This window comes from Emys orbicularis, chromosome 1 (genome assembly GCF_028017835.1).
Source record: "Emys orbicularis isolate rEmyOrb1 chromosome 1, rEmyOrb1.hap1, whole genome shotgun sequence".
Taxonomy (NCBI): domain Eukaryota; kingdom Metazoa; phylum Chordata; order Testudines; family Emydidae; genus Emys; species Emys orbicularis.
Window position 1 is genome coordinate 152,607,884 of NC_088683.1, and position 72,089 is coordinate 152,679,972.

Below are 72,089 nucleotides of genomic sequence, written 5' to 3' on the forward strand. Positions count from 1 at the left end.
ATGTCTTATTAAAAGTTTACATGGGAATAAGGGAAGGGAGTTTTGAAACTTATCTTTCCCTTTGAGTTGTCACTGTAAATCTAATAAAAAGCAACAGAGGGTCCTGTGGCACCTTTAAGACTAACAGAGGTATTGGGAGCATAAGCTTTCGTGGGTAAGAACCTCACTTCTTCAGATGACTTGCATCTGAAGAAGTGAGGTTCTTACCCACGAAAGCTTATGCTCCCAATACCTCTGTTAGTCTTAAAGGTGCCACAGGACCCTCTGTTGCTTTTTACAGATTCAGACTAACACGGCTACCCCTCTGATACTTGTAAATCTAATGATACATCTGTCTGTTTTTATCAGCAGTTGCTGCCATTGCAGCCCCTCCCATACACACACACACACACACACACACACACACACACACACACACACACACACACACACAGAACACTTGACCCTGATGAGGAACAGAAAGAGGACTAGGGAGGACATGGTCACTGAGATCTGGCAAGCCAGTGTGGCATTGGACCACAAACATCAGGAAAGGAGAGGGAGATGCATTAGGACATAATAGGTCTTCTCAGGCAACAAACCCAAATGCTGCAGACCCTGGTTGATCTACAGGTCCAAAAATTCTAGACTCCCCACCCTTTGCAATCCTTGGAGAACTCCATGGTAGCAGCTCCCTATGCTCCCCAACAAACCATGTGGCATCATGGGCCGCATCCTTACCCCTTCCACTCCACACAAGGTGACAGCAAGGAAAACCCCAGCTCCATATATACTGACCTGTGAGAACCACAGTTGATGTATGTGTAGCCACAATGGACTACATTTGTGTACTAAAATGGACCAAAATGTTTGCTGCCTTTCCAATTTTAAAGGTCCGTTCTGTTAATTTATGTTAAAAGTTTGTGTTGTATTGCATGCTGTTTTTTGCCACTCAATAAACTTCAATTTTTGGAGAATAAAATTATTTGTATTACTTCACATAATGTATTGCAGAATGCATAGGAGTACTAAATCCTCACAATACTTGTAAATGTACAGCAAGCACCACAGAACTCATAGGTTCAGGCAAATGGGTGAGGTAATACCTTTTATTGGACCAACTTCTGTTGGAGAGAAAGACAAGCTTTCGAGCTTACACAGAGCTCTTCTTCAGGTCTGAGAAACTAACTCAGAGCGTCACTGCTAAATACAAGGTGGAACAGATGATTTAGCATAAGTAGTTAACACATATTTCAAGGGACCATTCACAGTAAAGTGGCCCGTTAAAACCCCTCCAGTCATAGGTGGGAAGGGGGCAGGGAAGCAGCTGGGCGATGGTTGTTAGTGAGTTACAGAATGTTGTAATAAGCCATAAATCCAGTGTGTCTATTCAGTCCATGATTTTTAGTATCTTGTAAACTTGAATTTAAGCTTCCAGGCTTATCTTTGGAAAGTGTTGTGCAGATTTCCTTTGAGGATGAGGACTGATAGATCAGATATAGTGATCTTTGTGAAAAGTTTTCACCCACAGATGTTTTTCTCTTTTGTCATTTTCCTGTGTGAGTTTGTTTGAGAGCATAGTGATTGTCTGGTTTCACCCTCATAGCTGCTATTGGGACATTTAGTGCACTGGATGAGGTACACGACATATTGTGATAGGCATGTCTAGGACCCTTGGATCTTGAAAGGTGTGTTGTGGAGGGTGTTGATTATTATGGCAGGCCTGGGCTGCACATGAACTGCTGGCTGGGGGAGGCTAGCCTCCAGCCCTACCCCTTCTGCGTCCCCCACCGCCAGAGCCCAGAGCTCCCTCCACCACAACCACCAGCTCCTGCCCCAGGCTAGTGCCCCCAGCTCTGGAGTGCCCCCAACCCCTCCCAGCCCTGGAGCAACAGGAGGGCGGGCGGTGCAGATGAAGCCCCCCTAGCTCCAAACCGACAGGAGGGTGGGCAGTGCAGCCGCAGCACCCCCAGCGCGACAGGAGGGTGGGTGGTGCAGCTGCATCCCCCCCAGTCCCGGAGCGATGGGAGAGCTGGTGGTGTGGCCGCAGCCCCCCTCCCCTCCCAGCCCCAGAGCATAGGGACGGCAGGTGGCGCGGCCAAAGCTGGTGCCACCCCACAGGGAGACTGGAGCTGTGCCGAGCAAGCAGGAAGCAGGAGGGAGGGCCCTGGGGCATAGCATGGGCAGGGGCCACACCTGGCTGTTTCGGGAGGAACAGCCTCCCTCAGCCTATGATACCTGTTGTTCTGGCAGGATCTGGCACTGCTTTCAGTTGGTGCTTCCTGGTCTGTGGGGAGCTTGCTTCTGATGATGAGCTTTGAGAAATTGGGGGGTTGTTTGACACAGCTACAACATCACTGCATAGATTAGGAAAATACAGTCATATTTATATGGCAAGCACCACACAATTCCTAACAACACCCAAAGCTCCAGGCCCAAAGAACAGTCTAGCACAGAACACTACTCTGGCTGACCATAAAAATGTTCTGTCAAAGCCTCCCTCAACTACATAGCTCCACATTAAGCTCTTGTGATGGCCCTTGTGTCCGGCTGTTTAAAGTTAGCAGACAACAGTTCCACCTCCATTCTGGGGGCAGCTTTTCCTCCTTTGACTCTCAGATATTATGCAGGACACAAGAGGCAGCTATAACCATTGGGATATTTACTCTCACTGAGATCCAACCTAGTACGTAAACACCGCCAGCGTCCCTTCAACCCACTAAAAGCACATCCAACTGTCATTCTGCATCTGCTGAGCTGGTAATTGGTTCTGCCTTTGGTGTTATTGAGGTGGTAGGTGTACAGCTTGATGAGCCTGGGGAGCAACGGGTAGGCTGGGTCCCCAGAATCAGTACTGGTTTTTGCATATCATCAATAATAATCCCTAGGTTCAGGAAGAATGTCCCTGCTTGAAGCTTGTATACATTCTTTCTTTTAATTCATGCTATTAGGTAGCAAATGGTTAATATATTCTGAGACGTTATGGATTATGGGAAGTTTATGCATAATTATTTGTTTTTTCTGTGTGTGTGTCTTGTGGTTTTTTTCCCTACTAATATTTAATTACTTACTTAACTAATTATACACACACACACAGAAAAACAAATAATTATGCATAAACTTCCCATAATCCATAACGTCTCAGAATATATTAACCATTTGCTACCTAATTTTAGCTACATGTAAAACATTTAATTATATATATATATATAGCATGAATTATTAAAATATAAAATCAATTATTTGTATTACACAATTTACAAATAAACTGAATTTGTTTAATAAAATCCAATTAGTTAAAGAAACATTAAGATAAAGAATAGAAGCAAATTTCAGAGGAGAGGGATAGAGACAGCGAGGGAAGGAAGTGGGTAAAGAGGAGAAGAAAGCGATGGGGAGGAGGGGGACATGCATTTAACAGGATCATTCAGATACTTCCAGGAAAGCATCCCATATCTCTGAAAATTTTTCTTTGGTATTTCTGTTACGGTATACAATTCGTTCCATGGTGGCCAAGCTTATGAAGTCTATGCTCCAATCTCCAATTGTTGGTCCATTTTTGTAGTATTAGTCTTTTAGCAATTACTAGTGCTCTGTTTAACCAAAGTTTTTCAGATTTATTCAAAGCTTCCAATTAACATCTATTAGGTTTAAAATTGCATGTTTAGCTTGTAACACAATTTTAGTTGATAGGAAAAAATTAACTCTGAAATTAATTTCTGTTCAAAGCATACTGGTGTAGGAGCATTCCCAAAGCATATGGGTTCAGTTAGTACCTACTGAATCACAGTGCCAACATTTGTCTGACTATTTTGAATGTTTGGAGAGGAGTTCAAAGCATCCTCTATATGATTTTCTGCTGGATTAATCTTAAATGGAGGAACAGTTTATAGCACTGACTAAAATTCGTTTCCATTGGTTAGCAGAGAATAATTGGCCTAGTTCCTCCTCCCATTTCTTTTATAGGGAATCTGTGTTTAATTCAAATTTGCTGGCCAGGTGTGCCTATAGTGTTGTCCTAGGTCTTGGCAATCAGGATAATATTTGGAGGAATGAAAGCAGTTCACATGGATCAGGGGAAGTGCAGGCATCAGGGCCAAATAGATGGCATGTTTAAAGTGGATAGATTACTACTCCTTCTTAATCTCTAGATTGAACCTTTCTTTTGATATTGTAAAAGGACCGAAAGTATCATTTTCAATAAACTGACTGATGGTCAATATCCCTTTCCTAATCCAAAATGGCCAGAGACACCAAATTGAAGACAGAGATCCCCCAAGGGTTACCTCCTGGGTCTGCCCTGAAAACCACTTTGAATTGACAGATCACTACAACTCTGTCACTTTTAGGATTTAGATGGTAACTCATTGCTGTGTATATGTTTGCTTGCTTTAATCTGTAAATAACTCATTTCTTTTTCCTAGTCAATAAACCTTTAGATAGTTTATTACAGGACTGGCTATAGGCATTGTCTTTGGTGTAAGATCTAGGGTACCAGTCAATCTAGGGTAAGTGTCTGGTCTCTTGGGACTGGAAGCAACCTGAATATGCTGTGATTTTTGGAATAAATGACCAATTATCACTAAGCCCAGTCCGCTTGAGTGGCAAGATAGACTGGAGAGTCTAAGGGGACTGTCGGACTCCATGGTGAAACTGTTATAGTAGATCCAGGAGTTCACATTTGTAACTGGTTTGGTGACATCTAATTATAGAACATACCACCAATTTGGGGTATCTGCCCTGTTTTTGACAGTCTGCTCTGAAGTAGGAACTCAGTCGTGAACCACTCCAGACAGTGTGACAATCACACTGGTCCCTCCTGGCCTTGGAATCTGTGAATCTTCTGGCTTGGGAATATATGAACTGTCAGTAGTGACTGGGCTGTCTCATTTGATGTTAGCTCTTAAGAGCCACTATGTATGCAGGCTCTCTCTAGCAGCGGATTTTTTCTGAAGCACTGTCATCAAAGATGACACTGAGGGAAAATTGGAAACTCAAGGCAACATCTAAGATGGTCGGTGAAAACTTTATATCCCATCCACAAGTGAATAAACCCATTTTCCTGACATGTCAGAACCCCTGACAGCCTGGCTCATTCATATGATTAAAATACAAATAAAATTCACTTACAAATAACTTCCCTAAAACTGAGTTAAGGTTGCTGTTCAACCAAGTGCCTTCTGCTCCTTCTACCTTTCTGAAATGTGGGATCTCAGATCCCCAAACTCAAACATTAGAAAACCTGAAATGCTTAAGCTCTCCTACCCCACAAATCCCTGGCAAGAACTACACAGATCATGCTGGACACACTGAACTGGTTGTTTCCAGCTTCACAACCACAATGAAAGAGGGTAACTATGCATTATGAGTTTTCCTAAAATTAGTTTCCCAGAGTTTAGGGAAATCTTAATCACTCCAAAAGGGATGAGTTTGGCATTTTGAAGTCCCACATCCTGAAAGGGTACAATGAAAAGGCACTGCTGTGTGACAGCATCATCATCCTTTTTAATTAAGATTTTTTGTAAGTGAATTTATCCAAGAATTCTGAAGGAATTGAAGAATTAAGGGGCTCATTAAAACCAGCTGTTATGGGGGTCCTGGAAAGAAGCAAATGCAGCTAATTTTATTAAAGAGGCTAGGGATGAGACAGGAATTAGCAGTATCTCAAACTCAGGAAAATTAAAATAATTAAAAACAGAATTGTAAAACACTTAGACAAACATGATATGCTAGAGACTATACACTACAGTATCTGTGAAGGAAAACCACATTTCTAATCTATTAGAATTTTTTGAATGTGTCAGCAAAATAGTTGATAAAGGAAGAACCAGTTTCTATAATTCATTTGGATTTTCAGAAAGATTTTGACAAAGTCCCCATGTCAGAAGCTACTAAGGCTTGTCTACATAGTGGGGTAATGCACGGGGTGTGTGATATCTTAAGTGCACTAACATGCTGCACATTAACTTATCTGTGTAGACCCTGCTGCTCTGCACTAAAGGTTCCCAAGTGTGCTTTAACACTATTTCAAACAGCACTACATTAAAACACACCAGCAGGGTCTACATGGACCAATTAACGTGCAATACATTAGTGAACTTAAGAAATCACACCCCTGTAGAGTGCATTACCCCACTATGTAGACAAGCCAAAGAAAACTAAGTAATCTTGGGATGAGATATGAAGTTCTGTCATGCATTAGAAAGAAGCTAAGAGAGAAAACAAAGAGAAGAGAAAAAGAGTTAATTTTCATTAGCAGTGGGGTGCCCTGGCTCTGTACAAGATATTGATACAATTTCTGGAATAGGAAGGTGGGCAGTGAGGTTACAAAACTTTGCAGATTACACAAAATTATTGTTTAAATTGAATTTACTCAAGACCACAGAGTATTATGCAGAACATCAGCGGAACCTAAACATGGTAGGGTGACCAGATAGCACCACGAAATTCAGTGCAGAGCAATGCAGTATAATGCACACTGAAATAAATAAATTGAACTTCTCATACACCTTGTAGGGTTCTCAATTAACTGTAATTACTCAGGGAAAATACTTAAGCATTGAAAAGTCATAGATTTTAAAGACCAGAGTGACCATTATGACCACTTACCACAACCTTGACAATGACCTCCTAGGGAAGCCACCTTCCATCACCCTCCTTACCAAACTACCTCCTTCGAGCCCAAGACATTACTACACCAAACATTCACAACTAATAGCGACGGTAGTTTGGTTAAAGAGGTTTGTGGTAAAAGCTAGATTGAGGGAGCTAGTGTTAAGGTGGCAGTACCTGGTCTGGGTCTTATGGCACTTCTGGTAATGGTAAGGTGAATGCCTTTGGGCAGAGGAGTAGAGAGTATGTTCTGAAAATGATTAGGGGGCTGGGGCACATGGCTTATGAGGAGAGGCTGAGGGAACTGGACTTATTTAGTCTGCAGAAAAGAAGATTGAGGGGGGATTTGAAAGCATCCTTCAACTATCTGAAGGGGGTTCCAAAGAGGATGAAGCTCGGTTGTTCTCAGTGGTGCCAGATGACAGAACAAGGAACAATGGTCTCAAGTTGCATTGGAAAAGTTCTAGGGTGGATATTAGGAAAAACTATTTCACTAGGAGGGTGGTGAAGCACTGGAATGGGTTACCTAGGGAGGTGGTGGATTCTCCATCCCTAGAGGTTTGTAAGGCCCGGCTTGACAAAGCCCTGGCTGGGATGATTTAGTTGGGGTTGGTCCTGCTTTGAGCAGGGGGTTGGACTAGATGACCTCCTGAGGTCTCTTCCAACCCTAATCTTCTATGATTCTATTATCCCATGATTCTTGCTGTATATTCCATTTGAATCATTATGGAGACAATGAAAACCTCTGTTCACTGTGCTGCAACTGTCAAAAAAAGACAATGAATTGTAGAGAATGGGATGGAAAAAAATACGGACACTATTGTGCAATTACAGAAATGGGACACCTTCACCTGGAACATTTTGTTAATTCAGGCTACCATATCTCAAGAATGATATGGAAGAAATAGAGGGAATTCAGTGATAAAAGACCAGAAGAAACTTCCATGAGACTGAAAAGACTAGGACTGTTCAGTTTAGCAAAGAGATGAATGGAGGCAACCAGGCTAATGAGCAACCTAGTGAAGGTAAATTGGGCACCCATATTTACCCACTCACATAATAACAAGGGACAGTCAGTGAAATAGAAAGGCAGCACATTTAAAACTGATAAAAGGAAATTTTACTGTCCCATGAGTTCATGGAGACCAAGCGCCTAGCAGAGGGGGTTCCCTCATTCTGTAGAGAGGGCCAAGTTCTGTTTTTAATTATAGTGTGTGGGCTGGTATATAAACTTAGGATAAAATATTTGCCTCCATCCACAGCTGATCTCCCATTGATAACAGTGAGAGTTCTCCACAGAAAACCAGGGTAGAATGTTTATGTAGAAACTAATCTTTTCATTATCTATATTTGTTCAATGCCTTACTCTGCTCCCTTTTCTCTCCCATCCTCCATTCTTTCTTTGTCTCTTCTGTCCTTGGGACTTTTCTTGTTTCATATTTCTGTATTTCCTTCCATGCAGTACCCTCCCAGTGGGTTTTATTCTCATTCATCTTCTAAAATTATTGGCAAATAATTGACATTTAAAACATAATGATTAGGCTTTAATGTTAACACACCATTGATATTAATGGAGGGTGAGGCAGTTTACACCTTTGAGTTTTTGTTTTAGGCTGTCTGCAGCCTCAGGATGACATCCCTACAACAGTTTACATTCAGGTCACATTTTCAATGTTTTATCTGAGGACAAAAAATGTATTTAAAAAAATAAAACTTAAATTGTGCAGAATGTGACTGTGCTGCGCAGACCACATACATCAATGTGGCCAGGTGTTTCACACTTCTACCTCTATAAGAGTCAAAACAGGATTGGACATCTGAGCTTATGTTAGACAGAATACAAAACAAGAGAGACGGTTATTCCGTAATTGTTCACTAGCGGGTTTCCTGCACCTGTTGTTGAAGCATCTGGCACCAGTTACTATTAGAGGCAGGATACAGAACCATCTATATATTAATTTATCTGTCTATATCAGAGGTTCTCAAACTGTGATCTGTGGACCACCAGTGGTCCCCGATCTCCATTCAGGTGGACCGCAGATAGTTCCTTCTAAGGTGTGTGCTTGGGCGGCCGCACACAACAGAATGAAGGGCCACCCACCTAATTAGCGGAGCCACACCGGCGTGGCTCCGCTAATTAGGTGCCTGGACCCTGGAGAAGACACACATGTAAGGTGAGATGGTGGCCTTGGGGGGAATAGGAGGTAGGTGAGAGGGGGTAATGGGATGAGAAGAGGGGGTGGGGGGAATTTGGGATGTGCAGGGCTGCGGCAGCCAGAGAAAGAGGCAACTTTCCCCAGCTCCAGGGCTGCGGCTGCCGGAGAGAGACGGCCCTCCTTCCCAGCCTCAGCTCTGTGCCTGCTGTGGCGGGGGAGAGGCCCCCCTCCTTCCCAACCCCAGCTTGGGGGCTGCCGCGGTGGGGGAAGAGAGGGCACATTCATCACATTAGAAAGGTAAGACTACTGATATTAAAATATGAGTTGTGTGCTTTTATTTATAGAATAAAAAAACAATTATTAAGTTTTTATTATATAGCGCTTTTATCCAAAGCGCTTTACAATAGAAAGCTAATGGTACAACAACATTGGGAAAGATCATTAAGTTGTCCGCCGAGACCCTCAGCAATTTTCAAGTGGTCCGTGAAAAAAAAAAAATTGAGAACCATTGAGTCTATAGCCATTCAGTCTCTCAATCAGTCATCCACCTCTCCAGGCCTTTCCCCTCTGCCCACCATTGCATTAGTTACACACACAATATTCAGATGTCCTGCTTACCCCAAAGTTTATTTTTGTTCCTTTTGGAGCCTTTATTTTACTGAATCTGAAATGCAGCAGGCATTGTACTGTGTAGATTAAGTTCTGTGAGGCAAGTACTACTGGTGTCTTTGAGGTCTTGAGCAGCCCCAAGGGCTTACTCTACTGACTTACTGATTCTTTTTATTAAATGACAAATGACATGGCTGTGTTAATGTTTCCCTGGCAGCCCCTGTGACCTGAATAGGATTCATGATTCTTGTACTTTAATAAAAAGTTGGAATTTCAAACCCTTGAAGAAAAGGTATTGCATCCCATTTCCCATACACATATTCCACCTGTTGCTGTAGTTACCCTCTCAATAGCCTCCTGTTTTGTCTGTATTCACCCCCTTTATATTTTTCTGAGCCTCTTATCTCCCATCCCCAAAGGAGCAGCTGGATGGCCACATATAAATCCCCTTTTGTACATTTCATATTTTCCTCTTGGTCTCCTCTTCTGTCCTTGGGACTTTTCTTCTTTCATATTTCTGTAAACACCCTTTCCTCCTTGTGACGAGCAAAAAGCTCATTGGCTGCCATTGGTGTAGAGGGAAGAGACACTTAGTTCCCGGGGCACCTTGGAATTAGTAGAGAGCTGGTAAAGGGATATGACAGCTGCACTGGGTCTCCTGTAAAGTGACTATGAAGAGATGAATGATTGGGGAATAATTTCAAATTTCTATCTAAGAGACAGACCTCAAAGATGTGAGTGCAGAGAACTTGTGCCTGGAGTAAAGTACATTTGGAGCAGCCAAAACATGTGGTCTGCAAAAAGGTAAGCAAAAGCCCCCAGGCTGCCTCAGGGTCTGGCTGGGTTGCATTGATAGCTAGGCTATGTCAGTTGGTATCTTATTGTCTGCCCTCCTCTCTTCCCCCCCCACAAGGTAACAGCTCCATTCAATCCATTTCCTGTATTAATGGTAAATCCCTACCCATCCTCAGATCAAACCATTGATTAAGAGGCAATGACTGAATCATCCACTGTCTGAACCAACTAAATACACTGCTCCTGGAGGGCATGAGCCAGGGTCACAAGGTGAGAACAACATCCCTGGCACCAGTCCCACCCTGGTGATAGTGCTCACTGCTGAGGCTAGGAAATCATTCCCATCCTCTACTCTCGGTCCTGCGTTCTTCCTCTCCCTGTGCTGTCAGGGTCTCCAACACTTTTGTGAGCGCTCCCCCTGGAAGTAATAGGGAGATATTTCCACTCTCTTCCCCAGTGTTGCCAGGGCAGGGCTCTTTAGTCCGATGAAAACTAGCCCTCCTGGAGCCTGGGAGGGCCTGAGATGAATCCCGACATGCACACAGTTGTTTCTGATTGTGACTGGATACCAGACCAGTCTGGACTGAACTTTCCTTTTCTTTCCCATCATTAGCACCCTCTGCGCCGCTAGCTGGACAAGGCGTTGCTCCTGGAAATGACCGGGCAGCGCATCCGCACGTTGCAGCAGCAGGCCAGTAACGGGTCCATGTAAACAACCTCTTTTCCGCCCCGGGCTGGGGCCCAGGTCCTTAAAAGTCTTTACACTTCCATGGTCCTCCGGGGAGCGGGGCCCTTGCTACCCGCCTCCCCCACCCCGTGCTGCTGTCCCAGCCTCGCACCCGACTTGGCCCCTCTGACCTTAATCCCTCCCGGACCTAGTATAAGCCGGTCACCGGCTGCTCTACTGTGCGTCTCAGCCGAGCGGTCCTGCGGCCTCCTCCGCCCCGGGACCCGCTTGCGCGCGATCCCCGCCGGCCCAGCTCCGGCGACTCGCCTCGGGTCTGACCGTCCGCGGCTCCCTCAGGCCTGCGGCGCGGAGCCGGGCCCGTCCCGCCTGCCCCGCGGCCGCGTCGCTCTGACGGATGCGTGTCTCAGCATGTGCCGTTATCGCCCATGAACGGACTCTGAGATCACAGCCCCGCGTGCGCGCGCGCTCCCACCCCCTGCCGATGCGGGCCAGCCGAGCCGTTGCGGAATCCGGAACAAGCAATAATTCAAAGCGGCGCCTCACGCAGCCGGAAGCGGCCCTGTTCTACACGGAAGTACTTTCGAGTAGGGGAGGAAGTGACGCCTTGTTGGACGGAAGGACAGAAGTTACCCGGTTTCCGGCCCCGGCCGGAAGTGTCTGTGTTTGAGGCTCAAGATGGCGGCGGGGATGTACCTGGAGCACTACCTGGATAGTAAGAGCCGGGGCGGGGCTGGCTCCTGCCGGGAGGGTCGTTGCCTGGGGCGGCTCTTGGTGGGAGCGGGTTCGGCTCGGGGTGAAGCGGCGCGCGGGCTTCTGGGGCTGGGCCAGACAGCTCCAAGCGCGCGCAGTCCCGCCCAGGGCGCTGTGGCGCGGACCGAGCCCGGCTAGCTCCAGTGCGCGGCGGCGACGGGGATTAAAGCGCGGCGCTGGCGCTGTGGCCCCTTCCCCGCGCTCCTGGGGTGGCGGACTCGCCCTGGTGTTGCGGAGCTGTTCGCGGTTCCTGCTCTTCCTGTGGTCTCTGGAGCCCGGCTCGCTGTGGTCTGGGTCAGTCCCACACACCTGCTCTCGGCGCCAGATCCCGCCTCGGGGTAGGGGTGGGGCTGCTGGCTGCTTCCTCTTCTGCACCTTCTCGTTTGCATCCTTTCCCTGCTGACCTCTCCTTTCATCGCGGTTGATATGTTGGGGGGACGGTGTATTTTTTTAGCTTTGTTCCCCCTGCCCCATACTGCACATTCAACCCGTGGAACTTGTTGCCACAGGATGTTGTGAAGGCCAAGACTATAACGTTTAAAAAAAAAAACACTAGATAAGTTCATGGAGGACAGGTCCGTCAATGACTATTAGCCAAGATGGTTGGGGATGCAACCTTATGCTCTGGGTGTCCCAAAACCTATGAGTGGGAGTGGACACTCGATGATTGCCTGGTGTCTTCATTCTGAAGCATCTGGCACCGGCTGCTGTCCGAAGACAGGATATCGGGCTAGATGGACCATTGGTCTGACCCAGTATGGCTGCTGTTATGTTCAGAAAGCAGATTGTTTGTGCCAGGCTCCTGCAAGAGCTGACAGCCATACAGCTGGCATTGGTGTGGGTGATGGTTAAGGATATGATTCTTTCATGGAGGTTTCAGAAGTCACGGAATCTCTTGACTTCCAGCAACCTCCATGACTTCAGCCCTTGGCGGCTGGGAGCTGTGGGGTACCCCCGCTGCTTGGCGGTGGGGGCCCCCGGAGCTCTGAGCGGGCCCTCACAGATGCCTGGCAGCTGGGGGTGTGCGCGGACCCTGCAGCTGAGCTTCCCATTTTGTCATGGATATTTTTAGTAAAAGTCACGGACAGGTCACGGGCTTCCATGAATTTTTCTTTGTTGCCCGTGACTTCTCTGTGACTTTAGTGATGGTTTGAGTAAAGAAGAGAGAAAGTAGTTAGATTTCAAGTTCTATCTCCTATAATTGACAAAAAGCATATTTCTCTCCACTCCCCATGCCTCTCCCCCCCTCCCCCCCTTGGGAAGCGATAAAGGAGAGTGGATGGTTTTCAGTGTTTTTCATTTCAATATATGGGTGGAGAGGGGGGTGGTGACCTAAATTCCACTATATTTATGATTTTTCTTATATTTGTATGGTGTTTGTTATAGCTGGTTATTTTTATTTGCATAGCTGTTTTAACATTTTCCTTGCTTGTTTTTTGTTATAGAGAAAATGGTAATTTTATAGGTGAAGCTGGTAGCACCATCTTTTAAGCTTGCCTGATACTTCTCATTATAAGACCCTCGCTTTCAGTTGCTTATGACTTTACCAAACTTGATCCATTTTGGGCGGGGGGGGGGAAGTCTTGTGAGCTGATTTTTTTTTTTTTTTTTTTTTTTTTAATTTCAGCCAAAGTAGTTCAGTTGCTTCAGAGAAAATGTTTTGCCATATTTAAAAAAGATATGTTAGCAACCTATTCTTTAGCTAGTGCTAGCATGTGTTAGGGTAGGGACTTGAAATTTGGCAGGGAAGTTGCCCTGGTTGTCAGGATTGTGCCTTTTGCCATCCTGGAGAAAATTGACCCAAATACAGTAACTCCTCACTTAACGTTGTAGTTATGGTCCTGAAAAATGTGAAACGATGTTAAGTGAATCCAATTTCCCCATAAGAATTAATGTAAATGAGGGGGTTAGGTTCCAGGGAAATTTTTTTTCACCAGACAAAAGTCTCTCTCTCTCTCTTATTTATATTTGTGTGTGTGTGTGTATATGTCTGTATATGTGTATGTGTGTGTGTGTGTGTGTGTATATATATATATATATACACACACACACACACACATACACACTCACTATAAGTTTTAAACAAACAATTTAATACTGGTACACAGTGATGATGATTGTGAAGCTTGGTTGAGGTGGAGGAGTCAGAGCCTTACTGCTACTGATGATGAACTAGCAATTGGCTGAGCCCTCAAGGCACTCTTCAAGGCAGAAGGAATGGAGGGAGGGGAGACAGCATCACAGACAGAGACAGACTCTGTGTGTGTGTGTGTGTGTGTGTGTGTGTGTGTGTGTGTGTGTGTGTGTGTGTGTGATGCGCATTTCCCCTTTAAGTAAGCTGACCCTACTCTTAAGTACACTGCCTTGTTAATTAGATCAGCTTGCTGAGACCGCAGCTGCTGCCAGCAAGCTCTCTCCATCCTGAGCCCTGTCCTGTGTCCCCCCTGCTCTATGGAAGATGGGGTAAGCGGGAAGGGGGACACCCTGACATTAGCCCCCCCTCTTCCTCCCCTCCTCCCCGCACAGCAAACAGGAGTCTCGGGGAGCAGCTCCAAGGCAGAGGGCAGGAGCAGCACATGGCAGTGCGGGGAGGGGCAATTGATAGCCTGCTGGGCAGCTGCTGCACAGGGAACTTAGGGGAGCGGGGAGCTGATAGAGGAGCTGCTGGTCCACCCTGGTTCCAAGCCCCCACCAGCTAGCTGCAACGGGCTGCTCTTCCTGCAAGCAGTGGACAAAGCAGCCGGCTTCCAAACGACATTAGAAGGGAGCATTGCACAACTTTAAACGAACATGTACCCTAATTGATCAGCAACGTAACAACAAAACAACGTTAACCGGGACGACTTTAAGTGAGGAGTTACTGTATGGCCAAGTTACAAGCTTTTTGGGGGGAAATCTGTTTGCACATGCTCAGTATAAACTTGTTGGAACTTAAAAGCTAAATTCTCTGAAAATTCTTTCAGTACTGAGTATGCTCTAGCTTGGGGCTGCAGGGGCCAAACAGCACTTCCCTGCAATTGCCACTCTTGGCTGCTGTGGGCCAGTGTGGTACTGGAACTAAGAGCAGAGAGACTCTCCCCTGCGGTCTCAATTCTTTCCCTGCTGGGCCCAGGCAGTGTGGAGAAGGAAGTTGCCTGAATTTAAAGCAGACAGGACAAGAACCAGACTTGGGGAGAGTAAATTTGGCAGGAAAACTGGGATTAGCTGGTTATAGATACTGAGCCAGGGGCAGGAGAGACAAAGCTCATGAGGAGCCAGGGTATGGCGGGAGAACTAAGACTAGCTGGGCAAAGATACTGGGGAAAGGGAAGGCTCAGCCAAGGTATGTGTGGGGGAAGGGAGGAAGACTGGGAGCCAGTGTGGAGTGGTGAAGAGGGAAAGAAACGGATTTTACAAGGGACTAGGGCTCACAACCGGAGCTCAGAGGAAAGGACTAGGACTGACTGGCACTGGAACAAAGAGAGGACTAGACAAGGACAGGTTGGAAGGCATAGGAACAGAAGGCTCTGTGACCACCGGAGTGCACACTTTCCAGAAGCTGGACTGGAACCCAAGATTCCTGGCTCTCGCCATTCGTTTGCTGTCAGCAAATTGCTGTGAAACCCACTGGCAAAGTGTCTTGTACCCCTTCTGCATCAATCCATGTAGAGGACGACAACCTACTATTGCTGTCAGTTACTGCTTAGCTCAGGTGCTAGAGGTCTGTGCAGTGGATTTAAAGGTTTTAACCCTGCTGATGAGCCATGTGGGTGTCAATATATCACATGATGAAATTTGTTGGTTTTTTTTTCAGTTTACTTTTTTAAAAATTTAGGAAATTACCCATTAAAAAAACCTTCTTATAAGAACATTAAGGTTTCAAAGTCAAGCTTCCAGAAGTTAGGAAATGCCAGAATTAAGGTTGCATGTTCTTTTAATGCTGTTTTATGTGTGTAATATGTGGGTTGCCTAACACTTCCCACTGTAAAAATATTTTTCAGCTCTAACACCTCTGTGGTTTGCAGCAGGCACTTAAAATTTGGCAGAGGGGATGGTTCTAGGGTCAGAGACTCACGTCTTGCTGTCCCTGTGAAAACTGAAAAAATTATAAAACTGTAAAAACATCTCCATTTGCAGTTTGTATTATACTCTGCAGAGCATGCTAGGCTTGCTGTTTAAAAAAATGTGACTGTTGTGTCTGTACTGAGCATGCCCCAGCTTCGCTGAGCCTATTCACAGACAGACACATTTGAACTGAGCATGTCCTCCAGCAACTAACTTCATCGTGGTGAAGCAGCTACACGCCATGAAAACATAGATGCAACGGAGGTGGTGGTAAAGGAGGAACATGCCTCTTCAGCTTTCTTCCTCTCTGGTGATGTCTGTGTGTCCCCTTCCTTCAACTCTGTCCAATATCAGAGGAGTTAAAAATGAAAAGGCTTCTCCCCACTTCCCTAAAACATGTCCTCCTGCAGCTTTTTATCTCCATTTAATGTCCTAAACCAGGGGTTCTCAAACGGGGGGGTCGGGACTCCTCAGGGGGTCACGAGGTTATTACATGGGGGGTCGTGAGTTGTCAACCTCCACCCCAAATCCCGCTTTGCTCCAGCATTTATAATGGTGTTAAATATATAAAAAGGTGTTTTTAATTTATAAGGGGGGTCGCACTCAAAGGCTTGCTATGTGAAAGAGGTCACCAGTAAAAAAGTTTGAGAGCCACTGTCCTAAACCATTTTTTGTCCCCTGCCTCCACTATTGCAGAAGCTGGATCTGCTATGCTGTAGCTATCAGATCCTGTAATGGGAGGAGGAAGCTAGATAGTGAAGCACTTTCTCCTCCCCTGCACTAAGGAAGCCGTGGGTAATAGAGAGGGAGGAAAAAGGAGGGAGATCAGAGAAAGAACTTGGGAAAGGAAGAGTCTGGGGTGACGGTTGGGAGAGAGAAGGCTGGGGGAGGGGGAAGGAGCTCCGAGAGGAGCTTGTGTGTATGTATGTGGACTCTTAGAAGAGCCTGTGTAACAAGTCCCTTATGTGTAGAGGCAGTCTGTGTGTGTGCTGTTTGCGTTTGCTTGATTTTTGGGGTAGGAAGGCCAGAGAACGTGACATTTTTTTGACTGGGATGCATGAGACGAGTGACTGTTAGAGATTTTGTAGGGGGTGTCAAATGAGTGTAATCTTGGGGGGCAAGTGGATGGCACAAGAATGTGATTTTTGTAGCAACCAAAGGACCCTTGAGGACTGTAGCCTCATTGTGCTAGGCACTGTACAAACATGTACAATAAGAAGATATGATCCCTGCCCTGAAGAGCATATTATCCAAGGCCCTATGTACACATGAAAGTTCCACTGGTGAAATTGCCCTTATATTGGAGGGAACTGCTGTGCATCCACACACACGCATTTCCTCCCACCCATGCTTCTCTAGATGTCCACTGATGGAAATGTTTCTATCCATAGCAAGTCTGCACCAGTGGGAGTTAAATCTGTGTAGTGCAGCAGGGACTTGTTTCACTTCCATGGCAAATAGTTCTCCTACTGCTGTCTCACACTACAATGGTCACAACAGATTTGACCCCTCTGGGAAAATTGAACCAGGATGCAAAGAGATCCAAGGTGCCTTGACAGGTGGTAGAACTGGGCTACTTTCTGAATAACAGTGTAGAGTGAAGGGTAAGGAGCTGTGACAAAGCTATCAAAGAGATCACAAGGGCAGCTGTGGAAATGCCCACACAAACTCCAAGAAGCCCATCATCAGGGTGGATAAAAATCAGTGATTTTTTTTTTTAAATTGTATTTTAATATTTAAATTGGATTTTTTTGATAAAATGCTTTTTGAGGAAAAAACTTATCTAAAGATACATTATAGCTCAAAAAATTTCATCATGGAATAGGGATTATAAATTCTAATTCTATAGTATGAGACAATGTTTGAGTATGAGTCATGTAATGTTTAAGAAAAGTTTTGTAAATGAGTTCCAATAGTTCATGGATTAGGGACCCAATCTTATGGGGTTCCAGGGGCTTCTGTATAGATTACTTAGGTTACTCTTTCTATCTACCCAATGGGACTCAGTGCTCAGTCTAGAAGAGAACATCAGAGATGCTTAGGTTTGCAGTTCTCAAACTGTGGATTTGTGTCTCCAGAGATAACATGCTTGTTAACAGCAAAAATGTTTTTAAATAAATAAATAAAATAAATAGAGGTGAGAAATAACAGATCTCAACATTATTGTCCCTCTGCAAATTTGTGTACACAGAGTCAATCCCTTTCCTCTCTCTAAAAGTGCAAAGTTTCAAAAAGTTCAATGAATAGAAGATTGTTGGGGGCGGAATAGATCTGGACAAGGAGAAGAGGTCTGGAGATAAATGTGAGAAGGGAGGGACAGGCAGTAGAAACAAAAGTGAAACTGTTTGAGTAGCATATTCCAGAAGTCTTGAGGTCTTTCTGAGTGTAGTCTTCATTGATTTGAGATCTACCATACCATTCTCTCACTAGAAGGGAAAACCTCTAATGGCCGCAGGCCATAAAAGAGACCCAGTTTGGGAATATTTTAATGAAGTTCCTCTACCTGTGGGTAAGACAGGCATGTGTGCAAAATGCAAACAGTGCAACAAAGAAATGCAAGGCCTGGTTGCCCGAATGAAACAACATTATGTGAAGTGTTCCTTCTCAGGAGGAAGCTGCGTTGAAGATGATAAAAGGAACATGTCTGAACATGCAGGATCTTCAGGTTGGTAAACGTTTTTATTTCATACTTCTTTCTTAAGGACTACATGTCTTCCTTCTGGACTATTCTTGAATTTTCATGTTTGAGCAAAAAATATAGTTGTTACTCTGTGGTACTATCATTTTAGATGCAGTTGTGATAAAAAATAACTCGCTGAAATAGGCAGATCTTCCTTTTACAATTTCACCTTTAAAGTAATACTGAGTGTCAGTGAATGCAATGAGTAATACTAAATGAGCAGTATGGTAATAATAATTAAATAACTGCATTGACTTATTTTGTTTAGGAGACTCCATCCTCAACATACAGGATTCTGAAGACTATCCACCTTCAAGATCACCATCATTTTCTATAGTTTCGGAGTTATCTGCCAATGATAGTGTTTCAGTCACATCATGTATGTCACATAGCCACAGTATATCACTGGTAGCAAAAAAGAAAAAAAAAATCTCCATCATCCAGAAACAACCATAGATAAGTTTGTGATACGAACCAGCAGATTACAAAAAGAGGTAATTGATGAAAAAATTGCCCAGTTTGTTTATGCAACAAATGCTCCTTTCCATATGATTGAGAACCCACACTTCATTAACATGGTTCAGTTATTAAGACTAGTATACAGTGCACCCAACAGAGCAGATGTTGCAGGCAAATTGCTGGATAAAGTGTATGAAAGAGAAATTGAGCAGTGTGCAAAAGGTCTAGAGGGTAAAATTGTTAACCTGAGTCTCAGTGGGTGGAGTAATGTCCACAATGATCCTGTTGTATGTGCTTGTGTGACAACAGAAGAAGGGAATGTCTTCCTTACAGAAACAATTGATACATCAGGAAATGCACACACAGCAGAATACTTATAAGAAGTAGCAGTAAAAGCTATAACAAACTGTGGGGGGGGAAAATCAGATGTCTAGTACGCAGCTTGGTCACAGACAATGCTGCAAATGTATCCAAGATGAGAAGAAATTATTTAGAAGAGAGTGAAGAGAGTCCCAAGCTAATAACATACAGTTGCAGTGCTCATTTGATGCACCTCCTAGCCAAAGACTTCAGTGTTCCAGAAATAAAGGGTAATGTTGTTGAAATTGCAAAATACTTCCGTAACGACCACTTTGCAGCAGCTGCTCTGAAAAAAGTGGGAGGAACCAAGCTAACTCTCCCACAAGACATGTGATGGAACTCAGTAGTGGACTGTTTTGAGCACTGTGTCAAGAACTGGCCTAATCTGATGAGTTTGTGAACAAAATCGTGAAAAAATAGATGGCACTGTCACAGCCAAAGTTCTCAACATGGGGCTTAAGAGAAATGTTGAACACATGCCGAGTACCCTGACGTCTATTTCTGGAGCCTTGAACAAAATGCAGGGAAATAGCTGTTTTATTGCTGACACTGTTGAAATTTGGAAGGAATTGAGATCTTAAAAAGAGAAACGTGCAATGACAGAGTTAAATTACAAGCACTAAAAAAATGAATGGGACAAGCACTATCTCCAGTTCATTTTCTTGCAGATATTCTCAATACTCGGTACCAGGGTCAAGCCTTAACTGCCGAAGAAGAGGAGTTGGCTATGACATGGACATCCAGCAATCATCCCTCAATAATGCCAACTATAATAAACTTCTGAGCTAAGGGTGAACCATTCAAGAAATATATGTTTGCTGATGATATTTTAAAGAAGGTCACACCATTGAACTGGTGGAAGTCACTAAGCACTTGGATTCAGAGACTGTTGAAGTGATAATCTCACTTTTAACAGCAGTAGCTTCTTCTGCCGCTGTAGAAAGAATATTTTCTTCCTTTGGACTAATTCATTCCAAATTGAGAAATCGTTTGGGACCTGAAAAAGCAGGAAAGCTTCTTTTTCTTTTCCACATTATGAACAAACAGGAAAATGAAGGTGAAGACGACTGAGTTAACTGCAGAAGCCAATAGTTTAAGTTTCTCATGTTGACCTGGCTGACACAGTCGATTTAATTTTTTTTTAAATATTTCATTTAACTATTTTAGTTAAAAAATAAACTTTTTTTAAAAAACTTGAATGTTTAACTAAATTAAAAAAATTCATATGCTTGTTTTGTTAAAATATTATATGTTTGCTGTGGAAGAAAAAAATCCAGAATATATAATGTCGTTGTTTTAGTTAAATAAAACAATTTAAATATCTGTCTGGTGATGTTTTCCTCCTAATACAGCATGGCAAGAAAATCCTCCAAATATTAATGATTAACCTGTTAAATTGGAGATAGTTCACCTCCCACTGACTTCATAAATATCTGTTTCAGTTACGTTTAGTAAATGAAATAACCAATCATTCATTTTCTCATATAGCTGTAAAACTAATCTGAAAAGTTTTCAAAATAAATCACTTAAAAAATTTATAGTGTGTACCTTCTAAAAATGAAACCTACATCTATCTCTGAGTTGTGAAGAATATGTATTAAGGGTAAAACAACCAACAAGAATGCACTTTTATGTACAAATCCATGATTAAATCAAGTCTTCCTGACTAGTGATTTAAATCATGATTTAAATCAATTTGATTTAAATCAAATCCACCCTGCCCATCATTCAACATAGGTTGCTTGCAAACAGTGTTGACCCTGTCTGGAGGCTCCCCAGAAGAGTGCTGACAGCCATGATGAGATAGAGCAATAGGAGGCTAGCACTGACGTGTCTACTCAGAAGCTGCTTGATACTCATGGCATTGTCCTGGAGGCCATCAGTCAGGACCTGCTCCAGATGCAGATACTAGGATACATCTGCCTCTCAGACGACAACGGAGACAGCATACTAGGGAGATGAGGGGCCCTCAGCCAGTAAGTTTTTATTGTAATACATAATCATTGTAGCTTCTTTTTTGTGGGGGGGGGGGGTGGGAGAGGGAGGTGGACTTTCTCCAAGGTTTGCTTTGCCACCTTTTGCTTTTGTAAATGGGTAAATATAGCTATGTCATTTGGAAACCTCTCCATTTCTCCTCCTCATTGCTCTGCTCCACCCCCATCCCACACCTTCCAAAATGCTGCTGAGACCACTTGCCCCAACCTCTCCTCCTTTCTCCACACACACCCATCTCCTCCTGCCACCACTCTCCCGTGTTCAATTCCTGACACTTTCATTTTTTCTTCCCCCATTGAGCCATGTGGTTGGGTACAAAATGGCAAACAGCAGCAGCAAAAAAATAATTCCAGCACAAATGGCCCATGATGTGTCATAACATAAATATAGAAGCAATTTTGAGAGCACAAAGCTTGAACACAATATCTGCCAGCCTCTGTGCCGTCCAGCAATACATACATAGCTAAAAGTACAGTAATATAATTGCATCTTTTCAGTTATATTAAAACATCATGTTTAATACAGCATCATAAGCAATGTCATTCACTGTCTCGAGCCTTTGGTTTAACTGCATGCATAACAGTATAATCCAGCAAGTCCATGGAAAATTACAGTACTTCTGCGCAAAAAAAGGGGGTTCAATGATTCATCGGCATTATTGGTTAACATATCCGAGTAACTCACTTAAACCTGTTAGTGCAGTGTATCACAGGTTTTCAGAGATGATTTATTTTTAATCCTGATTTTTTCATGTCTCCTGGCATATCAGAGAATTTCTGGGACAAGAGGCGTTCTAATTTGGTATGCACATTTAGGCAGTGCATGTTTCCCCATCCCTTCCATTCTATGTCAGGATACATTTTCTCATTTATCAAGCAGCAAATCTGGCAGAACCACCTCAGCAGAAAACCTTGCAGTCTCCCTGGCTAACCTCTAGCCATCTTGAATAATGTCTTCCTTTGCCTTTTGGGACTCTGCATCAGAGTAATGTGTTCCAAGGCCAGGACTGCCTGCGATGGTGTAACTGGAGTTCTAAATAAGTCCCATATAATGCATCATTTTCCCGCACTCTATCAAACTGTTAAAGTAAAGATTGGCATCAACATAATGATACACATCCTTTTTCTAGGAAGCATTTAAAGGCTGCTTACCATCTTGCTCTGGGTGCCAGGTTGTTGGGGAACTATGGTAAACTAATGTGAAAATGGCCAAAAAAAAAAGAGGGGTTGGGGGAGGGGAAATGATACGTTTTCTTTTTGGGAGTGCTGAGTTTCCATATCTACTGCATTCACTATGGTTACTGACTGACCTCTGTTTCTTTGAACAGTACCTGCAATAGACATACCTTACTAGAAAGTTCCACTGATGCTTGCTGCCTTATGAATTGGAGCACAAGAGAAAGGACCAGGATACCTGGATCAGCTACAGACTTCTTGTGTGACCCTGGCAAGTTGATAAATCTACTCTGTGCCTCAGTTCCCCATTTGTCAAATAGGGATAATACTTCCCTCACAGGAGTGTTATGAAGATAAAGCCCACTAATGATTGTAAGGCATATAGATACAGTAACTCCTCGCTTAACGTTGTAGTTACGTTCCTGAAAATTGCTACTTTAAGTGAAACGATGTTAAGCGAATCCAATTTCTCCATAAGAATTAATGTAAATGGGGGGGAGCTGGGGTTAGGTTCCAGGGAATTTTTTATCGCCAGACAAAAGATATATATATATATATATATATATATATATATATATATACACACACACACACACACACACACACACACACACACACACACACACAGTATAAGTTTTAAACAATTTAATACTGTACACAGCAATGATGATTGTGAAGCTTGGTTGAGGTGTTGGAGTCAAAGGGTGGGATATTTCCCAGAGAATGCCTTACTGCTAAATGATGAACTAGCACTCGGCTGAGCCCTCAAGGGTTAACACATTGTTGTTCATGTAGCCTCACGTTCTACAAGGCAGCACGAATGGAGGGAGGGGAGACAGCATGGCAGAGAGAGACAGAGACACGCATCCTGTGTGTGTGTGTGTGTGTGTGTGTGTGTGTGTGTGTGTGTGTGTGAGAGAGAGAGAGACGCGCATTGCCCCTTTAAGTATGCTGACCCCACTCTTAAGTACACTGCCTTTTTAAGTAGATCAGCAAGTTGAGACAGCAGCTGCTGCCAGCAAGCTCCCTCCTGCTCTGTGGAGATGGGGTAAAGGAGTGGGGGGCAGCAACAGGGGGAGGGGGACACCCTGACATTAGCACTCCTCTTCTCCCCTTCCCTCCCTTGCACAGCAAGCAGAAGGCTCCCAGGAGCAGCACACAGCAGTTGTGGGAGGGACAGCTGAACTGCCCGGCAATTGATAGCCTGCTGGGCGGCTGCCGCACTGGGATCTTAGGGGGGCTTCTGGCCCACCCTGATTCCAAGCCCCCACCAGCTAGCTCCAACGGGCTGCTCTTCCTGCAAGCAGTGGACAAAGCAGGTGGCTGCCAAACAATGTTCTAAGGGAGCATTGCGCAACTTTAAACAAGCATGTTCTTTAATTGATCAGCAACGAAACAACGTTAACCGGGACGACTTTAAGTGAGGAGTTACTGTACTGTGGTAATGAGGGCCATATAGGTAAGTAATATAAAGAGATAATTTAAAAAACTTATGGTGGAGTCCCAACGAGCCACAAAGAGGGCCTGGATGTGTTAAGATAAGCAATTGAGAGAGTGTGGGACAAGAAGACAGTTCTTTGAAGCTGATCTAAGCAAAGAGAGAGAGATGGTGGGGTGGGATGATGCAAGAAGAAATGCTCACCCTAATAAGAGAGCACACTGTGGGCAACGATGCTCTCCAGCAACAGGCAAGGTGCATCTTTGTGCTTCAGAATATTGAGATTGAGGATATTTTTCACTTTCCCCACATGGTCCCAGTCATTCTCCCACTAATCCAATCCTCAGGACAAGGAGAACTACTTAATCTGTGTCTTATCTGTCTCAGACTTGATCTTTAAATTATTTTGTTATATGTTTGTGAATGCTTTGCATGGTTGCTGAAGTTCTGATTGTGTTTAATAAAATTTGTACTGTTTAATAAAGCAGCAGTGGTGTTCTTGGTTTCAAAACACAGATGCCAAGGTTTATTTAGTAGCATTAAAATGCATAAAACCAGAAGAAGAGATTTCAGGACAGGCACCATTTTTCTGTTGTGTTTGTACAGTGCCTAGAACAATGGCACCCGAATTGCTCATTTGGGATCATAGACACTTCTGCAATACAGCTAATTGTATAATTCAGTATATATTCTACCAAAACATAATACGTTGCTGTCTCCTGTTCTCAAAGTGTATGCACAGAACATTTTTGACCATGGCACTTCTGCTGGCAACATTGCCAACAGTGAATTGCACCTTGGGCTATTCAGATTCGGCAGGTAGCCTCTGCACCTCTTCTGTCCAATCATCAGCAATTACTCCTCCTTTAGTCTCAAATTATGTATAAAAACAACATACAGCAGTAATACAAGGAAGATGAGTCGCAGAACAGTCTATCTGTGTCAGACCTTTCCACCTCCCCTTCAGCCTACCAAATGCATGCTCTATAACCATCCTACAGTGGCTTAGGGTATAGTTAACTAGTCTGTCTGTTCCTGTCAGGATTTACAGTAGCTCCCTTTATAAGCCAGGGAAACAAGAAGGTGGTGCTGGGTCATCCAGAATAAGTTGGTTCCATTTCTTCATTCAGGTCTGGAGTACAGTAGGGGAAGAGAACTTCTTGTTTCATTTTTGTGACTAGTGCTGTATTTCTGAAGATCCTGGTATCACGAACTTTTCTTGACCCATCCAGTGTTAATGCTGGTGAACTGTTGGGTCTTCAAACAAGGCTACAGAACCATGGAGTAATTGAATGGCAAGAGCTGGTGAGGGGGAAACAGAATGGGCACACAGGTCCTTTCAGCAGATCCCTATCACAATTGGGATCTTTTCATACACAGTAAAGAGCTCCTGTATTACTTACCTTGATCACATGATGCAGTGTCAAATGCTGAATAGTCTTGTACACACTTTGCATAACAGCTCCAACTGTGGATCTTTCATCACTGAAATGGTTTTCCACTGATTTGGTAGCAATTGGTGATGGCCAGCTTCCAAATAGTGATTGTCACTCACTTCTGTGTGCTGAGAGGTGCTCTCATTCTGGTCTCTGGCCCTGCTTCATCAGTGCCCTCATGCAGTCTGAAGTTTTGAAGCTTTCATCATCCTAAATCTCCAGATTATCAATGCTTGTTGGCTGGAGCAAATAGCAGCATCCCTCCAAAGGCAGTTGATCAAAGAATAGATTTTGTTGGTCTGTGCAGATTCAATTTCTGGGTCCTTCTCTGAATTTCTCAAACAATTTCAAAAATTCTCAGTCACCATGGGTACCACATTGCATGCTTTCAGATATTCCAAGACCTGCTTTTCAGTCTCAGTAATGGACAGGAGCACAGTATATCTCCATCACTATGACAGAGTTGTTTAGAAATGGCACTTCCATCAGTTAAATTCCAGGATACAGTGAGAAGATTTTAGGAATTAGGCCTCTCTTCCCACAATTTCTCTGGCCTCCTGGAAGTATCTCACAATCTGGAGCAAAAATTACTCAGAATGCAGCATGCCTAGGAGCAGTGCAAGGGACCCTGGCATGTCTGTCCATACTGGAATTGATGCAGCACAGCCCTGCTATATGAATATAAGGCCCCAAAGCAACGTATCTTACCACAATGCAACTACAACAATGTGGACACATGCAATCAATGTAAGATGCATCGGTTTTACTACACTAATGGAATTCTTGTGTGTAGACAAGACCTAATGTAAGATAAGACACAATAAGTGAGTAGTCAAATGTTAGAGAGGGAGGGAAGATGAAGGGTAACATATTGTGCAATTACATAGGCTTTCAGTGTGAAAAATATTAATGGCTGTAAATCGTAACATGTTTTTATATAAATATCAGTAATCCCTCTGCATATCTATGAATGTTTGAGTTTTTTATGGGATTTTCAGGATAATGGCAGATAAGTCTGTATATTCCTCGAGGGGAAAATCCGCATAGTGTGCTGTGTGAATGCCTGTGGTCTTGTCTACAATGGTGATGGCATTAGGGTATCTGTAGTTACAGGGTGCAGTGAAAAGCAGGCTGCATCTGTACTGTGGTGTTAGCTACCCGTCTCAAGAAAAGACTCCACTGGGGGGAAGAGCTCTGAAAAGGCTCCAAAATCTTCCTGTTCCTGGCGCCTCTCCTTACCACAGGGAAAAAGACTCCAGCAAGGGGGGGAGGCAACGGGGAAAGGCTCAGACAGCAGGGAGCTGCTGGAGCCTTTTCCTGTTGCCTTGCCCCAGCCTCAGTCTCCGTCTCCCTGATGCTTGAGCCTCTTCCGGGCTGCATGGAGGCAGTGTGACATTAAAATTGCAGTGTAGATGGGGAGGCACTGCTTGAGTGTGTAGAGAGCCAAGTAGGGTATATGCCCTAAGGTTTTGGTGTGTCTTTACTTGCCTATGCAGTGCCTCACCGTCTACACTGCTGTTTATACACGTACTTGGATGGTGGACAGTATATGTACTCTACATAGCGATGTAAGTGTAGAGAGAGCCTGTGTGTGATTTTTATGGATAAGACTGAAGAATGAGAGACTCATGTTGGGGGAAACAGGAGACAGTGTGCAAGAGTACAGGAAACTGGGAACATGGGAGGAAAGGAAAGATAGGAGAAAGTAGAGGTTGGTAATGCGGATTAAGTAAGAAAAAAAAAAAACAATATAGGAAAAGAAAAAGGAAGGGGATGGGGAAGAAGAGAAGAGTATAATTTTTTTTATGTTGTACAATATAGACACAAGACAGGAAAAGATAAGAAACATACTACAGGTAAGAAGAAAAATAGCTAATGAAGTGGAGAAGGGAAAAGGAGAAAAATGCAAGGGAGACAAATTTTAAAAAGCTTTTACTTTATATAATTTTTAGCGTGTCGAGCGATTAAAAAAATTAATCGCAATTAATTGCGTGATTAAAAAAATCTCGATTAATCGCACTGTTTAACAATAATAGAATACCATTTATTTGAATATTTTTGGATGTTTTCTACATTTTCAAATATATTGATTTCAATTATAACACAGAATACAAACTGTACAGTGCTCACGTTACATTTATTTTTTATCACAAATATTTGCACTGTAAAAAACAAAAGAAATAGTATTTTCCAACTCACCTAATACAAGTACTGTAATGCAATCTTTTTATCATGAAAGTTGAACTTACAAATGTAGAATTATGTACAAAAAAATAACTGCATTCAGAAATAAAACAATATAAAACTTTAGAGCCTACAAGTCCCCTCAGTCCTATTTCTTGTTCAATCAATCGCCCAGACAAACAAGTTTGTTTATATTTGCAGGAGATAATGCTGCCCACTTCTTGTTCACAATGTCACCTGAAAGTGAGAACAGGTGTTTGCATAGCACTGTCGTAGCCAGTGTCACAAGATATTTTCATGCTCTAAAGTTTTGCATTGTTTTCTTTTTGAGTGCAGTTATGTAACACAAAAAATCTACATTTGTTAGTTGCACTTTCACGATAAAGAGATTGCACTACGGTACTTGTATGAGGTGAATTGAAAAATACTATTTTTTTTTTATAATTTTTACAGTGCAAATATTTGTAATAAAAATAATATAAAGTGAGCAGTGTACACTTTGTGTTTTATGTTGTAATTGAAATCAATATACTTGAAAATGTAGAAAAACATCCAAAAATATTTAATAAATTTCATTTGATATTTTATTTGTTTAACAGTGCAATTCAAACTGCGATTAATCGCAATTAATTTTTTTTCATGTTTTGTTGACAAGTTTTGTTTAAAAGATGGAATAAAATGTGCTGATTGGGGGGAAGCACCTGCTTGATTCATAGTTTTAGGGCCAGAAGGAGCCATTATGATCATCTAGTCAGAGTAACACAGGACATAGAATTTCACACAGTGCTTCCTGCATCAAGTCCAGCAACTTCTGTTTGAGCTACAGCATATCTTTTAAAAAAGAGAGACTGTTTTTAAGTGATGGAGAATCCACCACATACCAAGGCAAATTGTTCCAATGCTTAATTACCTTCACTGTTAAAATATTGCGCCTTATTTCTAGTTTGAATTTGTCTTCCTTCAGTTTCCAGCAGTTGAATTCTGTTATGCCTTTGTCTGCTACATTAACAAGGAGCCTTCTATCTGAAATCTTTTCTCAGAGTGTCCCTGAAATATGCCATGTTGGCATTTCATAATCATAGCTTGTTTTTCTGATTAATATTTTTGCAAGGGACAACAGGGACAGACTGACATTTACTTTCTCATCAATCATTCACCTGAGCTCTTGCTGCTCTGCTATCATAGAGGGTCAGTTGACCCAGGTCAGTATGTTCTAAGTTCACCATTTACCTGTTGCCTGTATTTTAAAGAATTCTTATTGAGGTTGCAGGAACAAACCATCCCGATGTGTAGAAAGAATAGTAAATATGGCAGGCGACCAGCTTGACTTAACAGTGAAATCCTTGCTGCTCTTAAACACAAAAAAGAAGCTTACAAGAAGTGGAAGACTGGACAAATGACCAGGGAGGAGTATAAAAATATTGCTCAGGCATGCAGGAGTGAAATCAGGAAGGCCAAATCACACTTGGAGTTGCAGCTAGCAAGAGATGTTAAGAGTAACAAGAAGGGTATCTTCAGGTATGTTAGCAACAAGAAGAAAGTCAAGCAAAGTGTGGGCCCCTTACTGAATGAGGGAGGCAACCTAGTGACCGAGGATGTGGAAAAAGCTAATATACTCAATGCTTTTTTTTGCCTCTGTCTTCACGAACAAGGTCAGCTCCCAGACTGCTGCACTGGGCAGCACAGCATCGGGAGGAGGTGACCAGCCCTCTGTGGAGAAAGAAGTGTTTCGGGACTATTTAGAAAAGCTGGGTGAGCACAAATGCATGGGGCTGGATGTGCTGCATCCGAGGGTGCTGAAGGAGTTGGTGGATGTGATTGCAGAGCCATTGGCCATTATCTTTGAAAACTCATGGCGATCAGGGGAGGTCCTGGATGACTGGAAAAGGGCTAATGTAGTGCCCATCTTTTAAAAAAAAAAAAAAAAAAAAAAAGGGGGGGGGGGGAGGGGGAAGAGGAGGATCCGGGGAACTACGGGCCAGTCAGCCTCACCTCAGTCCCTGGAAAAATCATGGAGCAGGTCCTCAAGGAATCAATTCTGAAGCACTTAGAGGTGAGGAAAGTGATCAGGAACAGTCAGCATGGATTCACCAAGGGCAAGTCATGCCTGATTAACCTAATTGCCTTCTATGACGAGATAACTGGCTCTGTGGATGAGAGGAAAGCAGTGGATGTGTTATTCCTTGACTTTAGCAAAGCTTTTGATATGGTCTCCCACAGTATTCTTGCCAGCAAGTTAAAGAAGTTTGGGCTGGATGAATGGACTATAAGGTGGATAGAAAGCTGGCTAGATTGTTGGGCTCAACGGATAGTGATCAATGGCTCCATGTGTAGTTGGCAGCCTGTATCAAGTGGAGTGCCCCAAGGGTCGGTCCTGGGGCCGGTTTTGTTCAATATCTTCGTTAATGATCTGGAGGATGGCATGGACTGCACTCTCAGCAAATTTGCAGATGACACTAAACTGGGAGGAGTGGTAGATACGCTGGAGGGTAGGGATAGGATACAGAGGGACCTAGACAAATTGGGGGATTGGGCCAAAAGAAACCTGATGAGGTTCAACAAGGACAAGTGCAGAGTCCTGCGCTTAGGACAGAAGAATCCCATGCACTGCTACAGACTAGGGACCGAATGGCTAGGCAGCAGTTCTGCAGAAAAGGACCTAGGGGTTACAGTGGACGAGAAGCTGGATATGAGTCGACAGTGTGCCCTTGTTGCCAAGAAGACTAACGGCATTTTGGGCTGTATAAGTAGGGGCACTGCCAGCAGATGGAGGACATGATCGTTCCCTCTATTCGACATTGGTGAGGCCGCATCTGGAGTACTGTGTCCAGTTTTGGGCCCCATGCTACAAGAAGGATATGGAAAAATTGGAAAGAGTCCAGCGGAGGGCAAGAAAAATGATTAGGGGGCTGGAACACATGACTTATGAGGAGAGGCTGAGGGAACTGGGATTGTGTAGTCTGCAGAAGAGAAGAATGAGGGGGGATTTGATAGCTGCTTTCAACTACCTGAAAGGGGGTTCCAAAGAGGATGGATCTAGACTGTTCTCAGTGGTAGCAGATGACAGAACAAGGAGTAATGGTCTCAAGTTGCAGTGGGGGAGATTAGGTTGGATATTAGGAAACACTTTTTCACTAGGAAGGTGGTGAAGCACTGGAATGGGTTACCTAGGGAGGTGGTGGAATCTCCTTCCTTAGAGATTTTTAAGGTCAGGCTTGACAAAGCCCTGGCTGCGATGATTTAGGTGGGGATTGGTCCTGCTTTGAGCAGGGGGTTGGACTAGATGACTTCCTGAGGTCCCTTCCAACCCTGATATTCTATGATTCTATGTTTTCTGGGTGATTTGCTTAAACATGACTGACCATGACCATAGTTCATCCAGATCACCACAAATACACACAAAGCCTCTGGTTAAATGTCCAGAGTACATAGTTGTGTCAGCGTTCAAGTGCAATTTCAGCACTCTCAGTAAATTTCCATACATCCTGTCTGATGCTAAGAGAATCCTGCTCCCAGAAACCTCTAGCAAATTCAGAATTACCAGGCTTTACCAGACTTGTGTTATCCACCACAATTCGTAATACTTCAGCACCATCCGAACAGTCCCCCACTCGATATCCAATTACTAAAGCTTACCAAATTACACCAATCACACCAATTATACCTATTAATTATTGGGCCATGTGTCTCCTTTTTAAGTTAAAATGTCATTTTGCCATCTTCAGTTGTATAATCTGGCAACTGAATTTTAAAGTGTTCCTCTAAGACTTGCCTTTTCTTATGCTGTTTACATATTTGATACCCAATACAGATGCGTGGGAAAAATAACACTATTATTCCAAGAGTCCAAAATACAATTATCCATTCAGTCCCACTCCACTGTGTTCCATGACATACAATATCATACCAGGCACACATTTGAGATTCTCTATCCTTTACAGCTTTTTCAATAACCTTGTGTTTTCAAGTAAGTGCACATTTTACAAGGCCTGTCATCTGTTCTATCTGATTTAATGTCCTCTGGTATGTTTGTATTTTCATGTCCTGATCTGTATCATTCCCTCCACTTTCTTCCAAATTTAGTGGCATCAGTCTGGGGTGAGTTATATATGTTTTGATTACCTGGGAGTGCCATTGGTACTGTTCATATTGGAAGTTAATTATTTTCCTACGTGTACACCACATTCCTCGTTCCAGGGTCCAGGTTTTTTATTGTTACGTTACCTTTTTGTTCCTGGTGCCAACATAAATTTTGATTTTACTTAATACAATCCCTACCAACCTCTTTTCCATTGCAAATTGATAGTAAGGTTCTCTCCTTTCCATTCTAAATTCATATTTCCCTTTTCAATTAGTGTTTCCCATTCCCATTGGGCTCCTATTATTCTTTTCCATCCTTCTCCCGGGATCTACCACCCTCCATTTCCTTCTGGCACTATTTCATAGTATCTCATCTCATTTCCCCAAGCACTAGGATATATAACTGGGTTATACCTCTTGCACCTTTCCATTGGCTATTCCTGAAAGGATGAGAATACATTGGTGTAGTATATGCTTTTGCATTTTCACCTTCCAGGTATCTTTGAACATGTTGTTAACGTAAGATAATATTTTAATGCCCAATTCAATACTCTTGGCCAATTACCTTTACTACTTTGTTCTACGATATCTTTCCATTGTTCTCCTAATATTCCCTGTGCTTCCATACAAACTCCACGCCCCCCCCCCCCCCCAGGATAAACCAATGTGAATGTTCTTTACTTGTTTAACAATTTCCAGAACAGCCTTTCCCAGTAATTTACTTAATTCTATTACTGACTAGTCTAATTTTTAATCTACCACCTCCCATTGTCTCCCTATGTTGGCCGCCTTAGCCAGTTGTTCCAAGGTCTCGCTCACTCTTTCCCTTAAAATAGAGAGACACCAGGTATTTCCTAATCCCAAACCAGTGTTAAATGTTTCCCATGTAGCATCCCTTTAAATCATGCCTCTTCTTTTAAAATCCCAAGACCAATATGTTTTATACCCAGCAGTCCTCTTGGAACAGTTTGGATAGTGACTATCTATAACCCAATCCTCAGGAGATAAAATCAAAGTAATCTCAAATCTGGACCCATTTTGTATACATCTGCAACCATGATCACGATCTGGGATCAGCCATTCCATTTGTTCAGGAGTAAAAGTTGTAACAGTCCAGTGTTCTTTCATCTGTTGGGTTATATTAGTCCAATTTCGTCCAGTTCTATGTTGTTGACCTCCAATGTAAGATGTTTCAAGGCATGTACGTGTTCATGGGGACATCTCTGTCTAGATACTTCCCATCCTTTAAATCAAGTCCCATTATGGTGTCCCTGTATCATGACCCATTCGTTCCCAAACTCCCATTCAAAAGTGTTCATTACCATATCCTAATGAACCAGGGTGGATTTGATTTAAATCAAATTGATTTAAATCATGATTTAAATCACTGATCAGGAAGACTCTATTTAATCATGGATTTCTACATAAACGTGCATTCTTGTTGGTTGTTACCAACCTGAAGATCCTGCATGTTCAGACATGTTCCTTTTATCATCTTCAACGCAGCTTCCTCCTGAGAAGGAACACGCTTCCTCGGCTACTCCGAGACCTCAGTCCTAGGACCAATCCTATTCAACTTATTCATAAATGATCTGGAGAAAGGGGTAAAAAGTGAGGTGGCAAAGTTTGCAGATGATGAACTGCTCAAGATAGTTAAGACCAAAGCAGACTGTGAAGAACTTCAAAAAGATCCCACAAAACTAAGTGATTGGGCAACAAAATGGCAAATGAAATTTAATGTGGATAAATGTAAAGTAATGCACATTGGAAAAAATAACCCCAACTATACATACAATACAATGGGGGCTAATTTAGCTACAACGAATCAGGAAAAAGATGTTGGAGTCATCGTAGATAGTTCTCTGAAGACGACCATGCAGTGTGCAGAGGCGGTCAAAAAAACAAAGAGGATGTTAGGAATCATTAAAAAGGGGATAGAGAATAAGACGGAGAATATCTTATTGCCCTTATATAAATCCATGGTACTCCCACATCTTGAATACTGCATACAGATGGGGTCTCATCTCAAAAAAGATATACTGGCACTAGAAAAGGTTCAGAGAAGGGCAACTAAAATGATTAGGGGTTTGGAACGGGTCCCATATGAGGAGAGATTAAAGAAGCTAGGTCTTTTCAGCTTGGAAAACAGGAAACTAAGGGGGGATATGATGGAGGTATATAAAATCATGAGTGATGTGGAGAAAGTAAATAAGGAAAAGTTATTTACTTATTCCCATAATACAAGAACTAGGGGTCACCAAATGAAATTAATAGGCAGCAGGTTTAAAACAAATAAAAGGAAGTTCTTCTTCACACAGCGCACAGTCAACTTGTGGAACTCCTTACGTGAGGAGGTTGTGAAGGCTAGGACTATAACAGCGTTTAAAAGAGAACTGGATAAATTCATGGTGGTTAAGTCCATTAATGGCTATTAGCCAGGATGGGTAAGGAATGGTGTCCCTAGACTCTGTTTGTCAGAGGGTGGAGATGGATGGCAGGAGAGAGATCACTTGATCATTACCTGTTCGGTTCACTCCCTCTGGGGTGCCTGGCATTGGCTACTGTCGGCAGACAGGATACTGGGCTAGATGGACCTTTGGTCTGACCCAGTACGGACGTTCTTATGTTCTTATGTTGTTTCATTCGGGCAACCAGGCCTTGCATTTCTTTGTTGCACTGTTTGCATTTTGCACACATGCCTGTCTTACCCACAGGTAGAGGAACTTCATTAAAATATTCCCAAACTGGGTCTCTTTTATGGCCTGTGGTCATTATAGGTTTTCCCTTCTAGTGAGAGAATGGTATGGTAGATCTCAAATCAATGAAGACTACACTCAGAAAGACCTCAGGACTTCTGGAATATGCTGCTCAAACAGTTTCACTTTTGTTTCTACTGCCTGTCCCTCCCTTCTCACATTTATCTCCAGACCTCTTCTCCTTGTCCAGATCTATTCCGCCCCCAACAATCTTCTATTCATTTAACTTTTTGAAACTTTGCACTTTTAGAGAGAGGTAAGGGATTGACTCTGTGTACACAAATTTGCAGAGAGACAATAGGGTTGAGATCTGTTATTTCTCACCTCTATTTATTTTATTTATTTATTTAAAAACATTTTTGCTGTTAACAAGCATGTTATCTCTGGAGACACAAATCCACAGTTTGAGAACTGCAAACCTAAGCATCTCTGATGTTCTCTTCTAGACTGAGCACTGAGTCCCATTGGGTAGATAGAAAGAGTAACCTAAGTAATCTATACAGAAGCCCCTGGAACCCCATAAGATTGGGTCCCTAATCCATGAACTATTGGAACTCATTTACAAAACTTTTCTTAAACATTACATGACTCATACTCAAACATTGTCTCATACTATAGAATTAGAATTTATAATCCCTATTCCATGATGAGATTTTTTTGAGCTATAATGTATCTTAATTATAACTAGCTTTAGATAGGTTTTTCCCTCAAAAAGCATTTTATCAAAAAAAAAAAAAAATCCGATTTAAATAAAAAAAAATCATTGATTTTTATCCACCCTGTCAGGGTACTTACAGAATTTATCCACAGCCAAGCAACCGGTGTTCCTACCTGTGTCATATGTCACCACAGCAACACTTACCCTCACACCATTTTACAAGCGCTTTAACGGTGCCTAATGCATCTATTTGTATTTCAAAAAGTCGGCAGACCATATTTCGCTTGGCATCTTTTCTTCTACTTATGTTTTCCATGCCCTGAAATGTACAATCTAATTTGGTCAGAGTGTCTGCAAACATCTCCTTTTGGAGTGGCTACTAAGACCGCCATGGGGCTAGCTACATACTTAACAGGGAATGGTCTGCTCCATCTTGGTTTCATCTTTCCTTTCGTCACCAATTCCCTAAGCATCACCTTGTCCCCTATTTTCCATTGATACCCCATTTGTCCCTTCTGCTCTTCTTTGTCTATACTGATTTTCTTCTGCCCAAATTTCTTCTATTGTTTGTACCAAGTTTGCCACCCATACTTTTTTCTGCACCCATTCCAGCATTTGCCTGCTTGGTATTAACAAAACTTCTGGGGTTCTCATAGCCATGCCTGTCATTAACTCAAAAGGGGTGTACTTGCTTCCTGCTTGTCCCAGAGCTCTCATGGTCATCAAAATAGCAGGGAAAGCTGTGTCCACAGAGCCTTAACTGTAGTTTGAGCTGTATTATCGGAGGTAGAGATCACTTCAACCCAGCCTGAGAAGTTATCTGTTACTACTAAGCAATATTCCTTTCCTGTGGGAGTTCTTTTTAGAGGTCCAGTGTAATCCATTTGCAATCACATGGCCCTGTAGTATCGGGCTGATGTCTCACTACCCTCTCTTTTCGGCTTTTGGTTTGTGCACAAATTAATCCCCAAAACCTTTGACAAAAATCTTCAATCTGAATTCTCATTCCTGGCCACCACATTGCTCTTTTCACTTGCACTAATATTCTTTTTCGCCCAAAATGTCCTTGTTCATGAGCAAACCTAATTATTTCTTCCCTACTCCGCTTTTAGGTACCCACCTTTCCTGTTGTCCCTGTTTTGCTACTGTCATCTCTTCTTCTTTCTTTACTTCCCATTTTCCTTCCACTCCTGCTATATTCTGCTCTACCAATTCCCAGTCCTCTTTCCCATATTGTACAAAAATACTTTGTTTTGCAGATTGTTGGCTGTCTGATTTCCCCTTTGGGTCATCTTGTATACTATCCGACCTTACTCTGTCGTCCCCCCCCCCCCCCTTGAGATCAGGTCACCACTTCAGTCTCACCTTTTCCTAGATTCAACTCATCAACTTGTGCTTTTTTAGTATCCTTCCATGTTGGATGGGGTGCTATGTGCTTTAACATGCTTAATTTCTGAAGAACCTGTTCATTGTCTGATTATTTTAATAATTGTTTCCCACTGCTTCCAATATGAGATCTCTTTATCCCCCTGTTTTTCCCATATGGGAGCCCACATGGCCATTCCAAATGAGATCCACCCCCTATGATAGGGATTGGAAATGCCTGGACCTCTTCGGGAGAAAGGCCTACTTCTCTGCCACATTGCAGTTTAGAATTGCAAATTATCAAGCTTTAATGGTGAAATATGACTGTCAATTATATAAAGCTCAACACCTTTATTGATCAACTCCCAAAGTCACACTGTGACCCGTTCCGAGCTATTATCCATGAGGGACAAGTAGTAGCCAAAACAGTGCTCCAGTCAGCCCCTGATGCAGCCGACAAGCAGACTGGTCCATCTCCACTGCAGTCGTTATGCGGCGAGTGTTTTGGTTACACCTATTTGGCTTCCTTAAGGAAGTGCAGATGACCGTTGAAGACCTTCCCTTTGAGGGCACCAAATTGTTCTCTGAAAAGACTGATGCGTCCTCCTATGCCCTTAAAGATTCCAGGGACACTCTCACTAATTAGGAATCTTTCTCTTTAAGGAAGAGAAGGTTTAGTCTGCAACTTCAACATAAATCCCCCACTTCACAATTCCCAACCCAATGTTTTTACAAGCCTCTGAGAGAGAAGTCAAGATTTTCCACACATAAGACATTATGCCCACAGCCTTCCACATTGCAACTATCTACCTCAAAACATCAGTTTTGATGTGTTGGTTGAGGCGTCAACAGACCACTTTTCTCAACCGCTGTAGCTGACCAACCCGTCACACCCATTTGGCTACCGACTTGCCCTGTTTCACAGCACCTGGGAACGTATAACATCAAACTGATGTGTCCTGGAAATCATTCACAATGGGTACTCCATTCACTTTAACTCCCTTCCCCATCCCTCTTCAGGGACCCTTCTCGTGAGCGTTTACTACAACAAGAAATAGATCACGTCCTCTTGTTAGGGGCCATAGAACCAGTATCTCAACATCTACGAGGCAAAGGCTTTTACTCTCATTTCCTGATACCCATGAAGAGGGGAGATCTATACTAGACCTCAGAGCACTCACAAGTTCGTCAAGGCTCAAAAATTCAAGATGATCACTCTAACAATGATTATTCCAGCTTTGGAACAGGGAGACTGGTTTTCAGCCCTTGACCTTATTTTCATATTTCAATCTTACCATTCCTCATATTTTCCCTAGGACAGGGCCACTACCAGTACAGAGTACTCCCCTTTGGGCTATCATCAGCTCCCAGAGTATTGTCCAAAATCCTCTCTGTAGAGGCAGCTCACCTTCGTTCCCTGTGGATCATGATCTTACCCCTATCTGGATGACTGCCTCCTTGGGGCTTGCTCCTTTGATGAAACTCTCCTGGTTATCAAAACTGCAATAGACCTGTTCATGGAACTGGGTCTACAGATCAATGTCCAAAAATCAACCTTTTCCCCTGTACAACGCCTAGAGTTTGTAGGGGCTGACCTCGATTTGTTACAGACCAAAGAACTCCTGCCACAACACAGGTTCCACACCTTGGCCATTCTCATAGAGACAGTACAAACCAGCCCTCAAATATCAGACATACACTGCCTCTACATCCTGGGGCATATGGCAGCAGGCACAGAGGTGATACCTCATGCCAGACTTCAACTGCAGTGCTGTCAGATGTGGTTCAGCTCAGTCTACCGACTGAACAGAGACAGATTAGACATACCTCTGTCACTACCCACCAAGGTCAAAAACTCCCTGGACTGGTGGAAAAATCCAGCAGATGTTTGCAAGGGGATTCCCTTTTCACAAACTTTCCCATCATTACTATTTACCACTGACTCATCCCTCATAGGATGGGGCGCACATTTAAACCACCTAAAAACACTAGGCAAATGGTCATCCACGGAGATGTCCTGCCACATCAACCTCCTTGAACTGAGGGCAGTCAGGAATGCCTGTACCCATTTCCTCCCACTGATTAAGAGAACACAAACAAGAGTCTTAACAGACAACATAGCATGTATATATTACATAAATTGGCAGGGAGGAACCAGGTCACCCTCCCTCTGCTCAGAAGCACTAAAGTTATGGAACTGGTGCAGTTCCCATCACACTATCTTCCAGGAGTACAAAACTCAATAGTGGCCAGTTGCAGTTACAAATTCCCACACAACCGTGAATGGGAGATTAAACCCAGCAGTGCTTCGTGACCTATTCAGCAGTGGGGAACACTGACCACAGACCTGTTCACCACTTACCTGAACAAGAAATGTCCACGCTATTGCTCCAGAGCAGGGATAGGTCAGCACTCCTTGGAAAATGCTCTTCTTCTTCTGTGGGACAAGGACCTTCTCTATAGCTTTCCTCTGTTTCCCCTAGTGTCGAAAGTCCTATTAAAAATAAAAAGAGAAGGAGCACACATCATACTGATTGCTCCCACCTGGATGAGACAGACTTTGTGTCCTTACCTTTCACAACTGGTGACATGCCCACCAATCTCTCTCCAACCAACTCCACACCTCCTATTGCAGAACGAAGGACACACTCTCCATCCCAACCTGAGGATACTTCACCTCAAGGCTCGGTTCCTTCATGGTTCCAGCTCATAGAAAGCTCCTGCTCGAAGGAAGTAAAGAAAATGTTACTACACAGTAGAAAATCCACCACACGTCATACCTGCAAAAGTGGTCCAGGTTTCAGGTTTGGTGTAATTCCCAACAAATTTCCCTGACATCTGCTACTCTCCCAGTGGTCCTAGACTGTATACGGACTCTTAAAAAAAATCAGGGCTATCTCTCAGTTCACTCAAAGTTCACCTAGCAGCTATAGCAGCCTTTCAGCGACAAGTAGAGAGATACTCATTGCTCTCACACCCAAACATAAAATGATTCTTCAGGGTATAGTAAACCTTTTTCACCAACCCTGACATCCCACCTCTACATGGGAGCTGAATCTAGTGTTGAAAGGCCTGACTAGACCTCTTAACCTGTGGCTACTTGTTTGCTCACATATCTGTCGATGAAAACGGCATTCCTGGTGGCTATCACCTCGGCAAGGAGAACTGGGGAAATAGCGGCTCTTATGGCACGTTTCCTCCCTCCTCCTTCCCCCCCCCCCCAACACACACACACTATTCTTTTGGGACTAGGTCACACTTGGACTGCATCTGAAGTTCAACCTCAACGTGACCTGCCCTTTTCACATAAACCAACTGATTCTCCTTCCGACCTTTTACCCCAAGCCTCACTCTGATAACAGGGAGGCTGTACTACACACACTAGATGTTACAAGAGCCCTGGCCTTTTTACCTGGATAGGACGAAGACATTTAGAAAGTCTCCTAGCTTTTCCTTTCTGTTGCAGAAAGATCCAAAGACTCAGAAGTATCAGCCTAGAGACTCTCCAAATGGGTCTCAAACTGTATTAGATCAGGTTTGCAACATAACACCTCCATCTGGTATTCGCACTCACTCCATGAGGTTGGTCTCCTCCATCACCTTCCTCAAGAATGTCCCTATCTCAGAAATCTGTAGAGCAGCAACCTGGTTTGTCCATATATTTGCAGAACATTATAAAATTACTGGGGACTCTGCTTCCGATGCCATCTTTGGTTCTACAGTATTGTAATCCGTAACTGACTTGACTCCGAAGCCCCAGCCCTCCAGTGGGGATACTGCTCAGGAGTCACCTACAATGAAGCACCCAGAGAGATACACTTCTACCCCGATATAATGCGACCCGATATAACACAAATTATGATATAATGCGGTAAAGCAGCGCTCCATGGGGGCGGGGCTGCGCACTCCGGCGGATCAAAGCAAGTTCGATATAACGCGGTTTCACCTATAACACGGTAAGATTTATTGGCTCCCGAGGACAGCGTTATATCGTGGTAGAGGTGTACTACTTGAAGAAGAAGAGAAAGTTGCTCACCTTGTGCAGTAATTATGGTTCTTTGAGATATGTCCCCCTATGGTTTCTCCACAACCCATCCTCCTCCCCTCTACTTCGGAGTTCTTTCAAGGACTCTGTGGTAGAGAAGGAACTCAGGAGGGTTTGCCTGTGGGACAGCGCATGTGCAGGCCAAACTGACACTGCTACCAAAAAGCTCTCTGATCAGCAGTGCAGGGACACAAGCACACCTACAGTTGGGCACCCACATGGGGACACATCTTGAAGAATCATTGTTACTGCACAAGGTGAATAACTTTCTCTTCACACATGCTTATTAGTTTGGCAGCTAAATTATCTGCAAGTTCCATCTGTGCTGAGAATGCTCAAGCCCATGATTGCAGGGGCTGAACAGGACTTTCTGTGCAATTGCTCCTCCCAATGGTCAGGGGGCTACCATGGGACTGAGAGAAGGGAGACTGTCTCTCCTGTGATCTTAATGCTCCACAACCAGGGGGTCCAGCAAGCAAGAAGAGAAAGAAGGATCAGCTTGATTGGAATGCAGGGGGTGGAGGACAAAGACAGCAGGGGGAATAGACTGGCTGCGAAGGGGAGACAGTGGGGAATGAATGGTGTTGGGGGCGGGGCGGAGAGACGGACTGCAAAAGGGTATATGCTAAGATCAGGGACAGAAGGTGGCAAGTGATAGGAACGCTGGGAAATAAAGGTCTGTCATCACTAAAGGGACCTCCTTTCTAGAACTTAGGGTAGAATTCAGGATTTTTGAGTCTCAACTGTTTGCTAGTAGGTTTCACAGCTATTTGCTAAGAGTGTTTATCACTCTACTATTGTTGGTTCACACAGAGCATAAATGCCTATTGCTGCTACCAGTTACTCCATTAGGTCAAGTAGTAAAAGGTCTGTGCTGTGGATCTAAAGGTTCCAACCTTGCTGATGATACGTTTGAGGGGTCAGTATGGTTTCTCATGATAGAAGTTTTGTTTTTTAAGTTTGCAGTGTTAAACTAAGAAATTTATATTAAAATTAATTGAAAAACATTAAGGTTGCGAAGTCACACCCTCTAATAGGAAATATCAGGATTAAGATTGCTCATGCAAATCTTAATTCAACCCCTGTGTGTATATGCATTATGATACAGTCTTTAATTACAGGATCATGTATTTTTTTCCACGGGATCCCTCCATCATTCATTGCACAGGGTGAGCCTCCTCTGGGAATGGACCAGGGTTGTGTAGTGAATGAAATTGTTGTCTGTAGCACCCCTGCCTCATTTGTTACAGAAGTTGGAAGGTGTATAGTGAATGAGGCAGTGGATTGCAGGAAGACGAAAGGATGGTCGTACGGTTTAGTCATTGGATTCTATTCTTGTCTCTGCCATGGAGTTCCTGTGTAATTAAATTAAGACTTTTCACAGGTGGTCACTAATTACGTGTCCTTCATTTTCTAGGTGCCCAACTTGAGATCCTGGGGTCTCATTTACACATGTGGTAAGCACTTGCAGCTGAAGTCAATGGGAGCTGTGCTTTGAACATATAAAGTGCTATAAAAATGCTAAGTATTGTGATTGATGTACCAGGCTCTGGGTGTCTCAAATTGAGCACCCAAAATGAATGGATACCTTTTGTCCTTAATTTCTCTGAACCTCAGTTCCTGATCTGTAGAATGGCAATTATAATACCTCCCTACCTGACAGCAGTGTGGTGAAGATACATTGTGAAGCACTCAGTGATGAGCGCTATAGAAAAGCCCATGAGGAAATGAATAATTCTATATTCAAAGCATAGTTTAACTAATGTGCAGTAAATAAGGCCTGGGGCCACACATTAAATGAGGATGAAAAGAATCCATTCAGTGAGCACTGTCCATCCTGTGCACTGAATGAGGCAGGCATTTTGTGGGACAAATAGTATGTGATCATGTAATTAAAGACTGTGGCATAACACATATGTACAAAGAGGATAGACTGAAGTTACAGAGGCAATCTTAAGTCTGGCTTTTCCCAACGTTTGAATGCTTGACTGTGCAATGTGATCTTTCTTTTAATGTAGTTCTCGACACCCCCCCCCCCCCCGCCCACCCTGTTTATATGTAATATTTGGGATATCATGAAAACTTTTCCTTCTATCTAGAGACTTAAATGGCCCATAATAGCTGAGCCTCTCCTACCTATTTAAAATAGAAATAATTGTAACAAATTCCCTCTCTGTTCCTTCCCAGGGAAATACTTTGCTCTGTTCTTAAGGATGTTTGCTTGTGTGTAAGTGGTTGTTTTTGTGTCTGCATGATGAAATTGAGGTTGAAGAAACAGGTTCTGAACACAGTGGGTATGTCTACACAGCAATTAAACACCCACGGTTGCACCAGGTCAGCTGACTTGGGCTCACAGGGCTGCAAAATTGTGGTTTAGATGGTTTGGGCTTGGGCTGGGGCCTGAGTTCTGGGAACCTGTGAGCAGGGAGGTCCCAGAGCCTGTTTCCCCCCCTCCCCCGCACTAGATCTAATGTTTACACAGCATTTTACAGCCCTGCAGCCTGAGCCCTGCATGCCCAAGTCAGCTGTAGTCATTCTTATCTCTTGCCAGAGTGAGTTGCATAGTTTGGGTCCAGTTTTTTTGAGAATTCTGTCTTTTGCATTCACAAGCCTTCCCCCATAGTTGGCAGCTTAATTGTCTTAGTTCTGATTATTTCTGTTGTGGGAACGCATGGTCATGGAAGGTGGGGCAGTCTGTCATGTTGCTGTGACCAATCCTGTAGACAGACGGCTTTGAATATCAGAATGGAGACCTTGATCCAGATTCTGAATTCAGTGGAGATTCAGTGCAGAAAATGGAGATGTTTTCATGGTGTCCTGTGTTGCTGTGCACACAAGTTGCTGCATTTCGTACCAACTGGAGTTTTTTCAGGTCATGTGATTTCATTCCTAGATATGGATAGCAGTAATCAAGCTTGATGGTCGTGAGTGCCTGGATCACTGAGTTTTATTGCATGCAGTACAGTCTTTTGTCCAGTCACAGAAGAAAGTGGGCTTTTTTTCCCCAACATGTCTCTCTGGGCACCCAGTAAGAGGAGTCCAAGAGAACCTCCATGGATATGGGTAAGAAATAGGGCTGTCAAGCAATTAAAAAAGATTAATCGCACTGTTAAACAATATTAGAATACCATTTATTTAAATATTTTTGGATATTTTCTACATTTTCAAAAATATTGATTTCAGTTACAACACAGAATACACAGTGTACAGTGCTCACTTTATATTTATTTTTGATTACAAATATTTGCACTGTAAAAACAAAAGAAATATTATATTTAAATTCACCTAATACAAGGACTGTAGGGCTCTTTATAATGAAAGTTGAACTTACAAATGTAGAATTGTGTACAAAAAATAACTGCATTCAAAAATAAAAATGTAAAACTTTAGAACCTACAAGTCCACTCAGTCCTACTTCAGCCAATCACTCAGATAAACAAGTTTGGTTACAATTTGCAGGAGATAATGCTGCCCACGTCTTGTTTACAATGTCACCTGAAAGTGAGAACAGGCATTCACATGACACTGTTATAGCCGGCATCACGAGGTATTTACATGCCAGATGAGCTAAAGATTCATATGTCCCTTCATGCTTCAACCACCATTCCAGAATACATGTGTCCATGCTGATGATGGGTTCTGCTTGATAACGATCCAAAGCAGAGCGGACCGACGCATGTTCATTTTCATCATCTGAGTCAGATGCCACCAGCAGAAGGTGGATTTTCTTTTTTGGTGGTTCGGGTTCTGTAGTTTCCGCATCGGAGTGTTGCTCTTTTAAGACATCTGAAAGCATTCTCCACACCTCATCCCTCTCAGATTTTGGAAGGCACTTCAGATTCTTAAACCTTGGGTCGAATGCTGTATCTATCCTTAGAAATCTCACATTGGTACCTTCTTTGCATTTTATCAAATCTTCTGTGAAAGTGTTCTTAAAACGAACATGTGCTGGGTCATCATCCGAGACTGCTATAACATGAAATGGGTAAAACAGAACAGGAGACATACAATTCTCCCCCAAGGAGTTCAGTTGCAAATTTAATGAACGCATTATTTTTTTAATGAGCATCATCAGCATGGATGCAGGTCAGCTTCTGGAATGGTGGCTGAAGCATGAAGGGGCATATGAATGTTTAGCACATCTGGCACGTGGCTACAAAGTGCCATGCGAATGCCTGTTCTCACTTTCAGGTGACATTGTAAATAAGAAGCAGTCAGCAGTATCTCCCGTAAATGTAAACAATCTTGTTTGTCTTAGCAATTGGTTGAACAAGAAGTAGGACTGAGTGGACTTGCAGGCTCTAAAGTTTTATATCGTTTTGTTTTTGAGTGCAGTTACGTAACAAAAAAATCTACATTTGTAAGTTACACTTTCACAATAAAGAAATTGCACAGCAGTACTTGTATGAGGTGAATAGAAAAATACTGTTTCTTTTGTTTCTTTTTTTTACGGTGCGAATATTTGTAATAAAAAATAATATAAAGTGAACACTGTACACTTTGTATTCTGTGTTGTAATAGAAATCAATATATTTATTTGAAAATGTAGAAAAACATCCAAAAATATTTAATAAATGTCAGTTGGTGTTCTATTGTTTAACAGTGCGATTAATCACAATTAATTTTTGTAATCGCAGTTAATTTTTTTAGTTAATTGCATGAGTTAACTGCGATTAATCAACAGCCCTTGTAAGAAGTAACACTGAAAAAGAATAATAAAATACTGACTTGAGTCTTGCAGCATGTCTGTTACTGTAATAACATTTGGTAGTTACAATATACGTTGTGTTTCAGAACTTCCAGGAGCTGAAGAGAGACAACTGAATTACGTTATAATGTAGCAGGCAGAATAGACTAAAGAGCAGGGGACTTGGAGTCAAGATTCCTGTGTTCTATTCCCAGCTTTACCCCGATTTGCTCTATGACCTTGGACAAGTCTCTTCCCATCTCTGCCTCCGTTTTCCCATCTGTAAAATGGGGAAATTAATCCTTCTTTGTGGCACTTTTTAAGCACTTCAGTGCTTTGAGTTGGTTGCATGAAAAGCACTATTTTATTATTTATTTAATGTAAAATAGTTTTAGGATTGGCGTGTTAGATGTCTTAGACAAGTTAGATGTATTCAAGTCAGCAGGACCTGATGAATACATCCTAGAATACTGAAGGAGCTGACTAATGGTTGAAATATCTCCTTAGTGATTATCTTTGAAAACTCATGGAAGATGGGAGAGATTCCAGAGGACTGGAAGAGGGCAAATATAGTGTCAATCTATAAAAAGGGGAATAAGGACAACCCACGGAATTACAGACCATTCATCTTCAGTACCTGGAAAGATAATGGAACAAATAATCAAGTAATCAATTTGCAAACACCTAGAAGATAATAAAGTGATAAGTAACCGTCGACATGGATTTGTCAAGAACAAATCATGTCAAACCAACCTAATAGCTTTCTTTGACAGGGTAATAAGCCTAATGAATAGGGCGGATGTGGTAGATGTAGTATATCTTCACTTTACTGAGATTGTTGTTACTGTCTTGCTAGACCTTCTCATAAACAAACTAGCAAAATACAGCCTAGATGAAGCTGTTATAAGGTGGGTGCCTAACTGGTTGAAAACCCAATCCCAGAGAGTAGTTATCAGCAGTTCACAGTCAAGCTGGAAGCACATATCGAGTGGGGTCCTGCAGCGATCGGTCCTAGGTCCAATATCTTTGTAAATTATTTAGATAATGGCAGAGAGAGCACACTTATAAAGTTTACGGATGATACCAAGCTGGGAGGGGTTGCAAGTGCTTTGGAGGATAGGATTAAAATTCGAAATGGTCTGAAGTAAATAGGATGAAATTCAATAAGGACAAATGCAAAGTACTCCACTTAGGAAGGAACAATCAATTGCACACATGCAAAATGGGAAATGACTGCCTACTAAGGAGTACTGCAGAAAGGGATCTGGGGGTTATAGTGGATCACAAGATAAATATGAGTGAACAGTATAACACTTGCAAAAAAAGCAAACATAATTCTAGGGTGTATTAGCAGGAGAGTTGTAAGCAAGACACGATAAGTAATTCTTCCACTCTGCTCCATGCTGATGAGGTCTTAGCTGAAATATTGTGTTGAGTTCTGGGTGCCACATTTCAGGAAAGATGTGGACAAATTAGAGAAAGTCCAGAGGAGAGCAACAAAAATGATTAAAGGCCTAGAAAACATGACTTATGAGGCAAGATTGAAAAAACTGGGTTTGTTTAGTCTGGAAAAGAGAAGACTGAGAGGGGACATAACAGTTTTCAAGTACATAAAAGGGTGTTACATGGAGGAGAGTGAAAAATTGTTAACTTCTGAGGATAGGATAAGAAGCGATGGGCTTAAATTGCAGCAAGGGAGGTTTAGGTTGGATATTAGGAAAAACTTCCTAACTGTCAGGGTAGTTAAGCACTGGAACAAATTGCCTAGGGAGGTTGTGGAATCTCCATCATTGGAGGTTTCTAAGAGCAGTTTAGACAAACACCTGTCAGGAATGGTCTAGTTCAGTGGTTTTCAACCTGTGGTCCATGGACCCCTGGGGTCCGCAGACTGTCTAAGTTTTCCAAAGGGGTCGCACCTCCTTTTGAAATTTTTTAGGGGTCCGTAAATGAAAAAAGGTTGAAAACCACTGGTTTAGTTGTTATGTAGTCTTGCCTTGAGTGCAAGGGACTGGGCTAGATGACCTATTGAGCTTACTTCCAATCCTACACGTCTATGATTCTATATCATATTGTAATGAACTGACTAGTGTGGTCTGTGTCGTCAATGCCTTGTACTGGATGGAATCAGTATTTTTCACCTGTGTTCTCCTAGGTCCTGTACAGCTTACAATAAGAGAGATCTCATTTATCTTTACTGACAAGGAAGGACCTGTGCTTCTGGTGCATGCATCTTTGAATTACATCCAGGCCAAATATTGCTGCTGCTTCCATAATGTTTCTAAGTTGGTATCTTTTCTCTCTGCTCCCTCAGCAGAACTCTTGCACAGCCCCATATCTATAGTCTTGATTACTGTGACTTCTTCCTTTAAGACTGCCTGGACACATACACCACTTACCTTCAATCCATTCAACATGCAGCCACTAAGATTATCTTTCTGGCATCTTGGTCTGACTATCATCCCCGAATCACCTTTTGAATCCACTGGTGGTTCTTTTTCCTCCATATCATGTTCAAGCTTTTTGTCCTCACCGTTAAGCCACTGCACAGCTTCGTCCCTCATGAGCTTTCCATTATTATTATTATTATTATTTTTTTTTTTTTGCTACCACTACCATTGTGTAGTTGTCAGATCCTTCCATAAGCAGCCCCATACCTTTTCTCATGCTCTCATGCTGCATCTTATGCGTGGAAGGGCCTTCTTTCTCTGATCAGGACTACTACCCTCTCCTTCTCCTAACCCACCTTTTCCATGATACCTGCAAGAAATTAGCCAATTAATAATGTCTACATTGAGGGGAAGTTGGAGATAGTGCCAACTTAGTGGACTCCAGAAAGAATTACTAAAATAATGACCCCGTCTGTGAGCCCACCAGACTCTAGGCTTCCCATGAGCTCAAGATTGAATCATTGGCATCTTAGAGAACAGCTGCTGGATTACATCAGAGTTGGACTGACAGGGAAATTAGAGGATGTTAAGTCCTATATCTGGTTATTATAAATGCTTAATGGGGGAAACAGAGACAGGGACCTGATCCCTCCATGTGTCTACCTCTCTCTCCAGGCATTGAGAACCTGCCATTTGAATTGCAGAGAAATTTCCAACTCATGCGAGATCTAGACCAGCGAACAGAAGGTGAGTGTCAGGAATGAGGCCCAGAGTAATGTGCCGTGAGTAGGTAGGGAGCCTGCAGCTGGCCTGCTCTTCCTTCCCTTGCAGGTGGTGGTGTGACAACAGGGCAGAGGAGGGAGCCTGCAACTGTCCAGATCTGCCCTTCGTAGCAGAGGGCACTGGGATATTTTTGACCATGAATCCGGTCTTGTTTCAGACCTCAAGTCAGAGATTGATAAACTGGCCACGGAGTATATCAGCAATGCACGGACTCTTTCTTCGGAGGAAAAACTGGGGCTTCTCAAGCAAATTCAGGAGGCCTATGGGAAATGCAAGGAGTTCGGGGATGACAAAGTGCAGCTGGCCATGCAGACCTATGAGATGGTATGAAGGAGAGAGAGGGAGCAGAGTGGTGTCTAAGGGTTATAGCATGAAGGGCTGGGAGTCACGACTCACTGTGTCCTGGTACTGGTACTGATGGGGTTTTAAAACATTTGGAAATCTTTTGCTCCAGCCCCAGCATGGATCCCTGTTTCCTTTGTAGGCATCCCCTACAGTTGCCTCTCTGCTGAAGCCCCATCCCCGTCCTTTCTAGGCCCTTCAGGATTCCATCCCCTAATAATGCTTTTGCTTACTGTCATACCTGCAGGTGGATAAGCACATCCGGCGGCTAGACACGGACCTTGCCCGTTTTGAAGCTGACTTGAAGGAGAAGCAGATTGAGTCGAGTGACTACGACAGCTCCTCCAGCAAGGGCAAGAAAAGTGAGTCCCAGCGCCCTGCCACTGATATGGTCGGGCCCAGGACCACAGAAGTGGTGGGGTTGGAAGGGAGCCTGGGAGGAGGATGGCAGGAGATGGCCCAGAGACTGTGAGGTTGGAGTTTGAGGAGGAGCTAGAACCCCAGCAAGTGACCAGGAGGTGACCCAGGGATGATGGTATAGGGGAGTCTCAGAGGAGATGATGGGGGGGGGGGTGTAGACCAGAGACTATGAAAGGGTGGTGTGTGTGTGTGCCTTAATGCTGTAAAGGGGGCTGGTGTACAGGTATCTATCTTGGTGGGTGGAAGAGTTTAATGCCCATTTATTTTCCCCATCCCACCAGAGGGCCGGGCCCAAAAGGAGAAGAAAGCTGCCCGTGCTCGTTCTAAGGGGAAAAACTCTGATGAGGAGGCACCAAAGATGGCTCAAAAGAAGCTGAAACTCGTCCGCACGTAAGTGACGGGGAGACTTAGGGAATGGGGGGTAACCCCACAAGTCAGGTCAGACCAGTGGGTCCATGAAGGTTCCCCTAATCAGGATGAAACTAATGGTCAGGTAGTGCACTTTGTCATAGAATCATAGATTAGGGTTGGAAGAGACCTCAGGAGGTTATCTAGTCCAACCCCCCGCTCAAAGCAGGAACAACCTCAAGTAAATCATCCCAGCCAGGGCTTTGTCAAGCGGAGCCTTAAAAACCTCTAAGAATGGAGAGTCCACCACCTCCCTAGGTAACCCATTCCAGTGCTTCACCACCCTCCTAGTGAAATAGTTTTCCATGATATCCAACCTAGACCTTCCATACTGCAACTTGAGACCATTCCTCCTTGTTCTGTCATCTGCCACCACTGAGAACAGCCTAGCTCCATCTTTGGAACCCCCCCTTCAGGGGGGTTGAAGGCTGTTAGTTGAAGGCTGCTATCAAATCCCCTCTCACTCTTCTTTTCTGCAGACTAAATAAGCCCAGTTCCCTCACCCTCTCCTCGTAAGTCATGTGCCCCAGCCCCCTAATCATTTTCGTTGCCTTCTGCTGGACTCTCTCCAATTTGTCCACATCCCTTCTGTAGTGGGGGGCCCAAAACTGGATGCAATACTCCCAGATGTGGCCTCACCAGTGCCGAATAGAGGGGAATAATCACTTCCTTCGATCTGCTCTCAACGCGCCTACTAATGCAGCTCAATATGCCGTTAGCCTTCTTAGTAACAAGGACACACTGTTGACTCATATCAAGCTTCTCGTCCACTGTAATCCCCAGGTGCTTTTCTGCAGAACTGCCGCTTAGCCAGTCGGTCCCCAGCCTGTAGCAGTGCATGGGATTCATCCGTCCTAAGTGCAGGACTCTGCACTTGTCCTTGTTGAACCTCATCAGATTTCTTTTGGCCCAATCCTCCAATTTGTCTAGGTCACTCTGGACCCTATCCCTACCCTCCAGCATATCTACCGCTCCCCCCAGCTTAGTGTCATCTACGAACTTGCTGAGGGTGCAATCCATCCCTCATCCAGATCATAAATATCCCCCAACTTCACCCAGATCAGACCAATGGGCTCATCCATCCCACTTGTCCCTGCTGTGCCCTGGAGCAGTGAGAGCAAGAGCCTGAGTATCATGGCTGGGACTCCTACTGAGAGAAATATCCTTCCCTCCGGAGGGAGCTAAAGGCCTGGAGAGGTTAGGATCTTGCTGTGAGGACAGGACCTGGGATAGTGGATTTCTGCAGTTGTGTTATGTGGGGAAGGGTCTCTTTCTGTGTCTGTCAAGGTGGAGTCCACAGCAGAGGGGGCCTCCCTGGATGAAGTGAGGGAGTGCCCCCATCCTGGTGACTTTGCTGACCTGATTCATCCTTCTCCCCTGCAGCAGCACGGAGTATGGGATGCCCTCAGTGACATTTGGAAATGTGCACCCCTCAGATGTGCTGGATATGCCTGTGGATCCCAACGAACCCACCTACTGCCTGTGCCACCAGGTCTCCTATGGAGAGATGATTGGCTGTGATAACCCTGATGTAAGAGACTGGGCTTGGAGAGAATGGGGGAGAGACACTCGCACTAGGAGTCTGGTTCTGCTTATGTGGGCCCTGCTATCTCAAGCAGTGACATCTGCAGGTTGAGGGTGTATCTACAGATTATGTGGGAGGGGAGAATTAAGGGGGATGCTCATTTTAGAGAGACCCTTAAGGGACGGATTTTTTTTTCCTGGACAAGTCTGGAATCCAGGAGGGAAACCTTAAAACAGAGTAGGAATTGGGTGAGTTTCTCAATCCACTTCCCCAATCCTGAATATTGATGTGGTCACTGCTGAGGATTTGCAAGGGGAGGTTATGTGATCAAATGCTGGGGGGGTTGGTAGCCCCCAAAAGACTCAGCAGGGGAGGAAACTCTACTGTATGACTGACTTTGTGCTCTCCATCCCACATCAGTGCTCCATCGAGTGGTTCCATTTCGCCTGTGTGGGCCTGACGACAAAGCCAAGAGGGAAATGGTGAGTGGGTGTTGAAACAAGGACATCAGAGGTTTCAAGAAGCTATAAATCACTGGGGAGTCCCATGGGTGTTTGGAGCGGGAAGTTCTGGGGCGGGGTGACTATGGATGTTAGGGGGGGGTTGGGATTACGTCTCAATGAAGATTTATTGGGGGTTGTGTGTGTTTAAGGGCTTCTGGGTGTGTGGCTGTATTTGGGGGGCACTAAAGGGGGTCCCATCGGCTTTGTGTATTGGTGGGTCCCTCCCATGCCATAACTGCTGCCTTATCTCTCCTTTTCCTACCAGGTTCTGCCCTCGCTGCTCCCAGGAGAGGAAGAAGAAATAAAATCCCTAGAGCCCCCTGGTGCAGTGGCCAGAGTCCCATCTCTTCTGCTAGGGCCTCATCGAGGCTCCCCCAGCCCCTGGGCCTTGAGGTTGGGGGGAGTCTTGCCCTGTTTGTGGTTAGGGTGACCTTTGAATGGGCTGTGCCCTCATGACAGTTCCAGTGTGTTCTGTATCCTGTGCTACCTTCAAATTCCCCTTGGAGGTCCTTTGTGTGTGCTGTTCTAGAACAGGTCTCTGAATCCCAGAGGGAATGAGGGTAGCTAGGTAGCCCCCAGATTCCCAGGGGTAGGATGGTCCCCTGATTTCCCTGGCTCACCCTTCACCCCACTTAGAGTCCATTGCCTGCATCACTCCTTGGGGAGGCCAGGCTTAGTCGGGGAAGTGAAAGATTACCTGAATGCCCATGGGAAGGAGGTCAGTCTCCCCAAACTTTATAGGTTCCTGATTTTATTAGATCTCTCCTGGGTGTGGGGGTAAGCAGGCCACCTCTTCATCTTACACGTTGGTTAAAAAGTTGGATCCCTTAGTCCCCTGCCCTATCTTACATTCCACTATCAGCTCCAGTATCAAGTGGTCTCTCTGTTGTATGTGGGAGAGGATGGAGTTTAGAGAGAGCCTAAATCTCATTTATTCCCCTCTGGGGGAATATCTCAGGAATGGGTACTGTGTCTTACAGGAAAGAGGAAGCGTTCGTGATCTCAGGTGGAGATGGCTCTGTACCACCTGTGCTTCTGCCCCAGAGTTCCCCAATCCTTTTTGCTGTCCAAGATCCTTTGTACTGCTGGTGATGGGATGTTTGGGAATCAAGATCCGCCTTGTAAAATATGGAATTAAATAAAACCCATTGAAACAAACACCCCAGCATTTGCCAGGGTCTGTGATTGTGGGTCTTGGCTCTGACCTGTGGAGGATGACACAGAAACCTTCTATAGATCCCCTCAGTGGGTAAAAGAGGTGTTGGTGGAGGATAGGGTGGCACTCTACATTAAAGACACCATTACCTATTTTAGAGTTATCAGTAACTCAGAAGATGACCTAGGTGAATCATCTTAGGTTCGCTGGGATTTCCAAAAAAATCAAAAGTTTCATTTTGGGTCAAACTGAAAATGAAAACTTTCCAATTTTTTTGTGAATTGAAAAGTTGGAAAAATTTCAAGTAGGGTCATATGAAACATTTTTTTAAAAATTCATCTTGGATGTTTTTGTTTCGATTTTGGGCATTTTAACAAAGGTTTGGGAGGACTATATTCAGAAAACAGCTGGAGGAGGAGGTGGTTGTGGTGCCTTCCTTATAGCTTTTAGCCTAGTAGTTAGGGCACTACCTGGGATGTGGGAGTCCCAAGTTCAAGTCTGCTCTAAGGAATATTTATTTATAAAAGGTGGAATAGCTTCAACAGGAGAGCTTGAGGAAAAACCGTTTGGTGAATCTAGTCCTCCTTTACTTTTGTTAAAATTTCAAAAATCGAAATGAAAAGTCATATGAAAACAAAATGCTTTGTTTCAACATCTCCAAAACATTTCTTTTTTTTTGGTTCGGTCATAACAACTGAGCAAACTCAACGCGAATCATTTTGGGTCAAACAAAATTGTACTTTTTGGTGAGTAAAATATTTGCCATTATTTTTTCCCAGCTGTACTGATCATATGGATTAACATGCTTACTAACAAAGCCCAGGAGGGATACTGATGAATGGTGAGTGTTTCCCACACACTCTAAGGCACCCCACCTTTACCCTTCTGTGCACTCAAGGCATAACCCGGTTAATTTAGGCACCCCCACCCTTTCCCAGTTATAGGGCTCCGGGGGAAAGGCACCCACCCTGACCCAGTTCCCAGGGATCAGGGCATAATCTTCTGCGGGTTTGCAAGGCCTTTACCAGTGAAAGAGCCTTAAACAGTAATATCTTTAACCTCTGTTTGTTTATTAACAGTTACCAAAAAAACACACATACTAAGCATGCAATGCTCACCACTCCCAATAAGGCAGATAAACTTTTCCTGGTGACCAGTCAGGATCAAGTCGTCCGGGGCTCCAGCTTCTGCACGATATGCTCTGCAGGGTTTTGAGGTCTGGCAGCTCTGATCTTGGCTTGTGTTCTGGAGTTAGGTTCCAAAGAATTTCCTTTTGGACCCCCAGTTACATAATTAAACTAAATCCTGCTTAGCTGTACCTTAACCAATCATTTTAAAGTAAAGTACTACGAAACAGTATTTTTCACCAATTCTAGCCCCTTATGAAACAATTCTTTAACCCAGAGGTGGGCAAACCCTCCTGCCCGGCCCCTGAGCTCCTGCCCCAGGAGGCTCGCCCCCGGCCCCTCCCCTGCTGTTCCCCCTCTCCCACAGCCTCAGCTCGCCCCGCCACCGGCGCAGTGCTCTGGGTGGCAGAGCTGCGAGCTCCTGGGGCAGCACAGCTGCAGAGCCACAGTCTGACCCCATGCTCTGTGCTGTGTGGTGGTGTGGCTGGCTCCAGCTGGGCGGCGCGGCTGCCTGTCCTGCTGCTCTGGGTGGTGCGACTGTAGTGCCACCAGCCACCGGTGCTCCAGGCAGCACGGTAAGGGGGTAGGGGGCAGGGGAGTTTGGGGTGGTGGTCAGGGGGTGGGCGGGTGGATAGGGGTCGGGGCGGTCAGAGGATGGGGAACAGGGGAGTTGAATGGGGGCAGGGGTCCCTGGGGGGCAGTCAGGAAGGAGGGGGGGGTTGGATGGGGTGGCGGGGGGCAGTCAGGGGCAGGGGTTCCAGGGGCCATCAGGGGACAGAGAGAAGGGGTGGTTGGATGGGGCAGGGGTCCTGGGGGGGCAGCGGGGGGTCCGGGGGCTGTCAGGGGACAGGGAACGGGGGGGTTGGATGGGGCAGGAGTCCCGGGGGAGGCCGTCTGGGGGCGAGAAGAGGGGGGGTCGGATGGGGGCGGGGGCTGAGCCACGCCTGGCTGTTTGGAGAGGCACAGCCTCCCCTAACCGGCCCTCCATACAATTTTGGAAACCGGATGCGGCCCTCAGGCCAAAAAGTTTGCCCACCTCTGCTTTAACCAGTCAAACCCCACCACCTTAGTTGATTTAAATCTTACAAAATTAATTATGCAACAGATAGAAACAATTAAAGAATCAGACAGAGCCCCTACAGATAAACAATAGAGAAGTAAGGACCATAAAGGCAAAACAATAAAGTATAGATTTCACAATCACAGCTGTTCAGTGATTCCTGAGCAGACAGAATGCTATCAAACAAAGTTTTCTTTAAACATCTTAAGATTTGTTCTTTGAGTGCTTGCTCAAGTTGGTTCCATGCTAGGCGTGTGTGCGCCCACGTACACAGCTCCCAGACACTTTTCCTTAATGGTATCTGTAGGGCTGGCTCTGGTGTCCTCTGGAGTGCCACGCTCATGCGCCAGTACATTAGGCGCCACCAGCCCTGTGCCCTCTCAGTTCCTTTATATCGCCCGTGACAGATGCTGGAACGCCTCTTTCACTCTTGTTCAGCAAGTGTGATAGTGGTCTCTTCAAACTGTTTGTGTATTATAGTTTTCAGATAGTTAGTATTGTTAGCAGTTAAGGTAGAGTTAGTTACAGTCAGAATCCCTGTTGGGACGTTGCTACAGGGACAAGGCATGCCCCGATCACCGGGTTTCAAGCCATGCTCTGCTTGTAATAAGCCGATATGGGTTAGTGACCCCCACACAAGCTGCTTGAAGCGTTTGGGGGAAGCGCATATAAAGGACAAATTTGTAAAAACCTTAAGCCAAGGACCCAAAAGGACAGAGACATCCGCTTAAAGGCACTATTAATGGAGGTGGTTCTTAGACAAGACGTGATTCATCACTGGCGAGGCTTCAGTCTCCTTGGCACTGACCTGCATCTTATAGACAGCGATCGCCATAGCCTCTGCGCAGGTCATCAGTGCAAAGGTCACCTGCACCCCAGTCTCCGGCCCATTGGCTCTCACCACCATCCCGTTATCGGTCTCCGCCTACATCGCCATCATCCTGGCACCATTCTCCAGCCTTGACGGCAGAGGGAAGCTCTGACAGCACCTCCATAGTAAGCTAGGGAGGAGTCTTCCCCAGAATTCAAAGGGGGCACTGTTCACTGGGGGCACCAGACGTGGCAGGGCCTGCGATGGGTGCCTGGCCGGAGGACCAGTGGCCTTATTGGAATTCCTGAGGCCTCCCCATAATGCAAGGGCCATACTCACAACATTCCTCAGTGGGGCCCTCCAAGAAGCAGTCTGTAGTACCATTGGCACCAGGACGGGACCCGGAATCGGATTCTGATGCCGGCACCGGACGAGAGACGTCAGTTGTGGGGGAAGACTCTCCTTGGGTAGTGTGTGGCCCAGCCCCTCCCCGGTTTACCTTCCTCTTCCCCTTCCCTGAAGAGGTGGTCATGGGACCATCTCACCCTCTACCTCCCAGTGACTTCAGGGGTGGCCTCAAATCTGGGCCTACAGGCTGAGGAGCTTGCAGAACAAGCAGACAGCCTTTTTGACATCTTGGCACCGCAGCACCTGCCAAGGTGGCACTACCTGTGCACAAAGGGGTGCTTAAGGTAATAAAGGCCCTGTGGCAAACCCTGTCCTCTTTGCTGCCCATATCAAAGAGGGCTTTAAAGAAGTATTATGTGCTCACCAAAGGATCTGAATACCTATACTCCCACCCACCCCCAGGTTCACTCATAGTATCAGTGGCGAACAAAAGGACATGAAGGGACTGGCAAGAGCCACGCCTAAAAATAAGGATGCAAAAATGTTGGACCTCCTTGGAAGGAAAATTTATTCGATTGCGTGCCTGAGGATATCTAACCAGTAGGCGCTGCTGGGTAGATATAATTACAACTTGCGGGACTCGCTGACGAAATTTAAACATTCCCTGCTGCAAGACCTGGGCCAAGAGTTCGGGTCTATTCTGGAGGAAGGCAGGTCAGTAGCCAGGACCTCACTCCATATGGCTTTGGATGCGGCGGACTTGGCAGCCAGGGCTATGGCTATGGCTATGTCAATGAGGCAGAGTTCTTGGCTGCAGTCCTCTGGCCTCTCCCTGGATGTCCAACAATCCATCCAGGACCTCCCATTTGAGGGCAATGCTCTGTTCTCAGAGCAAATGGATGCCAGGCTGCATGGCCTGAAAGACTCCCATGCCATGCTCTGCTCCGTGGGGCTGTCCACACCACAGACTTCCAGGAAGTCATTCCAGCCTTCTCCCCCACCGCTGAGGGTCTTGGGCTCCTTGAGACAAGGCTCCTACAGGAGAAGGGACAGAGACAAGGGCTTCAAACGCCGTTGTCCCACCCCATCCTCCTCAAGCTCCCAATCAGGCTCTGCCTGTCAGGTGTCCCGAGACAGGCATTTTGAGGGTGTGCCCAAGGACGGAGTACCAGATTTATCGGATCCAGCCCCCCCTTATTCCCTTTCCGTACTGCCTGGTTCCGAATTACTTCAGACTGCTGGGTGCTCAGCACTGTAATCTCTGGGTACACCCTGCAGTTTTCCTCCCTCCCACCCCACCTCTGCGTCCCTCTCCAGGGACCCTTCTCTGGAGCAACTCCTCGTCCAGGAGGTAGAAACCCTCCTAAGGGTGGGGGTTGTAGAGGAAGTCCCTCAAGACATGAAGGGAAAGCTTTTTACTCCCAGTATTTCCTAATACTGAAGGCCAAAAGGGGCCTCAGACCCATCCTAGACGTGTGTCGCCTTAACAAATATCTCAAGAAATTGAAGTTCCACATGGTCTCCTTGGCCTCCATCATTCCCTCTCTGGATCCAGGAGACTGGTTTGCCGCCCTCAATTTGAAGGATGCTTATTTCCATGTTTCCATTTTCCAAGGACACAGAAGGTTTCTGCGCTTTGTAGTGGGTCAATGCCACTACTAGTTCATGGCCCTGAATCGCCCCAAGGTGTTCACAATTTATGGCCATAGTGGCCACTTACCTGAGGTGTCAAGGGGTGTCCTTACCTTGACGACTGACTGGTCAGAGGCAGGACACAAGCTCAGGTGCAAGGCAGCCTCGACTTGGTGAGGTTCACTTTTCAGGATCTGGGCCTGCTTATAAACGAACAGAAATCAACTCTGTCACCAGTGCAACGGATAGAGTTTATAGGAGCAGTACTCAGTTCTACCCAAGCCAAGGCCGTCCTTCTAGAGCCCAGGTTCTGAGCCATGTCGGACCTCATCACCCACATGAGAGCCCACCCGCTTACAGCTGCCCGTGTATGCCTCAAGCTGCTGGGCCACATGGCAGCATGTACTTGCGTGGTTCGGAATGAACGTCTGCATTTCAGACCCCTGCAAGCATGGCTGGCTTCGATCTACATGCCAGGCAGACACAATTTGGACCAGATGATCACAGTCCTGTCACACATCCTGGCTTCCCTGGGGTGGAGGATGGAACCCCATTCAGTGTTGGAGGGCATTCCCTTCATAGACCCGTGTCCTGCAGTAACCTTTGTCTCTAATATATCAGACCTGGGATGGGAAGCCCACCTCAGCGACATCAGCATGCAAGCTCTTTGGTTGTAGGAAGATCATTCCTTGCATATAAACATCAGGGAATTGAAGGTGGTTCGGCTGGCCTGCCAAGCTTTCCTCCCCTTTCTGGAGGGCAAGGTGGTCTGCGTCCTGACAGACAATACAAAGGTGATGTTTCACATCGACAAGCAGGGCGGAGCCCGCTTGTCAGGCCTGTGCCAAGAGGCTCCCCAGCTATGGGACTTCTGCATCCAGTGTGCCATTCATCTCATGGTGTTGCACCTGCTGGGCAACAAGAATGCGTTGGCAGATCTTCTCAGCTGGTCTTTCTCCTCGCCACAAGTGGTCTCTCCACCTGGAGGTGGTCAGCTGCATTTTCCAAAGGTGGGGGACTCCGTAGGTGGACCAGAACAGGAAGTGTCACCGGTTCTGCTTGATCCGCAGGCTCGACAGAGGTTCCCTGTCCGAAGCCTTCCTGTTCCCGTGGTCGGAACAAAGGTTATCCTGATAGCTCCGGTGTGGCCGCATCAACACTGGTTCAGCACGCTGTTAGAGCTTTTAGTAGCAGTCCCATTGGAGCTCCCGCTCCAGCTGGACCTGCCTTCACAGAACCACGGCTGTTTGCTACACCTGAATCCAGCACCACTCCACTTGACAGCATGGTTGCTGCATGGCTGAATGTGGAGGAGCAGGCTTGCTTGGCTCAAGTTCAGCAGATTTTGATGAGCAGTAGACAGCCCTCCACCAGGGCTACCTACCTGGCCAAATGGAAGCATTTTTCATGTTGGGTCTCGGGCCAGAACCTATCTCCACTCCAGACCTCACACCCTAGACTACCTGTTGCATCTAAAGCACCAAGGTCTGACTCTTTCATCAATCAAGGTCCACTTGGCGGCCATCTCGGCCTTCCATCTGCTGGTTCAGGGCAGATCTGCTTTTTTCCCCATGATATGAGGGTCAGATTTCTGAAAGGTCTGGTGCGACTTTATGCTGAAGTTCATGACCCTATCCTGCCTTGGGATCTACACCTGGTGCTGTCTAGGCTCATAGGGCCACCCTTCAAGCCATTAGCTTCGTGTTCCCTGCTATTCCTCTCGTGGAAGGTTTCCGTCCTGATTGCAATCACTTCAGCCTGCAGAGTTTCCAAATTAGAGTGCTCACATCAGAACCACCCTTTATGATGTTCTACAAGGATATGGTCCAGCTGTGACCCCACCCAGCCTTCTTGCTGAAGGTGGTGTCACAGTTCCACAATAATTAGGATATATTCCTGCTGGTGTTTTATCCCAAGCCTCATAAGTCCAGCGAGGAATTCAGACTACATATCCTTGATGTTAGAAGGATGATGGCTTTCTACCTCGAGAGAACCAAGCCCTTTCCTAAGTTGACGCAGCTCTTTGTTGCAGTGGCAGACAGGATGAAAGGCCTGCCGGTTTCCGCCGAGGGGATCTACTCCTGGATAGCCACATGCATCAAGTTCTGCTATAAGCAAGCAGGGATGTCACCGCCAGCTATCGTGACCACCCATTCTACCAGAGCTCAGGCTTCGTCAGCAGCTTTCCTTGCATAAGTTCTGATATAGGACATCTGCAGAGACATGACCTGGTCCTCGGTCCACACCTTTGCATCCCATTATGTCATTACCCAGCAGGCATGGGATGACGCAAGTTTCAGTAGAGCAGTGTTGCAAGCCGCAAGACCGTGAACTCCGAGCCCACCTCCAGGGATACTGCTTGTGAGTCACCTAACATGGAATTAACATGAGCAAGCACTCAAAGAAGAAAAAACTGTTACCTACCCTTCGTACCTTGTTCTTCAAGATTTGTTGCTCATGTCCATTCCATGACCCGCCCTCCGTCCCTGCCGATGGCAAGAAGGAACTGAGAGGGCGCAGGGCCAGTGGCGCCTAATATACTGGCGCATGAGCATGGCACTCCAGAGGGCGCCAGAGCCAGCCCTACGGATACTAAGACAAAAAGTCTCTGGCAGCAGTGCACATGGGCGTGTGCACACCTAGCATGGAATGGACATGAGCAACACATCTCGAAGAACAACAGTTACGAAAGGTAGGTAACCATTTTTTTTCTTTATCTGGTGATGGTGGGTACTATTAGGACAGGAATGCCTTCTTAATAGCCCGATATTACATTGTTTTGATGAAATTTAGATGAAATCTGAGAATGTGACTCTCTGCTTCTTAGTTCATAGCTGCTGCTGTCTTAATGTGGCTGCTGCTCCTTACTGTAGAAAAGGTCCTCAGACCTTACAGTGGGGGTTTGTTACAGACCACCAAATTTAACCAAAGAACAGGATGAGTTACTCCTTAAACACTTGTATGTAATGTGTAGGTAAAAATATTATTATGAGAGACCTCAGTTTGGGAGACTTATGCTGTCAGTCTCATGCAGCCAGCAGCACAACATCATTAGAGTTTCTAAAAAATTGTACCTTTTGCAAACCAAAAAGTTTTGGGTTACAAATTAGATACTGGGTGCAATACTTAGAATGTCAGATCTTGGGGCAGGGAGCATCTTTCTGTTCTATGTTTGTACAGGACATAGCAAAATGGGGCCCTAGTCTGTGACAAGGGTTCCTAGGCACTATGGTAATACAAATAAGAATGATAATGATACCTTATCTAACACAAAAGGTATTGTACCCAACATTTTGGATTTCAGTATAAGGGATAAAGATGAATTGATCACTGGACTGGAAGTTGGTGGTTGGCTAGGATCCAGTGATTATGACCTGAAAACATTCAATATGGGCAAACAGTGGACATTCCCAGTTTGTCCAGTGATCAATTCATTTTAGAAGATACGAAGTTTAGAAAATTGATAAGGGGAGCTAAAGACACTAGGGAAAAATCCATGGATGGCAGGGCTACGGACAATCAGAAAGAGTTTAAGTATATCAGGAACAAATGAAATCCTAGTAGTGGCCTTTTATTAGCAGGATAGGCCTTTTACTAGCTAGATATGGTAACATTGTTAATAATGCAGAAAAGGACAAGTGTTTAATAAATATTTTCTTTCTCTATTTGGAAAGAAGTAGGATGATATGCTTGTAGCACATGAGGATGATTAATTACTTTCCAGTCCATTCATGAATAAGGAGAATGTTTAATAGCATCTACTAAGGATAAACATATTTAAACCAGCAGGCCTGGATAACTTGCACCCCAAAGTTCTAAAACAGTTTGTGAGGAGATCTCTGACTGATTGATGTTAACTTTTAATAAAACTTGCAATACTGGGGAAATTCCTGAAGACTGGAAGAGTGCTAATTTGTGCAAATACTCAGAAAGGGTGAGCAGGATTACCTGGGTAATTATAGGCTGGTTAGCTTTATGACGTTGCACTCCATATGCTTTATGAAAATATGCTTATGAATGTGAATATGATGTAACTGAAATAAGCTTTATGAAAAAGGTCTCTTGTAAGGTATCATTAAAAAGCTTATCATCTAAAGAGTGTGTTCATCCTATTCGTATGCATGTATCATTCTTGTATCTGAAGCTAGAAATATGAAGTATAACTCTGAGGTCCTATTGTAATTATGGAAAGTGTGGGCCATTAATGGTGGTTTAGAATCTTGATGGCTCCCATTGACTAGAACAATTGGTTGTGGATGGTTTATTTACCTGCAAGCCTTCCTGTGTACCTGTGGGTCAGCCCGTGGGTAATGAAGAATGAGGTTTTATAGTGACATGTGACCATGTCACCTGATAATGAAATCCATCTTAAATATGGTACTTTTCCATTTAGAAGGAGGGGTGGGGACCCAGAGAGACAAAAGATTCCCGGCGTGTGCCAAAGCTATAAAAGGGGGTGGAGCAAAACAAAGGGGGCTACTAGTCATGAGAGAGCCCCTGCTTTACACCTAAGATGCCTGCTGGAACTAACAAGGTCTGTTCCAGGGGAAAGGTTTGGGCCCAGACTAGGAAGGAGTCTAGTCTGTGAAAGAAGCTTATTGGAACATCTCTGAGGGTGAGATTTACCTGTAATCAGTTTCTTAATGTATTGGGCTTAGACTGGTGTGTTTTTGCTTTATTTTGCTTGGTGACTTACTTTGTTCTACCTGTTTTTACTTGAAACCACTTAAATCCTACTTTGTATACTTAATAAAATCACTTTCATTTATTAATGAACCCAGAGTAAGTGATTAATACCTGGGGGAGCAAACAGCTGTGCATATCTCTCTATCAGTGTTATAGAGGGCGGACAATTTAGGAGGTTACCCTGTATAAGCTTTATACAGAGTAAAACGGATTTATTTGGGGTTTGGATCCCATTGGGAGCGGGGTGTCTGGGTGCTGAAGGCAAATAACCTGCTGAGCAGTTTTTAGTTAAAGTCTGCAGCTTTGGGGGCATGGACCACACCTGGGTCTGTGTTGCAGCAGGCTAGCATGTCTGGCTCAACAAGGCAGGGTTCTGGAGTCCCAAGCTGGCAGGGAAAACGGGCTCAGAGGTAATTCCAGCACGTCAGGTGACAGTCCCAAGGGGGTCTCTGTGACCGAACCGTCACAAGCCTGACATCAGTCTTGGGCATAATTATGGAAAAGCTGTTGTGGGTTTCAATTTTAAAAAACGTACAGGATGGAAATAAAACCAGTCAACCTGGTTTTATGGAAAATAGGTCTTCTCAAACAAAGCCTGATTTCATTGTTTGATGAGACTACAAATTTGTTTGATAAAAGTAACTCTGGTAACTACATATGTGTTAATAGACTTTTGACATTCTGATTAAAAAATGCACAATACAGTATCAATAAAGCACGTGTTAAATGGATTAAGGACTGGCTAACTGGAAGATCTCAAAAAGTAGCGGCCAGTGGGGAATCATTATAGAGAGGTGTTTTTAGTGGGGTTCCACAGGGAACAGGTTCTAGCTCTAATCCTATTCAACCTTTTAATCTGTGATCTGGAGGTAAATATAAAATCACAGCTGATAAAATTTGCAAATCCCATAAAGACTAATGGAGTGGTAAATACCTAATGATGATGGAGGGCAGTCATACAGAGTGATCTGGATGAGTGGGTAATTCATTCAAACAATTGATTTTAATATAGCCAAATGAAATGTCAAACATTGAGAAACAAGGAGTATTAGCCATACTTACAAAATAGGGGACTGTATCCTGGACAGTAGTGACCGGAAAGCATTTAGAGATTGTAGTGGACAAGCAACTCAGCGTGAACACCCAGTGTAGTGTTGTAGTAAAAAGGACTGTGTGATTCTTAGATATATAAACAAGTGAGTAGAACTAGGGTGGTGATTTGATCACTGTATAATATGTTGAAAATTGGAGAGGGTGCAGAGAAGAGCCACAAAATTATTTGAGGGCTTGAGAAAATACAGTGAGAGAGAGAAAGAGATGTAATTTATCAAAAAGGAAATCAAGAGGTCCTTGATTATAGTTTTATCAGAACCTTCATGGGGAGAAAATATGGTACCAAAGGGCTCTTTAATCTAACAGAGAAAGACATCAAGAACCAATGACTGGAAGGTGAAGCCAAATTCGAACTATAGGTAAGGCATACATTTTTAACAGTGAGAGTGCTTTACCATTGCAACAAACTAACAAGAGAAGTGATGGATTCTCTATCTTTTGAATACTTCAAATTAAGCCTGAATGACTTTCAGGAAGATAAGGTTTAATTCAGCACAGGTTATTGGGTTCAATACAGGGGTAAGTGAATGTAATTCTGTGGCCTGTGTTGTACAGGATGGCAGACTAGATGATTGAATGATCCCTTGTGGACTTAAATTCTGTGAATCTGTAAAGTCATTAACACATTTTATTAAAATTACTTCCTATACTTTTTATAGGATGTATTTTCTGAGAGCTCAACCTAATGTATTTAATTGTAAATTATTAATTTTAAAGTGAGTCCTTGAAATTTAACACTGTGTGTGATCTTCAGTCCCAGATGATGAGAGTAATCTAGTAATGCAGACTTTTCAATTTCCCTATGTAGCTAAAATCACTACAATCTTGTGTATTGGCTACATTTGTAGACATTTTAGAATTAATGGTCATTTTTTGCCATTCTTCAAAAGTGAAAGTTGCTCCTTCAGCAGTAGCTTACGGATAATATTGTATTACAGAAAATTCTACCCCAAAAATTGCCCTCTATCAAAATGACTGCCATATTCTATTGTTCCCAATGGAACTGAGACCACAGGCTGCCCTTAGCAACTATGCTCACTGCCTCCATTCACTGCACTTCACAGTTTCCCTGTCTATCTCCTGAAAGTATAGTGAGCCACCATCTTTGGTCAGGGCAGATTGTTTTAACTCCTATTTGGAACAATGAGGGGGTGGCCATTTTGAAAGAGAACATCTTATTTGATGGCAACCTGTGGCCTCAGTCCTATTGAAAACTGTAGAGAGAATGGCCATTTTGAAAGATCAGTTCTTAGTAGAATTGGATGAAATAGAGGATTTTTCTGCTGAAGGAGAAACTTTGAGCTATGAAGAATAATGACAAAAATTACCCTTAATTTTTAGTACTTTTTTTTTTTTTTAAAGCTAACTGTTACACAAGGTCTACTCTATAAGAAAGGCAGTAGAGGGTTGTATGTGCATGCAGGGGAATGTGGAGGGCAGGAGGGAGGGGAAAGTCTGTGTGTCTGTGTACACTCAGTCTAATTATCCAGTATGTTATGGGTGCTTTGCACTGCTGCAAGGTGACATAATGCAGCCATAGCATTTCAGGGGATCTGGCCATAGAAGTTAAAATAAATAATGAAAGGTTGATACTTCAACTATGGTGACTGTCCTGTAGTGCTACTGTAATGGAAAAAAATCAACTGTGTATTTAAATTTAGTTTCATTCAGATTTGTATCACAAACACTAACATGCCTTAAACATATGGTTATTGCATTAGTGTTGCTGTGGAGCAGAATTAAGGTCATTTGGATGACTGACCTATGCATTTCCATACTTGAACATGTTTGGATTTTTTTTAATGTAACCTTAACTTTTGAATTTCTTGGCTTTATAATGTTTTGGGAATAATTACATCTGTGTTTTACATTAAATTAATTATATGTATTCTCAACCTTAACTCCATTTTAACATCTATCTATATATGTGTATAATATAAATCATTGCAGGTGTGTGTGTGTACACACAAAACTCTCCCTCCCATTGTTAAAAAATGTTTTTAGGTTGCAAACTCAAGCACTCCAATATTAGAAAATACCAAATGAACAGTTGCCTGGGCAATCTTAATTCAGCCCCCTTGTGTGTATGCATTGTGATAGTCTTTTATTACACGATCACATACTATTCTTTGAGTAGTATCCCTATGGGTGCTCCACTGTAGGTGTGTCTGTGTCTCTGTGCCTCTGATCAGAGATTTTAGATAGTGTCCGTTCGGCTCACACATGCACTCTCCCTGTCTCATGCCTTGCCTCGAGGCTATCTAGCGCTGCGTGGGCAAACTGCCCCCAGCTCCTTCTCAGCCACCCTTGGCCTGAGACTGCATGATTTAGTTTGCAGTTTGCCTTGAATTTATAATAGCCAGTAGAATTTCCATTTTTCATAGCATCTAGTAGAGTTTCTGTTTTAAAATTTTCCCTGTTTAAAAAAAAAAAAAAAAGTATATACTTTCATTTTTTCTCCCTGGTCTTGTTGACACGTTTTCCCCCCCCCCTTTTTGGGGGGGGACCAACTCCCCATCTGGGGCTATGCCTGGCTCCTCCAGGTTCAAACATTGCGTCTCCTGTTGGGACGCAATAACGATCAGTGATGGTAACTCATGCTGTATTTGGTGCCTCAGAGAGGTGCATGTTTCTCAGTAGTGCACCTTCTGCCAAAAATTGAAGGCCAGAATGCATGAGTTAAAACTTAAGCTACCCGTGATGGAGAGTTCCATCTGATCTTCTGATCCTGGTCCCGAGACTCCCCCAGAGCAATGGTCACTACTTAGGGTGACCAGATAGCAAGTGTGAAAAATCAGGACGGGGTGGGGGGTAATAGGTGCCTATATAAGAAAAAGCCCCCAAAATCAGGACTGTCCCTATAAAATTGGGACATCTGGTCACCCTATCAGTACTGAGACCATCAACTTCCATGGAAGGAGAGCCTAAGAAAATCTTCTGACTCCCCTCAAAGACTTCTAAGAAGAGGGCCACAAGTCCCCGAACTGATCTCTTGATTGGTCAAAGGAGATCTCCGGCACAATCAGTCATTTTGGCACAGGCACCACTGCGCCATGGTACCCACGAGGCTCACAGTTCCTCGGGTACAAGTACCACCATCAAGCCTAAAGACCTGAGGGGCACAGGCTCAAAAGCATCGGCACAGTCTGTCAGAGCTAAAAGCAAAGATCGTACCACCTCTGCAAAATTGGTGCTGATGCATAAGACTACGGTATCAAGGAAGGAGCCCTCTTCTGACTGCTCATCACACAAGAGGCCTTAGCCCCACTGACTCCCTTGGTACTGATGGGCCAGCACTGACCATCCCTAGCAGTACCAACCATCACGGTACTGCAGGAGTTTTGTTTCTCCAGAGACCTTCTAGTTACTGAGACACCAGAGTCTCCACTGCTCGGTACCAGTGCTCTGGTACTGACTGCATCTTGGTCTCCAGGATCACCATCGGCACCAGGACACTCACCACCAGCTTCCCTGTCAGCTCCATCTTTCTCCAGCGAAGACAGTGAGGAGCATGACCACCTCTCCTTAGCCTTGCACCACAGCTCAGCTGTACAACAATCAGGGGCTTGTCAACTGCAGCCACGTATGGAGCTTTAACCTACCTGGTATGGGCACCCATGGGTGCCACGACCCATGCCCTTTCCTCCACCCCAGTGGCTATACTTGGACCCATGGGCAGCCTACAGAACTTATCCTTCTAGGTCAGTGGTCACCAATCTGTCGATCACGATTGACTTGTTGATCCTAGAGGATCTCCCAGTTGATCGCGATCTCCGGCGGCGTAGTGTAGCTGCAGCTAAGGCAGACTCCCTGCCTGCCCCGGCCCACGCCGTTCCCGGAAGCAGCCAGCACAGCCCCGGGAGGGGGGGAGCAGGGGTCTCCTTCTGCTTGCTGCTCCTGCCTGCAAGCACCGCCCCCGCATCTCCCATTGGCCAGGAGAGCTGTGGGGGCGGTGCTTGCAGAGAGGGGCAGTGCACGGAGCCATGTGACCCCTGCTCCCCCCCAGGGGCCGCAGGGGTGCATTGGCCCCTTCCGGGAGCGGTGTGGGGCCGGGGTAGACAGGGAGTCTGCCTTAGCTGCAGCCACCCTATGCCGCCGACCAGGAGCCACCAGAGGTAAGTGCTGCCCGGCGGGAGGCCGCATCCCAATCCTCATCCCTGAGCCCCCTTCCGGAGCCAGCACCCCAAACCCTCCTGCACCCCGAGCCCCACTCTGAGCCCCCTCCCAGAGCCAGCACCCCACCCCCCTCCTGCACCCCAACCCTCTCCTGCAGCCAGCACCCCATACCCCCTTCTGCACCCTGAACCCCCTCCTGTACCCCAACCCCCTGCCCCAGGCTCAGCCCAGAGCCCCCTCCCACACTGAGAACTCCTTGGCCCCAGCCCAGAGCCCACACCCCCTCCCCCTCCTGAACGCCAACCCTCTACCCCAGCCTGGTGAAAGTGAGTGAGGGTAGGGGAGAGTGAGCAACGGGGGGGGGGGGGGGGGGAATGGAGTGGGCGGGGCTTTGGGGAAGGGGCAAGGCCTTGGGGAAGGGGCGGGGTAGATCCTGGGTTGCCCTTAGATTCAAAAAGTGATCTTGGGCGTAAAAGGGTTGGAGATCACTGTTCTAGGTTCTCTATTGTCTCCTATAGAAAGACAGCAAGGCAATCACCTTCAGCCTCTATCTCCAGAGCCCCAGAATCTCAGGAAGAAACTTTTGAGGAGCAGGAGGCCAGACTAAAGAAGGATGTTGCCCCGCCACTCTGCTCAGTGGTGTGAGGACTTAGGTGGGATCACATATGCCCACCAGGAGACATTTAGGCATCTAGGGAACTTTATCTGTGGAAACTTAGGTACCTAAGGAGGTACCTACAGGGCTTGTTTTTTCTAGGGTTTTTTACCTGGAGTTAATTGATTCTCAGTTAACCGGGGGTAGTTAACACTTTTGTGTGGGCTGCTAGTCAGGACACTCCTCAAATGTTCCTGGCTACAAACATTTGTAGTCTATCCTAGTCTGATCACTAGGGAGTGTGGGTGGGAGGAAGGGGTAGCTCTAGAGTGTGTCTGCCTCTGCTGCCTCCTGGTTTACTTTCTAGCCAAACACCTCTGTTCACATGCCCTTTCCTCACTGTTCTCCCCAGCTCTCCCTAATCCCTGTCTCCATCCTTCTCATTCCCCATGCCTTCATTCCATCCTGGATTCCCCATCTCATCTGCCTGTATTCCTCTCTTCCCCCATATCCCTGGTTTGTTTTCCTTCCAGTTCCCACTCTTCCCATGACTTCCCCAAGCTTCTCATCCCCCATAGTGCCTCCAACCTTGCTGCCCATCACAAATCCTCTCCTTTTTCCTCTCATCTTCCATGTTCCCCAAACCCTTTCCCCTCCTGGATTTCCTCTTTTCATCTGTGCCCCTCTCTGCCTGCCACTTGACCCCCTTGATCACCCTTGACTCCCTTTTCTGATCATTTCTACATTGTTCTTGATCCCTTTGACCTCCACCCTCACTGTGGCTCCTCTAGGATTCTGACTATGAGGTCACCATATTCTCATTCCGACAGCCTCCATGTTGGCCTTTGAAATGGGAGGAGTTGGTTGGGAGTTGCAGGCACTGGAGTTAAAGAGAAGAAAATGCTGAGGTTCCAGTCTCTGCCTAGGGCCCTCCTGGTGGGTAAGTGACCTGTGTCTGCACCTCACAAGAACCCCTCACCTCTGATGTGTTGGCTGCCTCTTCCCTATGTCAGAGAGGTCCCGGGTTCAAATCCTGGACGAGCCCCCAAATTGTCAGAGAATAACAGAGTTCTCACTTTTTGTTTGGGTACAGCAAGTCAGATACTTTATTTTCTCTCTATCAATTGCATAGAGGGAGAGAGCTAAACAGGTCTCTCAACAGGTAAACAATTACAGCAAGCATTTATACCTTTTGTTACAGACAATAATGAGCAACAGCTGCATTTTGTTTATACATAGGTCATTCTGATATCTTGTTTTGCTCACTAATGTAGACTCTTAGTCTACATTCCATATTATCTACACATTATCTACACAAGGTCGCAACAACTTCTCACACAGTTCTTTCCCACTCGCCTCACACATTCCTCGCTTCTACAAATCTCGCGTTATTGGGGTTACAGTTAGCCTGACTCTTGCTAACAAACTGTCATGCATTGCAATCCCCTTCCTGTCAGTTCTTTCTCTGCTTCCACACCTATAAGGTGTCGCATCAAATCCCTGAACCCAGGAAATTCTGTTGTTGTCCCTGAGTATCCCTGAAGAGAATGTACCTCTGCCATCTCTCCCCACAGGGAATATACTCCTGGTATCCCTCCCTCATCCCCATGGGAATGGATCTTCAAGATCTTCGCTCTTGAATGGCACTACCCAACATGGGGAACAAGATGGCCCCATTGCTGCACATGTACTTTGCCCTCTGTTTTCTTACTGTTATGAAGTCTCAAAACTCCTAGGATGGGACACATGGTTAGGGAATGGGGCACAAATTCTACAGGATCAGAGCCTGTATTGCTAAGCAGGTTGCAGTGCGGTAGGGCACAGCTGGTGGAAAATGGGTTAAAAGAACTGGCTGACTCAGGGAGATTAAGGAATGGGATAAAAAAGCCTTTCACCTGTAGGGCACTGGTTTCAGTGCAGCCCCAGGTCTGGAGGACTGGGTGGTTATGGAATGAGATATGAAGCCTTTTACCTCAAAGGGACCAGCTCTAGACCAGACTCACCCAGATCTGGGGGAAACTGGCTGGCTTGAGGTTTTTGTGTTTCATTTCTAAGGCACCATTGTGGTCCAGCCAACATGGGGAACAGGTGGGAACCTCAGTCTGGATGGGCTTGTTGGGCTGATCTAGAAGTTGGGGAAGCGAGTGAGGACATGGGGACTGACAGGTCTATGAAGTGCTTCTCTATGTCCTTGAGTCACTGATGGCTGTACTCATCCCTGTCCTGCTTTCTCCACAGGACTTCTGCTCCCCATGGTGCAGCCTGTCTGCAGCATGTCATCCCTGGTTCCAGGCAGCCCACTGTCTGACAGCGAGTACCAGGTCTTCTTTTCTGCCCTGATGCCCTCCTGGAAGGCAGGTGTCGCCTGCCAGATCCGACGTACTCAAGGGTGCCATGACCCTAAAGTCATCCGGCTGGACCAGTTTGAGAACCATGGCTGGATCCCAGAGGGTACAGAGGGTGTAGGCGTATCAGGGTTGTAACAATCGTGTGTTGTCAGTGCCATGCAGAAACAAACTCAGCATTGCCTCTACTGACTCAACCTGGAGTCTGGGCAGTGTGGTTCCTACCTGTATGGCCCAGAAAGAGAGACAACTCCTGCCCAGTTTGAGTCAACATGTGACGTAACCTATCCTGTTCTAGCCCAGCTTTTTAGGCTGCTGGGCTGCTCTTACTGATGATTCAGTTGTTGACCTGGCCTGATATTCCCAGCCTACAGAATCTGGTACTTTCCACCTAGAGACAGGATGTTGTTACAATTGCTTTCAGAGGCCTTTGATAAACCTAGATTTTGATGTTGCTTGTCTCTTGCTCTAACGATATTGCATTTCAGTGGCTCAGATCCCATTGCATAAAAAATTTATAAATCAATCTATATGCCATCCTAGCATAAGCACCCTGCAAATAACTGTAATAACTTTAGCTTACAACAGTGTACAGAAGGATTCAAATTGGATTATATCTATGCAGCTGAAACACTTGGGATAATTTCTTTGTTCATTTTTTCTTGAGGAAAGACACCCTAGACAATTAAAATACAAAAATATGTTATTAATATATTAGTTATGAATATAAACACTGAAAAGTCAGAAAATGCTAAAGAAAAGTTTGAATAAGCAACCTTAATTCTGCCTCCTTGTCTATATGCATCATTATAATACAGATTTTAATTACATAATATCAGTTTTGATATAATACCACACCCTTAATATACACAAATGTAACAACTTGTAGTTTTTGTATGCTAGATAACAAGCCCATTAAAGTATTTGCTATTCACCTTTCAGCTGACTACAGGCATGGAAGGACTTCTCCAACAAGGGAGGGTGCCAAACACCTTAGCTAGTCTCAACAGATAGGTCCTGGATTCCTTCTGACCATGGTGCCTTTAATCCTCCCTCAGGGAGAGGGTGAACAGGGCCTGGTCTTTGTTCAAAGCCAGGCCTACTCTGAGAGAGTAGGGCTTTCAGGCTGTAAAGAACCAGGGACTAGAACCCAGGTCTGCAGAGACTAGAACAGTTGATGTTCCCACAGTGCCACCAGGAGGCCGTGTAGAGAGAGAGCCAGGGAGCACTGTGGAGAATAGGCACCGCAAGATATCTCCCAAAAGACCCAGAGTGATGGTACCCTGCAGCCCTCTGATTGGCCAAGCACCCTATTTAACCCCAGAGGTTGCCCCAGCAAGTTGCCTGGCCAGCTGTACAGACTTTGGCCTGCTGTAATGCTAGACTTTGCTTGATCGCCTGTCTCTTACTCCAGCTTGACTCTGATCCTGATGCATGCCTCCTGATTCCAGCCTGGTAACTACCTCTGATCTCCAGTCTCTGACTCTGACCCAGACTCTTCCTTACAGGACCTGGCACTTGCGATTCCTCCAACTCCTGCTTCGTGACTACTGTCCCAAGTGGGCAGACCTCAGTCCAGCTGTGACAGGTCAGACTGTACTTTACACAGGTCCTGCAGAGCTCCTGTAGGATGCTTCTAGTCCCGCATGGAGCATGCTTTTCTCCACTGTTTCTGAGGGCTCTGAAATGACCAGCTATTCTTTGACTTCAACCCAAGGGGTCTCCCATTAGACCTCTCACAGTTGCCAGCCTTCTACCAGGACCTGAAAGCTGGTCTCCGC

At 44.7% G+C, this 72,089-nt stretch overlaps 1 protein-coding gene across 4 annotated transcripts; it reads left to right on the forward strand.

Moving 5' to 3' along the window:
* The first annotated feature begins 11,483 nt into the window (after positions 1-11,483).
* ING4 (inhibitor of growth family member 4) lies at positions 11,484-52,478 on the forward strand. Of its 4 annotated transcripts, none has more exons than XM_065406772.1 (9): positions 11,499-11,551; positions 41,682-41,721; positions 48,014-48,085; positions 48,279-48,445; positions 48,711-48,825; positions 49,165-49,273; positions 50,675-50,822; positions 51,237-51,298; positions 51,585-52,478. In XM_065406772.1, exons 3-9 carry the CDS (start codon positions 48,058-48,060, stop codon positions 51,622-51,624), a joined length of 669 nt encoding a protein of 222 aa, XP_065262844.1. In that variant the 5' UTR covers positions 11,499-11,551; positions 41,682-41,721; positions 48,014-48,057; the 3' UTR covers positions 51,625-52,478. The 4 variants fall into 4 exon arrangements, with proteins under 4 accessions (XP_065262828.1, XP_065262836.1, XP_065262844.1 ...); XM_065406780.1 differs by lacking the exon at positions 11,499-11,551 and adding an exon at positions 29,074-29,112; XM_065406756.1 differs by lacking the exon at positions 41,682-41,721 and having other exon boundaries at positions 11,484-11,551.
* The last annotated feature ends 19,611 nt before the right edge of the window (positions 52,479-72,089 follow it).

What these genes read in the sequence shown, in the direction of transcription:
- ING4 (XM_065406756.1), top strand. Translation starts at nt 11,515, where the DNA reads ATGGCGGCGGGGATGTACCTGGAGCACTACCTGGATA. An exon ending in TCTAGACCAGCGAACAGAAG is followed by an intron (nt 48,086 to 48,278) that starts GTGAGTGTCAGG and finishes GTCTTGTTTCAG; the next exon opens with ACCTCAAGTCAGAGATTGAT. An exon ending in TTGGCTGTGATAACCCTGAT is followed by an intron (nt 50,823 to 51,236) that starts GTAAGAGACTGG and finishes ATCCCACATCAG; the next exon opens with TGCTCCATCGAGTGGTTCCA.